The sequence below is a fragment of the Molothrus aeneus genome, chromosome 17 (genome assembly GCF_037042795.1).
Source record: "Molothrus aeneus isolate 106 chromosome 17, BPBGC_Maene_1.0, whole genome shotgun sequence".
Taxonomy (NCBI): domain Eukaryota; kingdom Metazoa; phylum Chordata; class Aves; order Passeriformes; family Icteridae; genus Molothrus; species Molothrus aeneus.
The window spans coordinates 12,445,025-12,516,019 of record NC_089662.1 but is presented as its reverse complement, the minus strand read 5'-3'; the positions used below and the strand labels follow the sequence as shown (position 1 = coordinate 12,516,019).

General features: G+C 50.0%; 1 protein-coding gene and 1 long non-coding RNA gene across 4 annotated transcripts; both read right to left on the bottom strand.

Annotated features, from left to right (window-relative positions):
• Positions 1-25,477: 25,477 nt before the first annotated feature.
• LOC136563931 (uncharacterized) lies at positions 25,478-29,190 on the bottom strand. The gene is made up of 2 exons (XR_010784664.1): positions 27,566-29,190; positions 25,478-27,506 (listed from the first exon to the last, which is right to left on the bottom strand). It is a non-coding gene; the product is annotated as an uncharacterized lncRNA (long non-coding RNA).
• A 924-nt stretch (positions 29,191-30,114) lies between these two features.
• Positions 30,115-69,622, bottom strand: PMEPA1 (prostate transmembrane protein, androgen induced 1). 3 transcript variants are annotated; one of them, XM_066561704.1, is made up of 5 exons: positions 69,504-69,622; positions 54,418-54,456; positions 36,846-37,000; positions 30,900-30,953; positions 30,115-30,812 (listed from the first exon to the last, which is right to left on the bottom strand). In XM_066561704.1, the coding sequence occupies exons 1-5, from the start codon at positions 69,604-69,606 to the stop codon at positions 30,252-30,254; spliced, it is 912 nt and encodes a 303-aa protein (XP_066417801.1). In that variant the 5' UTR covers positions 69,607-69,622; the 3' UTR covers positions 30,115-30,251. The 3 variants fall into 3 exon arrangements, with proteins under 3 accessions (XP_066417801.1, XP_066417803.1, XP_066417804.1); XM_066561706.1 differs by having other exon boundaries at positions 30,115-30,809; XM_066561707.1 differs by lacking the exon at positions 54,418-54,456.
• Positions 69,623-70,995: the final 1,373 nt, after the last annotated feature.

Here is a 70,995-nt window from a genome sequence, read left to right as displayed (position 1 = left end):
TTGTCTAAACATGATAAAGAAGGGGAAGAAATGAGGGTCATCCTGCCTTTTGCTGTTCTTCACAATTACCCCGTGTTTAATTGATCTTGATTAATTATTTAAGGTAAACGGAGCTTTCCTGACCTAACGGCAACATGTAAACTGATTAACTTGACAAAGCCAGCAAAATGATCTGCACGGTGAGATCAGCTCTTGTAATCCATTATTGAGGCCAGGTTATCCTGGGTCAGGGCCAGGGATGTGCTGCCAGACAAGGCAAGGTGGTGGAGGTGGGATGGGGTCAGACTCCTCCAGCCCCTTGGCACTGGGGAAAGGGAGGAGGAAGAGGAGGAGGAGGAAGAGGAGGAACTGCCCTGAGCTCTGGTAGCTCATGGTGCCTCTGGGGGCTGCACCCATGTGGGCTTGGGGGAAGGAGAAGAGATGACACCCCCTTTCCACGTGGGCTGGGGGCTCGTGGGAGGTGGCAGGGCAGTGTCAGGGGATGAGGCAGTGGGAGGCAGGTCTGAGCAGCCCAGCAGGACCCAGCTGCTCAGGGACCCAGCCCTGCAGCCTGCACAGCCCAGCCCCAGGGGCACATGCACACTGGCCCTCTGCCTGGCCTTATTTTGGCAGCCCTGGCTGTAGCATCACCATGGGTTACTGGGCAAAACCCATTTATTTGGTGCAGATAATGCTATCTGAGCTGAAAATCAATCCCAGATAAAAGCTTTCCAAGAGATCCTGCTTAGATTTGCGTGGGGAGCAGCAGTGCCCTATCCAGGCTGATAAGCAATCTGGTGGCATTGATTCCTTGTATGACCTAGTAAATTATGCACATTGGAAGAAAGTGATTTGTTTGGAGATCTACAGTATCCTCCATCCCTTCTGGCCAATCACTAAGGCAGGTACACAGATAAATGAGAAGAAAACACTCAGTCACCACTTTGCCTTCAGGGCAGAAGCAGATAAGGCTGATAAGGCAGCAAGTGAAATTCCCCTGCAGGCTCCCAAACAAACAAATACCTACTTGGGCAGAGGCTGCTCAGCTGCAGCAAAAATTCTGCTCTGGCTGTTTGAAATAGCAGCACCCCCAGGCACAAATAGAGCCATAACCTCCATCAAAAGCTCCTTGTCCAGAGAACTTATGCTCAAAAGAGGTGAGACAGAGCAGCTGGGAAGAAAAAGAGGCACCCAGAGTCCTGCTTGGAGGCTGAGGACGGGTGGGAGACCCCATCCAGCACCCCAGGGAAGCTCTGTGTAAGGGTGAGGATGCTCTTAGGTCACAAAACACAGAGGCAAGAGGGAAGTGGGCACCACAAGCCAGTCCCACCACTGAGGTGCCCATCACTGCAGGCTGAAGGTGACAACTCCCATCAAAGCTGTCCCTGCTGCTGCCACCAGCCAGGAGGAAAAGCACAGAAGTCAGGAACATCCCCAGCCTGCAGGATGGACTAATCCCTGCCAGCTGTGCACAGAAACCCCCAAATCCTTCAGTCAGTGAAAACTTCCTTCATGATCTGGCTGTGCCACCAAAGGCTTTGACACCACCTCCCTCCTTTTTAAACAGAGATCCATGAAGTCTCATAAGTCATATTTTAAAAAAGGGAAAAAAAAAGAGGCTTTCTGCCAAATTGCTGATGCTTCACTTTTTGGGGTTTTTTTCCTCCCACCCCAGTTTCTTTTACATCTCATCAGTTCCTTGCCTGTATTCATTTCTATTTGGTTTTCTACCTCTGGGAGCAGAGCAAGCCATCAAACCTGGATTAAACATGCCACAAAAGAATTCAAGTCTTGACATGGCCAAAATATTGGTTTCCAATGAAACAAAACAAAAGACCAGAGTGAAGTAACTATTTCAGCAGCTTGTGCAGCCATGTAAATAGATGTTGCCAAGGGAGACTGAAGAGAGATAAAGATCCACCACCCCTCCAGAGCTCACAGAGGAATTGCTCAGATCCAAACTCCATTTCCCAGCAGCATTCACCAGTCCAGCTCCAGCCAAAATGGTGGATAAGCCGCGTTTTAAACAATAAATGCTTCAAAAAAGGACAGCAGTGTTCAGGCTTCCCAGTTGGGCACCAGGAAAGCATTTCCTCTGGGGCAGGTTTCATTTCTGAGCTGTGGGACATCTGCAGCCTCCTACCTGTGAGGAAGGGGCTGAGCAGACCTCAGGGCTGACCTGAGACAGCAGAGTTTGTTTTTTATGGAAATATGGATTTCTTTGGAAAAACACGTGTCTCACTGGCAAGCCCCAGAGCCAGCAGGCGGCCTCAGTGCAGCTGCTGCCAAGGCAGGGGGGGCTGGCAGGGCTGGGAGAGCAGAGCCCATGCCCTGGGATGGGCCAGGGGGAACACCAGGAAAGTTTCTCCTTTGGTGAGGGTTGGGGCAATGCAGTGAGGCTGAGGAGGCTCTGTCCTTGGACATGGCCAGGACGAGGCACAGCTGAGCCAAACCAGCCCTGGCAGCAGCTCAGAGACCAGACCAGAGCCCTCCCGAGGTCCCTCTCACCCAACACTTCCATCAGGATGGCAAATCAGTGCAAAAAAAGGTGAATACAAGACTGACCACAAAAATTCAACCAGCAGCTCCAGAAAAGAGGCAGCTCTAGCACAAGTGACTTTATCCCTGCAGGTTAATTAATGCTGAACCTGATAAAGCCTAACTACCCTTTTGTTTTAATGAAGAGAAGGGGCCCCTTGGCAGCTCCCTCTCCATCCCAGGGACCCCCACACCGAGCACAAACACTGAGGAATGCAGCTCCAGCTCACTGCTGGTGTAACGTGTTTGTTGTCCCAGTGCTGGGCTCGGGCTGCACTTTGCTCCAGGAACATTTCACCTGTGTGCACGGGGCAGCCCTGCAGCAGGGCAAACACTGCTCCCAGAGGGCAGCACACGCCATTTGCTCAGCAAACCCACGGACACATCGACTTTGTGCTCAGCCTTTCCTGCAGATCGCCAGGGCAGGCTGTGCCAGCTTGGCAGAAATCAGAGGGGCTGTGCTGGCCTGAGGGGCTTTGCTGGGTGAGCAGGGGCAAACCCTGGAGAGGCTGGAGGTGCAAAGCATCCAGCAGCACCCCAGGCTCATGAGCTGCCACTGCCCCAAGAGCAAAACCAGCTGATTTTAGTGGAGGTCTGGGTTTGGAGGAGGGAAGGGCAGGGCTGGCTCAGGCTGTGGTGAGCAGGGACAGGCAGCCAGCTGAAAGCTCCTTGGGAAGAAAGAAATGCAAGCACTCGTTAGTCCATGCACTGAAGACACATTGGGAAATGCTTCCTAACACATCAGATCCTTCCCAGGATTGCTGCCCGTGTGCTGAGGGGTGGCACAGGCCCAAAGGAGACTGACCCAAGCACTGCACACTCTGCTGAGGGGTGGCACAGCCCCAAAGGAGACTGACCCAAGCACTGCACACTCTGCCCTGGGTGAGTTTGGTGGTGCCCAGGACTGTGCAGGGTTTCAAAAGGCTGCCAGGAGCCCTGTGCCTCCAGCAGAGAACAGAACAGGCTCCAGCCCAGCCCAGAACAGAGCAGCACAAAGTCCCTCCACAGGAGCTGAGCCCAGCCAGGACAGACCCTGCACTGGCTGGTTTGGGTCCCTTGGTCTCAGCTCTGCATGACAGGAAGCAGGATGTGGGGCTCTGTCTCTGGCTGCTTTGTTTGTTTGTTTTACAGGGACATTTTCACAGAGTGTTTCAGGTAACCACTGAAGACAGAAGTCCCCCTGTGAACACCTGAGCCTGCAGCTGTTCAGGAGGGCTCACACTGCTGGGATTTCAGTGTCCCAGCCACAAACCCTCTCTTGGCACGGTCTGCACAAGCCTGAACCTCCCTCACAGGAGGCTGAGCTGCCCCAGCACAGCAGCAGAGCTGTTTCTGTGGCTCAGCTGCCACGTGCCCTAAGCTGCAGTGCCTTGGAGCCCTTCTGGAATCCATGTCTAACCCAGGAACCTCACAGGACACGGCACAGAGGTGCCTCACCTCTGGATTCCTGCCCAAGAGTTTGATGCAAGCCTGAAAAGACTTCATCTCCGAAGTGAAGTTGGCATCATCTGCACTCATTCCAGCCAGGGATCTCCTCCCACCCAGGCACCCTCCCAAGGTAAAGCTGTCCCAGTTAGCACCAACAGCTCCAATTCAGCACAAATTGTCTGATTGTTTACATAATATGGGGCTTATCTCTGACTGTACAAACAGAGAAAGCAGGGCAAAATAACACGGCTCTCTACTCCCCTCCTATCTTAAAAGGACAAACCAACCAGAAATTCTGGACGCAAAAAAAAAAATAAAAAAGAGAAAAAAATACTCTGGACTGACACAAATTGTGAAAACAGGTCTGCAGGTCAGGGTGCCCTGGGAGGGGCACTGGCTGTGTGTGTTGGGGCACTCATCCCCTCCACAAAGTGGCTCTTATAACCATTCTCATGTGTCTCAACAGAGCAGCAAAGTAACTGCTGTGCTGCTGCAGGTGAGGGGGTTCTGCTGCCCCAGGCTTGGCTCTAGAGGGCACAGAGCAGCCAGACCCTGCTGAGTGGCAGCTGTGCCAGTGCCACCCATCCCCAGCACTGGGGAGCTGTTCCCAGGGCTCACATACCATTCCTGTGTGCACGTATTTAACAAGAAGCCCTTTTAGTTCCTGTTCCAGACACCTCTCCCTGCGGAGCTCTGAGCTGGCTTCCACAGGAGACTTTCCCTGCAGAAATATCCAGGGGGAAGCAGCTTTGCTGACCCTTTTGCAGACTGGGGCAGGTGGGAGCCACTCTCAGGGATGACCCAGACCCTCCTGCCAGCTCAAATCCAGGCAGGAACAGAACCCCAGAGCCCAAAGCTGGGACCTGTGTGCATGCACAGGAACAGGGCGGGGCAGGAAGGAGTCACAGAAAACAATCAGATGAGCGAGACTTCAGCCCTGCTGGTCTCCATCGTCCTGCTGATCATCCCCACCTCCCTGAAACGGGGCTCACTCAGAGCCTCCCCATCCCCAGGCAGAGACAGCCCCAGCATTCACCTCCACACAGCAACAGTCTTCAGCAGGGCCAGGAAAATCCCTTCCTCTGGCTCCCCCTGCAATTCCCAGCCAGGGCTCCTGCCCCTGCCCATCATCTCAGGGCCTGCCCACCCTCCAGGTGCCCCTGGTTCACCCCTCCTGCCTGGCTCTGCCGCCCTGCCCCAGCTGCAGTGGGTCACCCTGACAGCAGAGGGGATGGAGAGGGCACCATGCAGCCGCCCTTCCCTGGAGCCACCCTTCCCTGGACATCCAGAAGCTGGGCATAGGCAGGGCTATGAGCAGCGCAGGATCTGTTGCCACGCTCTCCCGAATCCTGCTTGGGAAACTTCGAGCATCCTTGTTCCCGCCCAGCCTGGCCGTGGATGTGCCCGTACGTGCTGCCCACCTTGCCCTCATCCCCGGCTACGGGAAACGCGGCTGAGCCATCCCGGGAGCCGAGCCCCGCTCCCGGGACAGCCCTGCCAAGAGGCTCCTTCGCTCGCCATCTCGTGGTGGCAGCAGGCAGCCTGCCACGGCCCGCGTCCCTGATCCCACATCCCGCATCCTGCATCCTATAGCCCACATCCCATATCCCACACCCCATATTCTACATCCTGCATCGCACATCCCGCATCCCCCATCCCACATTCCCCATCCCGCATCCCGCATCCCGTATCCCGCATCCCATATCCTACATCCCCCACCCCTCATCCCACAGCCCCTGCAGGGCCCCAGAGTGCACTAGGGGTGGGTAGGGGCTTGGCCACCACCGTGTCACCACCGTGCCACCATCGGCATTGCTCCATCCCCCAGACTGGCCCAAGCCCCGTGGTGTCAGTGAGTTACACCTGTGAGTTACACCCGTGTAACCCAGGTGTAGCTTTGGCCCTGCAGAGTCACTCACTCACTCACAGGGCTCAGCCCTACCCCGGGAATTTCCCCTCATCCCCATGGGAGTGCACCAGGAGTTAACACACATGGGGTGATGATGTGTTGGACATGCAGATATTTCATGCTCCCAGACTTGTGACAGACTGTAAAGGTTTGGCTCCTCACACCCCCAGCACACCAGGACTGGGCTGCCCACCCTCAGGCACCCCAAAATTGCTGCAGGTGTCACAGCCCCGGCACTCCCCCCAGGGAGTGGGAAGAAGTGCCAGGAGAGCTCTCAGTGACAGGGACACCAGGGCAGCTTGGCACTGGCACAGCTTTGCAGGATCCAGCAGCATGGCTGAAGAGCTCCACGGCTCCCTTCTCCAACCCTTTTTAACACCTTTTGCCATGGAGCCACTGCAGGACCCAGAATTGTCCCTCCACCCTGTGCAGCCCCAGGCTGCAGGCTGAGCTCTGCCATGGTGTCACCCTGCACACACTCAAATTTCACCCTCGGCCAAATGGTTTTCTTTAAACTGACACAGGGAAATTTGCCCCAGCAAGAGCAGATGCTTGGAAGCCCTTCCAGACCTGGATACCAAAGCAATGGCTTCTGCAAGGTGCCCTCATGCAGATTCCTCCTGGACCTGCAGTGCCACCCCAGCCCCCCCTCCAGCACTCCCAGTTCTTCACCAGGCTTCCCTTTTTCTGGTTTTCCCCTCTAATTTGGGTAGAACAGCACAAAGGGAGCAATTTTGCTCCCCACCCCCTTTCCATCCTCCCTCCTCCCCTGTCTGGCAGGTCTGTGTTATTATTAAGACACTTGAGATTATGGTTGTCTGGAAGTCGAAGAATGACAGGAAAGAACCAGATGCCATCCACTGATAAATTACCAGGGCATTATGTAGAGGCAGCTGTGCCATATAAAAGCTGGGTTTTTATACCAGGCCATGATTTTCCATGTGGCATCGTATGGTTCCAGCATCTGGGCGTCACCCTCCGTGCCTCCCATAGATTTTGCTGAGCACTGTCATTATGATAATGAAGAAATTGCAGCAGACGTTAATTGTGGCTCCTGCTGGCTATTGAGAGGGCTTGAAGGTATCAGAGTGGGCTGGCAGGACCTCTCTCACCTCACAGGGGGTTTCTCCACTGTGTTGGCAGTGGACAAGAGGAATTTGGATGGCTCTGAGTGCTGTGAGCAGCATCCAAGTCCTCCAGGGGCTGGATCTGATCTGGGCTGGCTGGTGCTGGTCACGATGGTGAGATGAAGTTTTAGGTCTTTGTACAGAGATTTGTAAATCTATTTGTAAATCCACTTGCCCCCCTTGGTTTCCTCATTGTTAGCACAGAGCAGCCATGGGCTGTGCTAAAGGATGGATGGCACAGGGGCAGGAGGATTTGAGGCTCTGCTTTGTTGCCCCATTGCTCAATTCTCATCTGGCAGAGCTGTTCTACAGGTGGTCCAGCCATGGGCGTGGGGACAGGGACACTCAGACAGCCCCTCACACCCTGGGGTGAGTCACATTGTGATATCTCACAATGCTCTCTCTGGTTTTGGTGCCTCAGGAATCCACCACAGCTATGTCCTGGAAGTGGGATGAGGATGGGCAGAATTGCTGCCCTGTGAGTCACTCTGGGAAACCTCTGTCAGACAGAAACCTTCTTCCTGTTCCAACCCTCCTGCTCCAACCCTCCTGTTCCAACCTTCCTGCTCCAACCTTCCTGTTCCAACCCTCCTGCTCCAACCCTCCTGCTCCAACCCTCCTGTTCCAACCCTCCTGCTCCAACCCTCCTGTTCCAACCCTCCTGTTCCAACCCTCCTGCTCCAACCCTCCTGTTCCAACCTTCCTGCTCCAACCTCCCTGCTCCAACCTTCCTGCTCCAGCCTCCCTGCTCCAACCTTCCTGCTCCAACCCTCCTGCTCCAGCCTCCCTGCTCCAACCTTCCTGCTCCAACCCTCCTGTTCCAACCCTCCTGTTCCAACCCTCCTGTTCCAACCCTCCTGCTCCAACCCTCCTGCTCCAACCCTCCTGCTCCAACCTTCCTGCTCCAGCCTCCCTGCTCCAACCTCCCTGCTCCAACCTCCCTGCTCCAGCCTCCCTGCTCCAACCTTCCTGCTCCAACCTCCCTGCTATCTTGCTCAACTGCCCGTGGCAACAAAAACCTCATACCCACAAAAGAGAAGCAGCCCCTGCATCTCAGAGCCAGGGGCTGGATCAGAACAGCCTAAAAGCCTTCCCTTAGAACTCCACCAAAGCTTTTATGAGTTCCCAAAGCCCACAAAAGCAGGTGCCCCCACTTTCCCCTTCCTGACCCCTGCCAGACTCATGTTTCTTTCTGAACAGCTCTGTAAAGACACAGGTGGGACTGATGCTCTGCCAGGGTATTGATGGTCAGACCAGCTCAGGAAATCCTGCTGTTTCCTTTCCAGCTTTCTGCTGAGGAGCAGGAGCTGGCGGCAGTGTGTGCCTGTCCCTGTGCCTCCTGCTTGGGCCCCAGAGTGTCCCAGGGCTCCTCTGGCACCCCTGGGATGTCACTGCCAGCTGGGAGAGCTGGCCTGTCCTCGGCAGCTGCAGAGCTGACTTGGGAAATGAGCTCATTCCACCCTCCCCACTCACCCTGGCCTGTGGCTTCACAAACCAGCCCTCAAGAAGCCCTGCAGCAGGGGGGGCTCCTCACTGAACCCTCGTTCAAAGCTCAGGGAAGAGCTTTGCTTGAAGGCAACAGCCAGGCACACCACACAGCACTGAGCTCTCCCTGTCCAGGGGCAGCTCTAACACAGCTTTTTCCCCCAGTGGAGAACAGGAGGAGTAAATGTAGATGGCTGCAGCTTCAATGGAAAACTCCTTTGGGGCCTGTGACTGGTCATCGAGCTGTCCCATGAGATGCAGTGTGCCAGACTTCAACAGAAACACAAAATCCAATGAGATCCAGGAGGTGCAGTGAGATTCCCAGGGAAGGGGCAGAGGATTGTCCTGTGCTGATGCTGCTGACACTGCCAGTGAGGAGGGGGAGCTCCAGCAAGAGGGTGCTTTGTTCACTCAGCTCAAAACATTTGATATCACACTGAAACAAAAAAGTGTTTGTTGGGATCAAACCGTGTTTGTGCCAGCTCTTGTCCAGCCTCCAGCTCCCAGGAAGAAAAGAGCTAAGATGACCCCTGGGCATGGAGAGCTGGAGCAGGACCCGGGGGGACCCTGGCACAAGGGTGGCACTGTCCCAGTGCTGCTGGAGCACTGTGTCACTGCTCAGGTGTGGCTCAGCCAGGACCTTCCCCTGGCCACAGCCACAGCAGCTGCACTGGGAGTGTCCCTGGCTAGGATCAGGATAGTGGCAGCAGGGTCTGAGCCTCCAGTCCTGCCCTGCCCCACACCTGGGACCTTTGGAGGTGCCACAGGGTGGCATTTCCAGGGACAGCTCCTGGATACAGCCCCGTCCCAGGGAGGGCTCTCAAGGAACTTTCTCTGAAGTTTCCTCTTTGCTGTAGGTGTCAGTGGGCTCCTGCCAGAAAGCCACCACTCAGCAGCACTGACATGGGCAATTCTATGGATGTTCAGCTTTAAAATCTCCCCTTCTTATTTATAAGAAAATAAAAAGGCAGCTCCTCACTTGGGTGTCCCTGTCCCCAGAGAGGAGCCCTGGCAGGAAGAGGGGAAATGTGCCACCCTTGGAACACCAGGGCAGCAGCTGTGGGGTCACCCATGATGTCCAGAACTGCCTGTGTGCCCTGCATGGTCTGAGATGCACAGAGCCCCACAGGCTCCCACAGAAGCCATGGGCACAGAGCAGAGCCATGGGCACAGAGCGGTGCCAGGGGCACAGAGCAGAGCCATGGGCACAGAGCGGTGCCAGGGGCACACAGTAATGCCAAGGGCACAGGGCAGAGCCAGGGGCACAGAGCAGAGCCATGGGCACAGAGCGGTGCCAGGGGCACACAGCAATGCCAAGGGCACAGAGCAGTGCCAGGGGCACAGAGCAGAGCCATGGACACAGAGCAGTGCCAGGGGCACAGAGCAGAGCCATGGGCACAGAGCAGTGCCAGGGGCACAGAGCGGTGCCAGGGGCACAGAGCGGTGCCACGGGCACACAGCAATGCCAAGGGCACAGAGCAGAGCCATGGGCAGCCCCTCATGGCTGGCACTGCTGGGTGTGGGAGCTCGAGCCGTGCCAGGCCAGCATCCCTGCACAGAGGCTCCATTCTGGAAGTGCCAGGAGCTGCCACCAGTGCCCACAGTGTGGGGCAGGCACACCCAGCAGCCCCCATGGAGACCCCACCTTGGAGGACACTGGCACGGGCTCCTCGTCCTTCCTGGCAGATGTCCTCAGCGGGAAGAAAAACCCTGGGGAGCCGGGAGAATTTCCTACAGAGAGGGGGAAAAAATAAAGAAAAAAGATAAAGAAAAAAAAAGAAAAAAGAAGAAAGAGGGAGGCAGCCCATGGCAGCTCCCTCTGCCTGGCACCTGTGTCCCAGGGCAGGCGTCCAAAGCAGGCGCGGTGCCACGGCAGCAGATGGGCACCCAGGCACAGCCCCGGGCTCAATCCTGCCACACCAGGGAGGGGACGGCTGTTTAGGGCAAATTTCCCAGCTGAGAATGTCAAAACAGCTGCCAGTCTGGAGTTTATACACCTATAATTAAGGGGGTATGTGATCTCTAATCCAGCTCAAACGGAGCTGGATTAATTGGCGGACCTAAAAATAGCATGGGTGACCATGTAAGGCAAGCTTTTGTGTGAGGTTTAAATTAGGAAAGTGGGCTCTGGCTGTTAGCAGTGAGCTGGGAGAGACAGAGGCATCCAGACAGCCTGCGAGGGCCTGATCCTGCTGAGGGACAGGGGGAGGCTGCAGCACACTGAGCTCCCCAAAGGAGCAGCCCAGAGCCAGGGAAGGAGCCAGGGCAGCACCTGAATCCCAGGATGTGTGTCCTGGAGAGAGGGACACTGCTCTGCTCAGTGACCCCCTGACAGCCTCAGCTGGAGCTCCTCTGCTCTCCTCCCCACACAGCCAAGACCCAGCTGGTCCCCACTTTACCCTGTCACATCATTCAGAAGAGTCCACAGCAAGTTTGCTCGCTCTGTTTGTGATGCCCAGAGGCTTTACCTGGTGGGAAGGGACTTTGTGAATTACTGGAGCCTCCAGGAGACACCTCCACTTTCCCACACTGCTCCTGGCCAGCTTTGCACCACCACGATGGCAGAAGAACCCCTTTGACTTTGGTCTGTGATTGCTCCCCTTCTCAAACTCCTCTACCCACAGCCAGACTGCAGGGTGAAATTGCTGGTAATTTTTGTTTAATTATCTGCAGTGGCACAAATAACTAACAGCATTGATTTGAACTTGGCACACAAAGGAAGGTTCCAAATGGCAAAGCATATTATGAGATCGAACTATTAAACCTAGCTAATGAGAAAAATAATGATGTGATGCCAAGCTATAAAAGGTTAGACTTTAAAGTTGTCACAGTTCATGAGCAAGAAAGATTTAATCATATTCTTAATCAAATATTTATATGATAATGTGTTTTAATCAGAATAATAGCAATTAATTTGGAAAGGAATATATTGTACACTTCCTGTTCGTGCTTTACAGAGGTTTTTGGCGCTGAGGTTACAGAGCACATATTTCCTTACTCAACAATAATTCCATCCCAGTTGGAAGGTGTTCCAGCTGTCTGTGATGGGGACAGGCTTGTGGAACAGAGACCAGGAGCTGTGGGTGCCCTGCTGGGCTGGGCCCTGCTCCATCCCTCCCTGGGGCTGGGCAGAGCAGAACCACGCTGAGCCCGGGCCCCTCGCTCTGCCTTTGGAGCTTCCACTCTTCACAAATGATTGAACTGCTGCCTCTTTCCCTCTGAATCCTGCCAAATCTCCCAGCTCCCCTTGGCAGCTGATGCTCTTGCCATGATTTCCAGCTGTGCAAGAAGCATCTTGAAATGGCTGCTGTGCTGGAGCAAGGATCCTCTCCTCCCCTTCTTCCCATCAGGGCAGGACAGCAAAGGGACATTGTCAGAACTGTCCCCCTGCTGTCCCTGCTGCCCCTCCTGCCCTGCCTGGCAGGGCTCAGGGCTGCAGCTGGGTCCTGAGCAGTGAGTTCTGCTCTGGGCTTTTGGTCTGGTGTGTTAAAGTTATAAAAATGGGCAGTTTAAAGCAGCAACAGGGTTTGATTCTAAATGCTGCAAAGAGGGGAGGTGGCTGTCCTGCTCATCCCTGCTGAGACACCACCTGTGGACACCACAGAGGTTGGACAGGATGTTTAAATCTGCCAGCTTGGTGAAAAGGAAATATCTAAAACCTTTCCCCAAAACTCAGAATGAAGTTGGTTTGGAATTGAAAGCAGCCTGGAGGACTATTTCCAGCAGGCACTTGGCAGCCAGAACACCATGAGAACACATCACCTCTGAGGGAGCTCACTAAAGTCCTTCCAGCTGGGTGAGGGAGCACCCACAGAATCCTGGGATTTATTCGAATGGAGCCTCCAATCCACCAGCATTCACTAAATGTGGGAAAAGCACTTCAAAACACCCTGCAGAGTGAAAACTGAAGGGGAGCATCCCTCACCCCCAGTCCCCAGTGAGGAGATTTCACCACTCTGTGCACAGCTCCCACAGAGCTTTGGAGAGGGAGGGATGAGAGAAGGAACAGCAGTGACCCCTCAGCCACCACAGAGACCCCGTGGCACAAACCTCACCTGTGCTGGGTGTGCTGTGTGTGCCCCAGCCTCACCTGTGCTGGGTGTGCTGTGTGTGCCCCAGCCTCACCTGTGCTGGGTGTGCTGTGGGTGCCCCAGCCTCATCTGTGCTGGGTGTGCTGTGGGTGCCCCAGCCTCACCTGTGCTGGGTGTGCTGTGTGTGCCCCAGCCTCACCTGTGCTGGGTGTGCTGTGGGTGCCCCAGCCTCATCTGTGCTGGGTGCCCACCGGCAGGGCCACACGGTGCTGCAGGAGCACCTCAGCATCCACAGGGACACGACAGCCCCGGAGCCACACTGGGAATTCCATCCAAATCCATCCAAAACACCTGGGAATTCCATCCAAAGCACCCTGCCACTGCCCCAGCACCAGAGCTGCCCCTTGGCACACACCTCATCTTGCCCCAGTCTCTCCCTCCTCCTCCTCGCAGCCCTGGGCTGGGTGGATGTCTCTGCACTTCTCTCTCTCTCACTTTTTGACACTTCATCAGAAGCTGGAATTTTATATATATATATTTTTTTTAAGTGCTAAATTTGCTGTTTCTGTTGGAGTCAAGATGAAAAGCTTTCACTGAACCACCTCTGATTGGAATCACTTCTGTTGCCTTCAGTTTGGCCAGATGTTTCCTAATTACTTATCTGTCAAAACTTTTTTTTTTTTTTAAATGCACAGACATTTCCTTTAAGTGAGAAAAAGTGTAAGGCTCTTGTTTAGTGTCTTTGCCCGAGTGAAATAAGCCAGGCTAAGCTTCATCATCAAGGCTGGATTTTATGCTTGAACATGCAATTTAACATCAAAAGCTTGATCTTTTTTATTATTCAGTGCTGCCTTTTTAGACCAACTTCAGCAGGAGCCAAATGGCACATCCTAACTTGGGATTTAAAACTTTTATTTTTTAAATCTAGGTCTGAGTCATGCAGATTTCTCCTGAGCCTGAGATGGTTTCATGTAATAACTCAGGGCCAGAATCTGCCACGATTACTCACGTCAGTGAAGGCTTCCTCACATGAGCAATCTGATTGAACAGGTGCTCCTTGGGGTGAGCAATGATTACAGAATCAGGCCTCATCCTTCTCCCTTCACACAAATATTTTTGCTGCTTTGAGTCAGTTGCTGGGGCCTGCAAGGATGTCCTGTCATTGTGCAGAAATGTGGGGGTAGAAGAACGAAGGAGGAAACCTTGAAAACTTGAATTCCCCACACTGACCTTGGCTGGTCCAGCAGGGATCCTGATCCAATCTAAGGAAGCAGAGCCTGTACATGTCAGTCATTCAAGACATTCAGCATTGATTTGCTATTGGGCTGCTGTCAGAAATCTTTTATTTTGGGTAAAGGTGCAGAGGATCCTGAGTTAGTGCAGGAAGAAAGGGAAAACCAGGACTGAGCCTGAATGGCTCCATGGGTGCTTTAAAGGCTTTGTTGTGTCCCTCTCTGAAGAGAAAACAAATAACCAACGCCTCTCAAAGTGAATAATACACCAATACACCAGAAGGGGACTGAATAATCCAAAAATAAATCCATATAACAATTTTTCAAAAGCTTGAAAAGTCTTCAAAGCCAAGTAGCATTCTTTAATGAAAACAGGATCAAGCCAGAAAAGCTTTAGGAGTTTAAAGTTATTTGATAGCTAGTTATTTTCCTTCAAAAGAGACTGAGTAAACCTCTGCCTGTAGCCTTCATCACTCCACCAGAAATGCTTTGTCAGGGTATTTGTGACAAATTAATTATAGCGATAGAAAATCTCAGTAGAAATGAATATTCAAAAAGAATTTTTTTTCTTATTCTGTTGACTTCAGGGAATGCTCTCCTGTTTCTAAAGCTGTGTGTTTTCCTCATTAGCTCTCCCCCTCCCCCAGTTCTTTTCAGAAACTTTCAGAAGTGATTAGAAATGGTTTTATTTTCAGCTCGCCTGGGGAATGGCATTTGCAGTGGAACAAACCACTGATGCTGGAGTCTTGCTGGCAACAAGAAATGGCCCATCAGCAAACTTTCCAGAGAAAACATCCTGAAATTACCATCCCAGTCCTGACCACTAACACACAGCAAGATGCTGTGTGGGGCTGGCACACGAAGCCTCAGTGCTGGGGGAGTTTGTCCTCACAGCAGCTCCATCCTCAGTGGGCCCTGGCCTGATCCTGCAAACAAAGAGCAGAGCTGGGGCAGACCCAAGGTACCCCCAGGGTGGCTCTCACTCCCTGCAAAGGCTCTGGCAAAGCAGAGAGCTCCTCATCTCTTCTCTTGTTGTCTGTAAATCGCAGAGCTTTCTTGTCTTAGGCTAAAGGCATTTCAAGGAGCAAAATTCCCATTTGTGCATCTCATCAAGACTGAGGAAAGCAGGAGGCCACTGCCATCCATCGTCCCCCACAGCTCCAGGCCACCTCCATGCCTCTGTCCCCTGGGTACCCAGGTCCTGTCCCCACGCTTACCCCTGCACTGAAATGTTGGGCTGCAAGTCCTGGAGTCTCTTCTTGAAGGGTTGTTTTGGGCTGACAATAAAAAGAAATAAATGTAAATAAAGCTCTCCCAAGCTGTGACTGCCTGACCCCACCCAGGAAGCTCCCAGGACCAATGTCCCCACATGGAGCCACATTTCTGGCTCTGCTACAGGAACTGGGCAGGAAAAAATCCTCCCCTCACTTCCCCCTGACAACTCAATTAACAAGCTGCCTCATTAGTATCCTATACTTAATTAACAAGTTGAATTAATAAGTAGCCTGGATTGCTTAATTAATAATTCATTAATCCTTGGTTAATAAAGGACAACAGAAACTAGTTCATAAGGGAATGATTCAATAGCTCACAGTGAAATGAGGATCCAAGGAGAAGGTGGGGAATGGCTGCAAGGAGCTGGTGCTGGGCCCCACCCTGGCACCCAGAGTCCCTCCCTGAGTGCAGCTGTGAGCTGCCACCTTCAAAGCCTTGTCTGCCTCCTCCTGCCCCAAATCCAGGCTGGAAGGGTCCAGGATCCTCATTTGGTTCTTGCTTGCAGCAGTGATGCTCTCCAGAGATGTTCCCCTGTCCAGCTGGAGCTGGGGTTGGTGTCTCACCTGGCAATGCAAAAGGAGGGGCATTACCTGAAACCAGCAATAAAAAAGGGAATATGCACAAAACACAACCTAAAGCATCCCTGCCCTGCCCTGGTACAATATTTTCCAGGGAAGGACTGTGAATGTATTTCAGTTTTCAAGTTTAAGCCTGCTCCAACCAAGCTTTGCTGGGGCTGGGTGAGCCCTGCCTGAGCCCCTGCCCAGGGCCCTGATCCCAGGGGGAAATGCTGTTCCTTGGGCTCAGGCAGTGCTCAGCTCACACCCAACTCAATATGGTGCCCACATTTGACAACATACATTTGGCAATTTTCACTAGGAAAGCGTGAAGAATTTTGTTGATGTTCCCTTCTCATCTTGATACAGCAGGTGTCTTGTTTCCATATGAATGATCTCAAGGTGTACATACATATATATCCATAGATTAAAAACACTCATATTATCATATAACATTTCAAATTCAGTTAAATAGAAGCAGTTGATTTTTCCTGATGGTATTGATTTGAAATTCTCCATCCACAGACCATTTTGGAATCCCAAACAAAAGAAAAAGGAGAGTTAGTTCCCACACAACAGATGCAGTGCACCGATCTCCAGGAAAATGACTTTTTAGTTTATTGTTGCTTTTGGTGACTTCTGTTCATGACTGGTTTCAAAGAAGATATTGAGCATAGCAACAAAACAGGTTTGCAGACAGATAATTACCATTATTTTCAATTATAATGCTGTCATCTCCAATCCAAGTGTTTCAAGACTGGGAAATACAAACATTACTGTTATTGCCACATTGATAAATTATGTTGTTGGTTTATTCCAAGAATGACAATTAATGGTGCTCAGTTTTGTTCCCAAATTTGTTGGACAACCTGAAATGAAACAAAACATAAATTTGTTACTAACAATCACAGTAAGGAGAGGCCTGGAGAGGGAAGGTATTTGTTGATGAAACACTCCAGACACAGAATCTAGAAGCAAAATTGAACTGGAAATTCAGTTTCCTTGTAGAAAGATGTGAGATGGTGCTGCACTGCTTTGTACAGTGGAAATCAGTGCTTCTCACACCTCTTATTTAGATTTTTTTGTATCTAAAAAAAAATACAAATCTGGTGTCTCAGTTATTTTCCCCAGTGTGCTTCATGCAGCCAGGACATGGTGCCTGAATGTTCCTCATCACTTTTACAACAAGTGAGGGACAGGTGAAGCTTCTTGCTCAAGGTTCCCAACAGGCCAGTGGCAAAGCAGGAGCGCAGCACATCCAGCAGGACATTTCTCATGGGGGATCCCTCTCTGTGTCCGCACAGCCCACAGGGCTCCTGCCCCTCTCCTGCAGATCCCAGCAAGGGCTGGATGGGGTTTGTGCCCTGGCCAGGCTTCAGCTCTTCCATACACCAAGCAAGAAAGGATGGGAAGGAAGAAGAGAAGGGAAGCACAGTTGACTTCATCCCCCCTGGGCTCCAAACAACAAACTGAGCTCGTTGAGGCCGAGGGCTCCTGGAGTGGGCAGCATGGTCACAGTCTGGGAACAAAAGCCTGCTCCCAAGTGCTTCCCACAGCCAGTGCTGCAGGAACTACTTGGAAAGGTTTTCAAAGTATTCACCAGTTGCTGAGTCTGCTCCTGGCCTGGGAGTTCCCTCTGTTGTCTGCACAATCCACTACATTCCTCCACTACTTCACCTGCTTTTTGTTACATTCCACCTCTGGGCTGCTGACTTTGCCACCTGGATGGCATTTGGGGAAGTTTTGGCTTATCTCAGGTGGTCCAAAATCCAGCAGTGATTACCCTCAAAGCCACTTAATATTTTCTGTATTGCAGCAGAGATTCCCACTTCCTACCATCCTCACCCTGAATTTTGCCTTTAGGTAGTTATGCAGCAGTGATTACAGATTTGGGAAAGAGCTGCAGTCAGAGAAGGCACAAACTGGAGGAACAAATCCCATCCCCCTGAGCAGCTGGGAGCTGCAGACATAACTATAAATTCCTGTCCAGTGAAAACTGAATTTACTCATCCCAAACAAAGCCATGTGCATCCCCATGCCGAGGGCTCTGGCTCCAGGTTTGGAGCACAATGGACCTCACTGATTCACACACCTCTGAGATGCCTCCCCAGGAGCCTGGGCTTGCTGATTCTGGCCTTACAGACACAAACTTAGCTCCAAAGAACAAGCAGGAGACTTTGCACAGAGCCCTGAGCCTCCTGGCTGGTGGTGTCCCATGAGAATGATCACAGCATCCTCCCCTATGAGGCTGCAGTTGCTGATTCCAAGACTCCTGATTTTGGATCAGACATGGTGTGTTTTACCCAAACTTAACCTCCCACAGGTGCAGCAGGGCATGTGATAAAGCCTGTGACTGATTTTTAACCTTCTTGTTCTGTCTTGACACATTTCCCCCTTCCCCCCACCCCTGTTTTTCATTAAATCCAGGCCAGCAAGGAGGAAGGGAGAGTTCAGTGCATCTGTTCATCACTAACATTGACAAACAACACGTAAAAGCTTTGCTAACCTGAAAAGTATTGGCATATCTAACCAAAACCCACTTGATTTCCCCTGGAAAGCAAAAACTGTGAGAGGCCATTACTAGCAGGTTGCCCTTGCATGGGAAGTAATTGAATCTGGAAATGGGAAATATGAGGCAGGAGAGGTTGGCTGTCATTTTACAAAAACAATTAAATGCATGAAATGTGTCTTAATGATATAATTAAGGCAAAATTCCAATCCTCCATTAGTGGTGGGATTAATTATTGCAAGCACATTACATTCAATATCACTGTAATGATGAAATCCTTTGTTATACAGCTTTATTAACAAACAAATAAATAAATAAAACCTGATTATCTGCTCCTCAACAGACGCTGTGATGCAAAATTACTTTTGAACAGACCTTGATTTGTTTTGCCTGTTAAGGCTGATGGTACCAGAGGTCAAAGCACCCCAGGGAAACTCCTGTAAAGCGCTGCTGGGACCCATTGTGTTACTGGAGCAGGCAAAATTGGTTACTGCCATCCCACTGACCCCACAGCTCCCCTAAAACACCCCCATTTACACAGCAGGAATTGCTCCTCACCCTCCTGGAGTGCCTGGAATCTGCTGTCACCCCCAGGACCTGGTTTGCAGCAGGGCAGGATCTCACCTGCCTCTGACACGAAGCAGTGAATCACAGCCTTTGGGTTTCACAGCTGATTTTGCACTCCCTTGCCTTCCCTGCTCCCATTCCCTCGGCTCCCTGGGAGGGCCCTGGGCTTTGGGGCACCTGGTTTGGCACAGCAGAGCCAAATCCCTCCTGCCTGCACTGCAGAGCCCATCAGCTGCTCAAAACTGTTTTATGTTCTGGGGCAAATGGGATTACTGATCTCAGAGGTGTGAAGGTGTAAAATACACCTTTCCATAGGAGGAAGGCAACAGTAACATTCCCTCATCGTACATGTTTGGGATTATGAGCAAATTCATTAGTTATAGAAGCCTCTTTGTAGTGATTTTCAGTGTTCAATCCAGCACAAGGAACAAAAATTGGAGAAATTACCCCCCTCCAGCCAGCCATGTGAGCCCTAGGTGATGTCTGCCAGAGGACAAGCAGACACATCAGTTGAGTGATTATGTGGATACCTGCTGAAAGAGGGGGATTTTCAATTATGCATGGTTGAATTTGTACGTGTACAATTCCAGTTATAGAGGGGAAAATCAATTAGTGAGAGTCATTTGTTTCTGAACACACTGGTCGGAGAGAAACATTAGTTCAGAAACATTAATTTCTGGACAAATGTTTACAATTAAAATGCAATTCTGATTCCACTCGAGTTCTAGCCTGTCACCCTGTATCTCAGCCAGATCTGGGGAAGAAATTACAATCTCCAGGAAAGGCAGGTTGGGGATCACAGTGGTGGAAGTGTCAGCCCTGGGTTTGCCATGGAAACCTTGGGATGCACTGGGACACTGGGCTGTTTGTGCAGCTGAACCTTGGCCCTCAAGCCATGGGCAAGTCCTGGGCTGACAGGGACCCAGGTGGGGATGGAGAACAGCAGCATGCAGAGCCTCAGGTTCAGGCAGGAAGTCTTCTGTGTGAGGCTGATAATGCAGCATTTCTTTAAAAGCAACATGTACCTGTGCTGGATGGCATTTGTCCCATTTGCCCAAGGCCTGAAGCCAGTGCAGAAGCTGAGGACCAGGACAGAAATCAGCAGCAGCAGGAGAGTCCTGGGTGCCAAACTCCCACACACAGAAGCAGCGACTCTGGCTGTGCTTTTGCCCACACGGGGAACTGAAAGCCAGGGCACAAAAGGAAAACCACTGCCTTTTCCCATAAACCAGAACCTTCAGAGAAGAGCTCAAGCCCATTTTCCAAGCTGACATTTGGTTCCAGCAATTACTCACAAGCTGTTACATTTGCTCATGACTCAGTCCCAGATCTTGGTTCTGAGCTGAAACCTCACTGAGGGCTTGGGCATGTTCTGATGAATGGGGAGAGCTGAGTAAACTTGAACACATTTTTTTGTGTTAGTCTGCTTCCTTAAAGCCTTCCCTCATACCAGCCTTTTCTACAGCATGAGGAATCTCAGTTACATTCCTTGGTCCTGCCCCTCTGCTCTCTGACACAGCTACTCAAACACCACCCAAAATTGGGTTTCTTTTGAAGCATTGCCAGGCTGTGGGCACCACATCCCCCTGCAGAGGGAAGGAACAAATGTGCTGGAGGTGCCTCACCTTCCCTGAGATCTACTGCACATAAAGCACCTGCCTGCATCACCTTCCAGAGGGGTTTTCTGCAATCAAAGCCGCTCCTCTGCCACAGGTCACTCATCAGATCTGAATTCTCAGCAGCAGGGTGGGAGTGCATCCAGGCACTGAGCAAAGACACAGGAATTGTTTATATAAATAGCTGATTTGGGCATTTACAGTAAAACCTGGCCTGGAGAAAGTAAATAGAGTTCCAGTTTCATGCCACTCGTACAGCATTACTGTAAATAGTTGGTGTTTTTTCCTTCAAGTGCAGGAATTGTGCACCCAGCTGACCTTGCACTGGCACAGGAGGGAAGGAAGCGTTCCAGACCTCCTGTTTGTAAGGCAATAAAACATAACAGGGCTCAGAGATCAGAGGGAAAATAAACAGATCCTCTCGTTCAACCTCCTCCAACTCCCCCTTATTTTCCCCTGCACAGCTTATATTTAGCTCAGGCTCCTCCATGGCCACAGAAGGGCTGCCCTGGGAGCAGGGAGGGAGAGCACCAGGGCCAGGCTCTTGGAGAACCTCAGGCTTTCCTCCTCAGAAAGGAAAATCAACAGACCTGCTCAGCAGAGCAGAGAGAAGCAGCAGCTCTCAAGAGAAAAGCAGAGGTGAGATGGGCAGTGGGGCCCACCAGGGTCATTCCACATTTGTTTGTTAACCTGGTTCTGCTCATCTGAACCTTGCAGAGCCTGGGCTTGAGATTCAAGGGGAAAAAAAAATAAAAAAATCAGTGTGTGCACATAAATAAATTGTCTGGAACAAAGCTGAGAGTGAAGCCCATCATCTCCCCTGGGAAAGCCCCTGGTGTGCACTGACCCCAAGTTAAACCCAACCCAGATCCTCCTCACACTCACACCAGCTCTGCTGGTCACCCCAGACCTGCAGAGACCCCCCCAAAACACCCAGAAGGGGCTGGTCTGGCAAGCTGGGTGCTTGCATGACTCCTTCAGAGCTGGAGGGTGGATGCTTATGCTTTTGGAAGCTTAATTCCCACCTTAATGGGCCCAAATAGTAGAAATCAGTGAAGACCTCGTGCAGAAAGGCAGCTTGGCTGCTCTGCTCCTGGAGATGTGGATTCAGTGCTGCTGAAGCTGTGGCCAAGCCCATCCTTTGTTGGGAACACAGAGTGGCAAACTGGGAATTCCTGGATTTCCAGTGGAAACTGGGAAGAGCTGGATCAGGACAAACAGGGAAAATATAGAGACAAAAGAGGAAAAAAAAAAGTGCTTCTATGAGGTTTAAATTCTCTGCAGTTGGAATTTGCACTGTGGCACTGCAGGGGCTGCCTGGGACACACAGCCAGAGCCTGGGCCAGGTGCACCCATCCTAAAGCCTTTGAAGCAGCTCCTGTGGTGGGAGGAAGCAGGACAGGACACCTGTGGCACAATCCCAGTGCAGCAAAGGCCACTCCTGTGTCCTTTCTGTGCCTGAGCAGCAGCAGGGCCACAGCAGGAGGGACAGGGACGCACAGAGGTGTTCTGGTGTTTGATGCTCCCATCTCCAGCCTCTCTGTTTCTAAAGCCAGGCTGCCTATTAGCAATGCACAGCAACACCCAGCAATAACTTTGTACTGCAGTTACTCTCTTAATCAAATGCAGCTTCACAGAGCCAGGCTGATCTAATTGTTCAGTGTCCAGGTTCCCTGCCTTTGCAGAGATAAATACTCTGAGGAGCTGCATTTTGACTGGCATCCAAAACTCACCCCTGGCTGCTGTGATTGTGATTTATTGCTGCAGATAACAATCAATCCCAAGGCAACCACGTGCATTTGAAGTGATTCAGGGCTGAGCAAGGGGGGAATGAACACCCACAGGGAACTCACACCTGATGAACCCTGCACTGGATGCTCTCCTCCATTTCTGCATTGCAAACCCCACTCCAAGCTCACTGCATGGAGGGCTTCATGTCACCTCTCCCCTGCCAAGTGCAGAGCCATCAGTCTGCTCAGCCAAAGCTCTAAATTTCATTGATGCACCTTTCAGCCTTACCTGACAACAGGCTCTCTGTGGGCTGAAGACAGGGAGAAAGCTCCAGAGTGGTGCAGCCACCAGCCTGAGCTGCTGGGTACAAGGGGATAATCTCCAGCAGAGGAGCAAGCTCTGGGAGCGTGTGGCTCCAGGACAAGCTGAAACCCATTTCTGTGCACCCTTAAAATGCCTTAAATCCCAGTCTCAACTCAAAAAACAGTGGCTGCTGTTTCAGAGGGTTTATCCTTTCTTCACATCATCCAGGCAGCTTCAGAAACCTGGTCAGGAAAGATTCTCTGCAAAACTTCCTGTGGCTCTGACTCAGCAGAAGAGCAGTGAAACCCCCAGAGCAAACCTCCACCTTCCCTGGGGCTGCTTAAATTTGCCTCCTGGGCCTTGGCAAAATTGTGCCCATCTGGGCCACATCCCCCACCTGGGCCAGCTGCCCATTCCTGCCTGTCCCTGCCTGTCCCTGAGCAGGGCCCCTGAGTCTTCCTGCACAGTGTTCCAAGGAGAGGGCAGAGCTGTCTGCAGGGCTCCTGAGAGGGGAAAGAGGGAGGGGGAATCAGTTTTGGCCCCATCAGACCTTAAATGAAGGGACCCTTGGGCAGTAGGGCAGTAATTATTTCCTCTTCTCTCCTATCTGCTCTTTTGCTTTTGCTAATACTGTTACACAGCCCTGTTTTATGCCAAAGCAGTGGGAATTTGTTCACTTTTTTTTTTTTTTTTAATTTTTAAGGGATAGCAGCAAACATTTGGAGTAAATTCCCATTACATTTGGGAGAGTCAACAGCAGGATCCCTGTGAGAGCACGTTGCTTTCTTAACAAATCTCAGTGAAACCCATCACTCCAGGGAGATTCTGCTTCCAGCCACTTTACTCAGGATTTCTATCCCTGGTCAAGGCTTCCCTTCCCTCAGTGGTGAGACAGGGCTCTGCCTGCACAGCATGAAGGAAAAAACCTCCAATAAATCAACCCAGGGAAATGCAGCTTGAGCAGGCTAAAAAGCAAGAGGCTGATGCCAGGTTTCACCCTTCCCCACCCCAAAGCACCCCAAGCCATCCCTGTCCTGCCTGGGAGGGAATCACTGGTGGGAGCATCCCTGAGCACCAGGACTAGAGCTGGGCAAGCCCCAGAGGGGTTTTGCTTCGTGCCCTGAAGACACAAACCAGATTAAACACAGGCATGAGCAATGAATCATCTGCCAGGAGAGCAGGAGCAGGATGGACAGCACTCCCAAGGATGGCAGAGAGGCAGAGCTGGATCAGGACAAACAGGGAAAATATAGAGACAAAAGAGAGAGAGGGAAAAAAAAAAAGTGCTTTTATGAGGTTTAAATTCTCTGGAGTTGGAATTTGCACCTTCCAGCCAGGGCACCATGGAGCCCACAAGAGCTGCAAGAAGAGCTTCAGTGCTGGAAGCACAGGGAAAATCTGAACCTGATTTCTTAACTCCCATTCCACTTGCAGCACAGAAATCTGTTTAAAATCAAAGGCTTTGTTACCTGTGGTTTCCAAAAGTCACAAAATTGTTTCTTCCATTGAGCTGAAAAAAAAAAAAACAAAACCCCGACCGAAACCCAAAAATTTTAAAATAATCTTTTGCCAATCAGTGGTGCTGCAGTGTCCCCAGATCTCCTCAGCAGACATGGAAAGGTAGCTAAGTAACAGCTACCTCTGCCCATTCCCACGCACTGCACTGGTTGAACTTGATTTTTTTGTCATTTAAAAAAATTCTCTTTTGGAAAATGTGGTTTCAGCTGAGCTCTTTTTCTGTGGGAAGATGTTGGTTTCAGCTGTGATTCTAAAAACGTAATTTTGAAACAGCAATTCAAACCAAGCCCTGCCCTTCCCCTGCCTCACCATGCCTGGGGCAAGGTGGATGTATTCCACCTGGATATTTGTGATCCTGGGGTTGGGGCAGGGGCATTGCCTGCTCTCAGAAATTTTGTGTTTTGGTGTTTCTTTGGGCATGAGATGGGAAAGAGGGTTTGGAGCTGCTCAAGCCCGCGCTGGGGTCACAGCATTGGCACAGCCTTAAAATCATCTGACTTCCTACCACAGGGAAAAGTGTTCCAGCCAAGGCCAGCTGCTTTCCAGCCCTGTATCAGCCTGGGCTGTCCTTCCAGCAGCAATGCACAGAGGACACCAGGAATCCCACAAACAAGCCTCAACCAGGAGGTGAATGGCTGGGATCCAGAATCGGAGCCAGAGGGGTGGGTTTGGGGTTCTCCTCCCTGGGCTGCAGTCAAGCTGCTTTCATTCCTTACCAGAGATATTCTCCCAGCTGACCATCAGCCTGGGGCTGTGTTGCAAATAACTGGACAGGCAGAGCATCCCAGCATCCTGCTGAAACCCACAGGAGCTCCTCGTGCCCAAAGCAAAGCCAAGTGTCCACCACTTGCCCATCCAAAGCAGCTGGAGGAGCTGCTTGTCAAAGCCAGGGGCCACTTTTAACTTTTGTAACACTTTGAACAGTGCTGCCACCTGAAATAGAGGTTTGTGACCAGCCAGAGAGGAGGGCTTGGGCAGAGCTGGCAGCAAACCCCAGGGATTAATGACTCCACATTCCCCCAGGGGGAAACCCGAGGTCTGGGTGAATCTACAGGACACCCATCCTTCAGACACACAAAAGAAAACCCCCTGCAAACAGTCAAGTTTTCAATCGCTTTAATGTGATCACTGCAATTTGACCACAGTTTCAGAAAGGAAAAAAAAAAAAAAAAAGTCACACAAATTCTCTGTGCTTAGGATTTGAGTCAATCTGTGCAGCTCTCGTTGATTGACGTTATTCAAGTTAAAACCTTCTGACCATCAGTGACGTTCTCGGCTGAAAGGCAGGACCAGGAGTGTTGGACAGGGTGGTGCAAAGCAGGAATGCTTCTTCTGGGCTTGGAGCTGTGCCACCTGACCTGCTCCAAAGGAAACAGCTTTACATGCACCTGATCTGCTCCAGAGGAAAGAGCTGTACGTGCACACACACACAGGGAGCATGCAAATGCACCAGGAACCAGCTACAGCTCCACGGGTGGCAACGCAGAGCTGGGGCCGTGCTTCAGAACAAGGGGAACCCACACAAATACCCAACACTGAGGAGATTCATTTTCCAACATTCCAGAAGAAAATAGGAAAACTGAAATTACATTGTGTTGACAAACCCTGATTTTTTCTTTCTTTTTTTCTTTTTTTTTTGGGGGGGGGTAACAAAGCAAAAGGTGAAGGCAAATTTTCCAAAGTATTGTAAAATTTATTGTATAAGTATTGCAGCTTTTAGAATGACATATAATTGCCACTATTGGTTACTGGTACACAAGAAGCGTTTACAACAGATTTTTGTAAATTGGCATCAGAGTACATATTCATACTAAAACAGCAAAATATAGATAAGTACTGCATTGCATGTGCTGTCAATAGTTTACATAAGTTTAAATTGAACAGAACTCAGGATACAGGACTGCCTATAACAAACTCCAAAGCCAACACAATGCAACTGGAAGTTTAAGAAAATATTAATACAATGAAATGTGTCTATAAGGCAGGCAAATTAGGACTTTAATGTTGTCCTTCATGAGCTTCTATAGTACAGCAAAAATTTGAAGCGCAGTTTCTGGAAAACTTCTTTTTGTTTTGTTTTTATTTGTAGCTTTGTGTTGTACACAGAGTATCTCTGAGCAGTTCAGAGACAGAAGAGATTAAAATTCATTCTGTTCTGGCCTAGCACTGTTAATGCTACACATCTGATTCAGTCTTTTCCCAATCCTTAGGAAAAACATTGGGCTTTGATTTCTTTATTTTTTTAATATAGCAGTTAGTGCAATTTTATAATTCAATACACATACAAAAGGGAGATTCTCCAGAAAGCAATTGAATTTCCTTAGACCCCACTTAAGACAGAATGAATTTTGTAACACTTATGGAAACAACACGCTGGATTAGTAAAGCTGAGTCTTCAAACCGGTGTAACCAAGGGTTGTGCAAGGAACACGTGTTTGACCAGTGTCAGCCCCAAATGAAACCCATCCTTCCACCCCACCAGAATCAACAAAGCCACGTTCCCATTCCAGGCCAGTGAGGTTTGGGGGCAGTTTAGGGATGCGGTTTGCCGTACTGTAAGCTAAGAAACTCTGTAAGATCAACAACCCCTTTTAAAGCTAATGCGACTTAAAACTCCGAGCAAAAAGGCAGGCTAGGACATGAGGTTGATAAGCATTAGCAATGCTTTGATTCTTCTGTATTTCTTTAAAAATAAATCACTTTTAAGGGGCCTGAATCTCTGTGCTGGCAGCTGCAGGACACTCTAGCACCGCTCTCCACTGAGCTGCACCAAGGCCAGAGGAACATCAGCAAGGGTGTGCAAAGCAAATTCCCTGCCTTGGTGGCAATTCGGGACACGGGAATGGGGAAGAAATGGACCCCGAGGCAAAAAGTAACATTAAATAGTATTAATAATAATAATAACAACAATAACAACAACAATAATAATAATAAAAAAAGAACAGACCGTTATGTCTAAACACCCATTCAGAACTTGGAGTCGATCTGGGCCCCAGATCTGGTATCTGCACTTGAAATACACAGTTCTCAGGACTGCAAAGAGAGGGATGGACAGAAGAAAGACAAAAGATAACAGCTGAGCTCTGCTGAGGAGCTGCACCCACTGCCTGGGCCCTGGGGCTCTCCCCACTGGAGCTGCAGCAGACAGGGAAAGGTGGCAGCTTGGGGTTTGTGCATGGATGGGCTGAAAGGCATCATTTGCAACAGAAATTTGGTGTTGATGAGCCACCCCATTTCACACTCATTAAGCTCCCCAAACTAGAGAAAGAGGTAAATGAAAATGGACCCAGGAACTCAACAAACTGATCACTCAAGCACAGGGCTTGGGGTGACGCTAGACAAATAAAAGCTCACACTGGGAGAGGATTGGGGAGAGAGGGAAAAAATAGAGGGAAAAAAGAATTGGTTGAAATTTTGAGGACTTTCAAGCATGAGAGCTGGGTTCAATTGCACTGCATCTTCAGATCCTCTCCCACTACCCCTCTGTGCCTATCCAGCCCCTGCCCACTTCCCTGACTTTTCCACGGGGTTTGGTGGCCAGGTGACACCCTGTGACAAGGCAATCTCATTTCTTAACAACCTCTGGTCCCCATACCACCTCTTTACTCACTGCTCAGTTTTAAACATGTGATGCATATTCCACCCAAAATCTGCTGAGGTAACCGTATTTTTTTAATAGCAAACAAAACTAGTTCAGATCACTGAACAACACCCCCTCCCTCCCCCAAAAAAACAAAACAAAAAAACAAACACACCCAACCCCAACAACACTATTCACGCATTTTGGCTCAAGAGGGCAGTAGATATTATATTTCGCTTTCTCTTTTGGTTGGTATCTCATTTACAATATCCACCACAGATTCCTACCTCCCCGGGTAGGATAATGTGCATAAAACGTGTTCAAGTTCCCTAAGAACAGTCGGAGCAGAGCAGCGGCCAAGGGAGCAGCGGGTGTGGCCAGGCACAGGGAGCTGCTCCGGGAAAAAGGGACTGGAAAAGTGAATGCAAGGTCCAAAGGAGCAAGAGACCAGACGCTGGTTACTTGTACTGCTAACGATGATTCTGTGTCCCCCTCTCTAATGAGGGAGGGTTACTGTTTGTTTAATAAGGCACTAAATAGACATGTTACATAAAGGAAAGATACATTTTAAAAACTCGTACAAATTCACCAGTTTTGTACCTTTCATGACACACTAGATTTATTCCTTTGCATTACTTTATTTTTTGTGGCTTTTTTTTCTTTTTTTTTTCTTTTTTTTTTTTTAGGTCATCAAAATTTAGGTTACGTGACTGTAAAACTATGAAGATTTCAAGAGCTGTGGAAAAGCAGTTTGAAGTATTGAGAAGGTACAGGACTATTTCTAGGCAGAAATAAAAAAAAAGCAAAAAGCAAAAAAAATAATGATCAAACTTCAAGTTCAGCTATTCATCATCTTCTTTAAAATATATATAAATATTGTTCAAATGGTCAGAACTTCAAAACCGTTCTCGTGGTTATGGGTTTTTTTTTCTTTTTCAAGTAATAAAAAAGTTGCTTAAAAACAATAGTTATTGCCTTTATATCTTTCATTTATGTCACTCTACTAGATAGCATCCTGCAGGAAATCAAATCACACCCCCTTGTAAAATCCTCACTCTCTGCGGCTCCCTACCGACCCCTCCTCGCGCTCGGAGACACGGGACCCACAATGGGATCTTTCCCTTTTGCCTTCTCCCCCTCGCTCTCTCAGGTTTCCCACTCACTCACTCAGTCACCTACGAATTCACCACGAGGGTGAGGCCCCTACCAGACACCGAGGTGACAGAAAATGTAAACAAGAGCAGAGCAAGACAAAGCGCTTCCAAAACCGAGAGAAATCAACCGCGCACAACGCCCGGCAGCGGGAGGGCAGCGGGACCTGGCGGGGAGGACATCCCAGAAAGGTAAGGGGGGGTTGCTTCTAAAGCCTTAAGCATTATTTTTGTAGCCTTTAATTAATACAACACAGGAGCAGATTCATTTCCATCGACTGTACCTGGTGCCTCTTTAGCTGGATAACAAACGTCAAAAATAGCGACAACCAGGGACAGCGGCGCCGCGGGACACGGCTGCGCCCGTTCATCCCAAATTGAGGTTTAGGGAGGTTGAAACAAAATGAAAGTGATGTTCACCACCACCACCACCACACTTTCCACCTTGTCCTTTCAACGAGACATTTAAACCCAGCTGAAGGGCAGCCAGTGGGTGCGTTACCAGTTCCTCACATCGACTTCCACAACCACTGCTTTGGCTCCAACAGGGCCCTTCAGTTGAACATGGAAAGAAATAAACCAATAAACACTTTTGTTCCTTCAGACACAGAAGTTTATTCTCAACCCCCACCACCCTCCCCTCCAAAAAGTTAGAGGTTGTCAAAAAAAAAAAAAAAAAAAAAAGGAAAAAAAAAAAAAAAGAAAAAAATCAAGTAATTTTTGCCTGCTTCAGTCATTCCTGACTGCGGGAAGCAGGGAGTTTTCATTTTACCTTGTTACTCCAATAATCCTACCGGATGACAGACAGACACACACCAACTCCTCTTGCTTTGTAGGGAATGTATAAAAGCCGTGGCTGTCGGCGGCCACGCGCAGGGACTCTGGAAATTAAGGATTTGCATAAGCTGCAGTCTCGCTCACCGCTCCTCCCAGGGCTGGCATCTCCACTCCAGCGATCCTCCTCCCCTTCCAGCTACTTTGTTCTTCACTTCCACATAGATCCCTTAACAGGTTCATGGTAGACATGATAGAGGCTTTGACCAACACAAGCACTGACATATTTATATTAAAAAATAGTGCAAAATTTCAACATTTATATAAATAACTCTAAACCCCTGCTTTTGATTTTTTTTTGTTTTTTGTTTTTTTACAATGTAATACATGCTTTTTGAGTTGGCACTCAAAAAATTGCCATTTTTCTTCTAGTTCAGAAAACAACTTTTTTTTTTTGAATAGGCCTCTTCTAATACAAAAATACTCCTGCTCCTTACACATACACTTTCTCTTATTTTTAATATATATTTATATATTTATATTGCAGATCTTTAAACAAAATGGTTTTTGTGCAAATATTTTGTTTTTAAAGATAAGTGAAATAATCAAACAAAAAAAAAAAAGCATTCACACACAGCCCAACTAGAAACAAACAAAAAAAAAAGACTACAGTTGTATTTTTTTTTCCTTTTTAAACGTCTAGACACAGCTCAATAAAGAAATGTTTTTGCAAGCTTGGTAGGCTTGTGCATTCAGACCAGACATAACAAGTAAATATTTATACACGGAGAGATGGGGAAGGGCTTCTTTTTTTTTTCTTTGCTCATCTTCCTCAACTCTCTCTCTCTCTCCTTTTTCTTTTAATGAGAAGTGCAGAGTGTTTCATTTACTTTCTTGCCGTTTTTTTTTCATTTTTCCTTTTTTTCCTTTTTTTTTTTTTTTTAAAAGGGGTGCCCTTTTTGTTTCTCTTTCTCTTTGTTCCACGCCGTCGTCGTCGTCGTTGTGCTCTCAAGGCCATTGATCTGTGAGGGATGGAGTCTGCTGCCCTCCAAGATGGGGGGCATCCCGTTGTTGTTCTGCTGGTGCTGGTAGAAGGTGGAGCCGGGGTAGTGGCCGATCACCTCGCTGTAGGTCGGCGGCGGCCCCTCCATCCTGCCGCTGCTGCCGTAGCAGGTGGCGCTGATGCCAGAGTTACTGCTGGGGGGGCACGGCCCCCCGAACACGGAGTTATCTATCAAGTCACTGTCGAAGATGGTTCTGTTTGGGGGGGCCCGCACGGACTCCCTGTTGAGCTCCATCTGCTGCTCGGGGTCGCGCAGCTGCAGCGTGCAGGGTCCCTGGTAGGGCGGGGGCTCCTCGCCGTCCGACAGCGAGATGGTGGGCGGCAGGTCGATCTCGTGCTGCAGGTACGGGTACGTGGGCTGGAAGCGGTTGAAGCGGTCCCTCTGCAGGAAGGAGGGCACTGCCAGGCGCTCGCTGGGCCGCGGGGTGTAGATCTGCTGCTGGAAGGGACGGGAGAGGAGAGGAAAGGGGTGAGAGGTGGGAGGTGCTGGGGCACAGTGGGACAGTGGGATGAGCAGCGCTCTCACCTCGGTTATGCCGGTCCCCGACACGGTGCTTTCCGAAGGCCACAGGCTTCCCTCCTGCACGGGAAAGGAGAAGAGAGGCCAGGGTGAGTGATGCCAGGGGTGTAAGCTCCTGCTGCAAGCAGGTGTCACCTAGAGGACACCGCCACCACCATGTTCCTGCCCTCCCACACCAATTCCAACCAGCATCTCCAACTACGATCACGTGTGCTGGGCATCGTGTGGGTGAGTGATGCCCGGGGTGTAAGCTCCTGCTGCAAACAGCTTGTGCCAGGTGTCACCTAGAGAAGACACTGCCACCAGCGTGTTCCTGCCCTCCAGCACCAACTCCAACCAGCATCTCCAACTACAACCGTGTGTGCTGGGCATCGTGCGGGTACCTGCTCCAGTGTCACCACATGGCCACTGAAAACACCCCTTCCGAGCAAGACTTCCCTCCCCTTGCACCTCCATCTCCATTTAATGGATGGTTTGCAGAATGAATGATGAGAACAGCACTACCAAACAGCCCTCTCCCATTTGCAGACTTCCCCCCTGCCACCCCCACACCCCCAGCACAGGTCTTTCCTTGGTTCAAACATGCCAGAGGAGTATTTTTCAATTTGTGATCCATGAGCCGTGGGTGATTCATGAGACATCAAAAAATGCTCCATGAAATAATGACAAGATTAAAAAAAAAAACAAAAAAGAAAAAAACCAACAAAAACCAAACCAAAAAAAAACCCCTCACACCCACATTCTGATGCTCACAACCACAGACATCATGGGAAAATAAAGATAATAAGTGAATAACCAAATGTTAAGACTAATTTTGATTTGGCTAAAAAAAAAAAGAAGAAAAAAAACTCTATAGCAACACAGGATGGTTTCAGAGTATTTTTTCCCAAAGAGTAAGTGGTCCTTGACTTAAATAGACTGAGAGAATAAAGTATAGAGGCTTTCTTACACTGGAAGCATCACCCTGATCCTGAGATCCAAACCTCAGTGCCAACAACCCCAGGCAGGGTGAAGCCACAATTTCCCCCAAACTCTGAGACTAGTTTACAATTCATGATCAAAACAAACAAACAAAGGTTCCTCCCATCTGCTGGTGATACTCTGAGCACGCACAGTTCATCCCAGACTTTTTTGCCTTAGGAACTGCAATATTTAAATATTGCTAATATTCACATATAGCAACATCCCTCTGGCAGGCAGAGCTGGAGGAAAACAGCCAGAAGGCTTGTAATTATAACTTGGAACTTCCCAGCTCCTTGCAGGTGAATCTCCAGTTCTGGCACTAGTAAGCCAGGCACAGGCAGAAGTATTTAGCACCAGTGGAAAAAAAAATGCCAAGGGAAGAAGAAACCCCTTTTTTTTCCTTTAAGTGTTGCAGTGAGAGGCTGGTCTGAGGAAACCACACACCTTCCTCCTATGAGAGCTCCTATTTCTCTACCTGCCCCAAACACAGCACCAGCACCACATTAAAATCTCCAGAGAAATCACACTTTATATCTCCCACCCTCCTGTTTTCTCATTTTTCCCCAATGCTGGAATGTACTTTCTCCTTTGGCATAGGACGTGGTATCAGGTACAGAGAGAATCCATCAGGTTCTGGGTTTTGAAGCTGAGCTCTTCACACAAACCTCAAGGCAGGGCTGGTGCCAGTGCAAGGAAAACAGTGATTAAATGGAAATGAGACTGCCCAGAGCCTTCCCCATTCTCCAAGGGGGTTTCAGGAGCACCTCCTTGGAGCAGAGGTGAAGTGCCACAATGCCAGCGGCTCCCTGGCCACAGCTGAGCAATGTGCTGGCTGAGCTGCAGCCCCATGGCCCTTCCCGAGCAAGACAACCCTGTTTCATTCCAGACCTCGGGACTCCACCATGCAATTGTTTACACAGGCAAGGACTGTTTAGTCTGGTCCATTTTACACGGATTTCTTGCCTGCAGGGAGAGTCTGCAGTCAAACTCCCCCAGCAGCCAAAAGATCCAAGAGGAACTGCGTGTGCCACAGGACAAATCTCACCTCCAACTCTGGGCTGTGACACCAAAGGGCCCAGGGAGGATTTCCAGTGCCACCACAGGCGCTGCCAGCCTGTCACCCCATCCCAAAGGACACCAAAGCAGTGGGCAGGAGCGGGAAGCACTCCCAAAGTTGTGTTTACTTTGCCGTGCCCCCGTGGCAGACTTCCTGAGCAGCGAGTACCCCGCTGCCTTCTGCTAGATGTTTTATATTTAACTTGGCAGTGGGCAGTGCCATGGCAATGTCCCATCTGCTCCCCCCTTTCCCGGGAGTGATGTCAGCCAGCTCCCACGAGGGTGGCTGCTGAGATTCCTGGTGCTTCCCAGCCCTGCCAGGCTCAGCTGGGACATCCCGCTGTGGCAGGTGATGGGCAGGGCTGCTCCACCCCAAGCATGCCCTACCCCAAGTGCCCAGGCACCCAGAGCCTCACCAAGACCCTGCCCATGTGTTTGGAATCAAAGCTCTGGCTCACACACCATTCATCTGTTTGTACAGATGAGGTCCAGGAATGATGCCCTGGGCAACACGTGGATGCAAGAGTAGCAGAAACAGCATTAAAATGGGATGTGCAGAGAGAGGAGGAGCAGGCAGGAGACCCATTTTCTGTAGGAGCTGGATCTCTGCAGCCATTATTAACCACCTCTGCCAGGACTCCTGTGCCCATGGCTGATGACCACAGGCACCCAGTGCTCCCCAAAACCAACCCCTGCCTCACACACTACCATGAACCCATCATCTGGGGAGCAGCTCAGCTCCCCTAAAAACTCCATGGCAAGATTAAAAGTGCTGGAAATCAGTAGTCAGAGGAGGGCAAAGCCTCAGGGACAGGATACATCCCTGCTTTTAGCCTTTGGCCCTGGGATGGCTCCACAGCCCCACTGAGCAAAGCAAAACTGCAGGAGCAGCATCACTGCAGATCCTCAGCCCCTCTTCACCCACCTCTGATTTTCAGAATATTTAGGACTTGAATCCATCTCAACAATGAACAGCCTAAAAAGCCACAGGTTTCTGAAATGAAAGGTGAGATTCTGCTGTCTTGGGAGCAACACAGCTGTAAAAGCCTCCACAAGAATTGCAGGACTTGCTGCAGAACCTAAAATTACTTTTAAATGTCTTTTTAGACATCAATCTTCAACTTTTTTTAGAACTACTTGTTTTAGTGATGTCAGAGAATTTTCTCTGTAAAGCTGCATGGTGCAGATTAAGTCTCTGAGCCTTCAGGAAGACTCATTTTCTATTTTGGGGGACACAAAGTACTGTTTCTTGGGGGAGTGGGATACCACTGTTACAAAGGTGCAGAGAAAGTGCCATTCTACAAGGAAAAAAGTTATCAGTAGCATTTCTTAAATATTCTTAGTTCGGGGAAATAAAAGGTACTTGTCATGAGGAGACAAGAGTTTAAGTACAGCAAGAACGGTGATGGAGAAACGCATGAAGCAATACAAAAACTGCTTGCCAGCGAGAGCCGCATTAAAAAACCCTTTAGGGAAATTAATTTCTCCTTCAGCTGTAATTTTTGAGCTGCAGCAACAAAAAAGGACAACTCCAGCAGACCCAGCAGCACCCTGACCATGGGATGAACTGCTTTAATATTTCAGCAGATGAAAAGCGCGAATGCAGCTCCAGTGCCCGTCTGCGGTCACGACACCAAAATGAAGTTTGGGATTTAAAAAGTTCAGTGCAAGTTTAATGGATTGCATCAACCAGCATCCAGCCCAGCGTGGCCTCTGCCTGCCAGGCTCCAGCCCTCCTTCAGACTGTTTTCCACTGACAGACACAAAAGGTGCTGCCTTTTAGGTGTTTATTATGCTGGGTCCCCCTGTAACGAGCTTCCCGCTCGTTAGCACACGAGGGGCATCTCTGTCCCATCAGGAGGGTGCTGGGACCACAGGGAATCTCTGCTCCCACTCCACCAGTGCTGCACACACAGCATGGACAGGGCAAGAGATGGGGAACAACCATAAAGATGGGGAAAAATTTAAAAATCCCCCAAAATTATATATTCTTATTTCTCTCCTTAGCTCCAAAAAAGGTTTGGAAGATTCCACATGCTCACTGGGGTCAAGCAGAGCCACAGAGGTCAAACACTGCTGAAAAGCCATTTAATCACTGATGTGTCTGAAGGCTGAATAAGTAACAGAGCTGAGCCAAAAAAATGGCTGGAAATTTTGGCTTGGTAAAATTTAAAATAGAAAAAAACAATAAAGGGGAAAAAGGAATTGTTTTTTAAGGAGTCAATTTTTCATTTAATCTGAAATTTTTGGTCAATCTCCATGTGATTTTCTCTTTTCTTTCTATGTTAGCCTTCTGAACTCTTTTTGAAGAAAATAAAAAGCAGGCCACTTAAGAACACAGAAGTTACTGTATTAAAATAAAGAGGGCATGAGCTGAACTTTGAAAATGCAAAATGACACATTTGGCATTGTGCAGGTAAAACATTCTGGACATGATAATACAGTGAAAGAATCTGAAAATGGGAAAACAATGTTTCTGCAATTTTTAATAACTCATGTGCTCGGATGCCCACACCCTGCTGCTGCTGGAAGTGGGTGCACGGGACCGTAAGAGGAACGTCAGATTTCCGGGTGGAGCTGGGATATGTGTGGGGAGCTGGGCTCTGAGCCCCAAAGCAGGGAGGTGCCTGAGCCATCTCCACCCTCACACCAGCTGGTTTAACGTGGGATCAGGCATCCCGTGGGATCAGGCATTCCCAGCACTCCCATCCCACTGCAGCAGGGACAGACCCGAGCTGGGATCACAGCCCACAGAACTAGGGGGGGTTAATTGGGCAGGGCACAGCTCTCCTTCCCACGGGGCATCCCCCTCAAAAAGCAGCCAAGAAGGGACCAAGAAGGGACCTCTGTCTGCTGTGTGTGGGGTGTGACAAAAACAGCAGCTACGAGGGACAGCCCTAGGCAGCCTGCAACTGCACTGAAGGCTGGCTTAATGCAAGATCTTAGATATCCCTCTCAAAAAAAAAAAAACCCAAAAAATTAGAGGAAAGAAAATGGAAAAATAGAAGAAAAAAACCCCGAGCAATCTCTGTATTTGATCTTTTTCCTGCAGCAAGTATGGATTTGATTCAGGGGAGCACAGCCCCACACAGAGCAGCACACAACACTAGCAGGGTGTCCAGCCTGCCCTGGCAGCCTGCAGAGGAGGGGGCATGCAGCAGTGACCTTGAGGGAGCCCTGTTTAAAGGGCTCTGACATCCTTCAGGGTGAATGCTAAAAAAGAGAATATCTGTACAAGACATCCCTGCACTGAAGACAAAGCCAGTGAACAGTACATGCTCAACCTCCAAGAAAATGTGATATCTTTTCTCTATACATCCTTCTAAGTCTCTCTGAGCCACTACATTTGAGGAAACTGCATGAACCAACATCTGCCTTGAGGCTGGTGAGGCTTCCCCTCAAATCCCTGTCAGAGGTACAATTCACACATTTCTCCTCAGGCTTTTATGAAGCTGGGAGCCTGGGTTAAGAGAGCCTCTCACACATCCCCTTGGCGAGATCTCTGCTTGTCTGGCTGACAAGTGATTTCTGCCCCTTCCACCGCAGTAATGGCAGCAGCACTGGTGAAAACTGGGGCAAGTTACTCAGGATTTCCTGCTCTCTGCAGGACAGGCAGGAAGTTTTTATACAGATGCCTGAGATTAACTGGAGCCAAAGGACTGGATAGTTTGGGACTGCTAAACCAAGGCATATGAACCCCAAGCAGCTGAGGGTGGTGGTTTCAGGACATGCCTCGTGCAGTCACTTCACTAATGTAAAATCCAAATTGCAAAGCTCAGGGCAAAGGCAGAGGCTATGGCTGTCCATACACACAGCACCCTGAAGAGCCAGAGGCACCCCTAAAATACCCCCCACCCCCAATAACAGAGACAAATGATGCCAAAGCCAAACACGACCTGGCACGTGTGGCTGGAAGAGCAGGGTGTGACTTACTGAGGAGAGGTTCTCGTCCCGCCGCCTGCCCTGGCTGTGCCGGCTGATGAAGGAGCGCGCAGAGAGTTTGTAGTGGTTCAGCAGACACGTGATCACCACCACCATCACCATCATCACCACCACGATTATGATTATCTGTACAAACTCCAGCTCCGCTGCAAGAGAAACAGACAGATTTTGAGCCATCAGGAACAGCAGCAGGTAACTGAGCACAAGAACAAGTGAAGTGGCTGAGACAACACTGACAGCGCTGCACCCTTCCTGCCACAGCTCTCACACGTGGGCTCTGTGTGCCCTGAGCCCACAAAAACCTCATCCATTCCCTTTTTCAGTGTCACAGAAGAGTCTCCAGAAGGGATCTTTGCAAACTACGCTGCAGAGCATTTCCTGGCTACAGCACAGATTGGACTTCCCAAAGACCTCCTGGGTGTCACAAAACCAGGAGCATCTCAGTGCCTCAAGTGCCTCTCGTGGGGCTGCAGAGCCATGAACCAACAAAATTCATCCTAATGAAACAGTTCAGCTAAAAGCAAGCTAAATTTCTGCAGCTCTCTTCCCATCACCACTACTCCTTCCTCCGGGGAGAACCAGACTGAGCCCTCCTTGGCCCATCCCTGCACATCACACATCCCCTCTGTCCCAGGGGTCAGACAGTGGCGGCCCAAGGGACAGCACAGCACAGCAGGCAGTGGCAGCCCCCGTTCCCAAGGCTGCCCACCCACCACAGGAAGCAGGGGGGCAGAGCTTCTGCCTTTGGGTGAGACGCCAGATGGGTGCCATGCTCTGCCAGGGGCCACATCCCACAGCTCCAGACAGCCCCGGCTCAGGGCTCGGCCAGCTGACGGTGGCAGCTTGAGTGGCTTGAACTGGCAGAAAGGAAAACTGCCAAAACCCCTCCAAACAAACACGAACAAGCAAACAACAGACTATCTGGTTAACTCTGCAGACACTTGGCAGGAGGCAGAGAGAAGTCGCTCCTGAAATTTCCTAAGGAAATAATTCCTCGCACTTCTCTGAGGCTTAGGAAAATTGAGTGCTGGAGGCAAACATTGTGCTGGGTCATTATTTCCATGAATTTGGTGCCCAGGGAGTACATGCCATTCCCAAAGTGCTCAGTCACTCCCCCCATTCCCCTTCACGCCAGCAGTGCCCAGGACTGGGCAGCAGCAACTCCAGTGCCCAGCACAAAGGAGGGCCCAGACAGCAAAATTCAATCATTCTGAGGATTTACAGCTTGTTTGCTTCTCAGCAGTGACAGCTATAAAATCCAGTTTGGGAAAGCCGTGCTCTAAGCTATCATGGATGCTGCCATCTATATTTAATCTATACTGACACACACATATATATCTGCAGACACACAGCAAGGCCCATCAGACCTCAAAGGGCACCACTCACTCATACCAGCTGGGGTGGCTTCTGCTGAGTCAGGCAAATTTATTAGGTTTTTTCGTTGGGGTTTTTTTTTAATGGAAAGTTTTCTCCTGACAGGTGGCATTTGAGCGCCAGTAAAAGCAAATAAATGTCAAGAAAACAGTCCAGGTGGTGAGCGCTGCCAGTTACCTTGGAGCTCTTTCTGCTAAACAGCAGCTATTTCTGCCACTGCCCAAAATGCTCCACCAGCTCTGCCCACTGCCTGCAGAAAGCAGAATTATGCCTTGAAAGCAGGAGCCTTATCTGGCAACTTGGAGCTGGATGGATGAGGGACTTTGAGCCCAGATCCTTCCAGCACCCCTAAAACACAGCTGCCTCTCCTCTGGAAGGTTGCACACAGGGTGGGAAGAGATGGATTAAAAGCCAAACATTGTACAGGAGTTTTGCCTTAAAAATGCTTTTTAGCTAGAATAAAAGGTAAGCTCTGGGTCTTTCACAGCAACCCCAACAAGTCACCCAGTGCCACTGTGAGAGGAACAGCATGGAAGAAAACCAAATCCCATAAATTTGATCCAGCCCCAAAGCAGCACAGCTCATCTGTGGGGCCCAAAAGCTTCCCCTGGTGCCCTGTGCTGGAGGAACTGGCTGGAACAGGAGCTCATTGCTCCTGAGCAGAACCCAGACTGACCACAGGCACAAAGCACCAAAACCTAAAGGGCTAGGAAAGGGGACACTGCAAAACCATTGAAAAAAGGCACAATGACTCTTCCCATGCCACCCCCACTGTGCAGGGGTGTCCCTACACATCCCAAAGACGTGTCCTGGGTGTAACTGAGCACTGAGAGCATCCCCCCAGCACCCCAGCCAGGCACAGGGCACCCCACAGCTCCCCTGGGTGCTCCCCCATGAAGAACCAGATCCCAGAGCCCCTGTGCCTGCCCTCCCCATGGGCAGCAGAGCAGCCACCCAGCCTGCAGAGCCCATCTCTTGCACAAATCATTATGGAAAGGAAAAAAACTAAGAAAAAAAAAACCCAAATGTTTTTAAGAAGATGAGTCACTTCAGCCTCAAAATGCAGCATGTGCTTCGGCCATGGCAAGAAAACACAAGAAAAAGTATAAATGAAGCTGGTGATGGAAAACTTCCTTTTCTGTTAAAAGGGGTTATATTTCTAAAGAAAAACAAGGCCAAAGTAGTAATAAAGGAAAGTTCCTTTCCTAGGACAAGAGATGCCTTAAATGAACCAAACCTTGCTAAATTGGTCCTGATGCTTCAGTGACACAGGTGAAGTTTTGGCCCAGGAAATTCCTTCCCAGGAAGGAACACACAAGATGTGTCACTTACAAATGACCTAAACCAGGCTTCCTGCACACACAGACATAGAACCAGCAGAGACTGAAGAAGAAGAAAGAGTGGGAATTCCATCAGCATCTGGGACAACACACCAGTGTCTCATCCATCCTCAGTGCCCTGGGACTGCTGCAATTGGGGATCACAGGGAGAGGTGCCACAGGAAGGCACAGGATGATTACCAGAACAAAGGGGATGCTGCTTTCCAGCAGGGATGCTCCTCCTGCCCCAACCCTACCCCAAGCCCAGGCTCTAAGGAGCAGCCCAGCCTTACCATGCCCAGGAGCAAACTCATCCTGCTTTAATCCCAAGAACACTCAGGTTGCCCAATCTAGCCTTTGGAAAAAATAAAATAAAAGTCAAACCAAACCAAAAAAAAAAACCCCACACACACCCTCAATTTGTGCTTTACATGTTTCAAGAGACTCATATCCACTCGAGGCACCAAAGTTTCTGCCAGCTCTCCCTCTGTTTTAACTTGTCTTCATGGGCTTCTTTTCTGCAGAAGGGAAAACAAACCCAACACACTGGAAAGCTGGATATGCTCAGTAAAATTTTTATCCAAGCAGCTCAGTCAAACTAATGAAGAAAGATCATTAAAAACCCAAAGTTTGAGTTAATATGCTATTATACAAGTGCAATTCAGCTGCTATGCTAATAAAAAGCCTTTGGGGAATGAAAAACAAGCCAAACTGCAAAGCACATAATTTATAATTCTACTGGTATTCTTAAAAACACACACACAACAAAACAAGAAAAAAAATACTCAACACATTTTGTATTTGGCTTCCTAATCATTGTCACTTTTCAATTAGAAGAGACCTCATTCCATTTCTCTCTGTAATTTTCCCCAAGGGAAGTGTTATAAATGCACTAGGCTTTACAAGATGGGCATATTCCGCCTCCAAATGCAAAGCAAGGTCACACTAATTTAATTTTGCATAATTTTTATTCCAGAATACGTTTCAAACTAACAGGTTCAGACATCACATTGAAGTGACACAACCTGCTTTTCCGTGTTTTCTGTCTAGACGCGGCAGCTCCGGGAGCCGGGCACCGTGCGCGCAACCCTTCTGCAACTCAGCATTTCCCCCAGACCCTCAGCACCCCAAATTGGGCTATTCCTGACCAAGGAGAGCACTTGTCACGGCCCATTCCTCATGCTCACTTCAAACCACGCATGGCCTTGGACAAGGGGGTTATGGAGATGCATGAATGAGTGATGGGGACTCTGTGCTTCCAAAGCCTGGGCACTCCATTCTCCTGTATTTATAAGAAGCTCATGCCCTTGCTGTCCTGTCACAGACATCTTTTATGAAAAATCCTTTCCTCAGGATTTTTCCTCCTGAGAAGCTGAGAGGCCTCAGGAACAAAATGTGAACAATGGTTATCTGCTGCTGTGGAATGCAACAGGTGCAGCTGGGATTGGGCTCATGTGGTTGTTTCTAATTAATGGCCAATCACAGCCCAGCTGGCTCGGACTCTGTCCCAGACACAAGCCTTTGTTAGTTATTCTTTCTTTTTCTATTCTTAGCCAGCCTTCTGATGAAATCCTTTCTTCTATTCTTTTAGTATAGGTCTAATGTAATATATATAATAAAATAATAAATCAGCCTTCTGAAACACGGAGTCAGATCCTCGTCTCTTCCCTCATCCTGGGACCCCTGTGAACACGGTCACACTGCCCACCCTGCTGCCCAGTCACCAAGACCATGAAGCTCTGGAGTGTCTCAAATTTCTGGATTTATCTGTGGGTCCTGCACTGAGGTGCCAGCCACGCTGCAGAGCACGCTCACAGCTCCACAGGAGATGCTGCAGGAAGGTGCATCTGGGAGCTTCCTCGAGTCCTTATAAACAGAATACTGGCACCCACAAAATACTGGCACCCACAGGTTCAAATTAATTAATATATTTACAAGGACAGAGAGGGATTTGAGTCAATGGTGATGCTGGGAGCATCCTTACAGCCGTAGGGGAGGCAAGGCTGGGTTACACTTTAAATGCATTGCCTTGCCTTTTACAGCTACATTTCAGTTCATAAAATGCTTCCTATAAACTTTATTAATGCTCTTCCTTCCACACAGAATACCTCTGCAGAAGACTCTCCAAACCACCACAAGTATAAAGGAGAAAAAAAAACCCAAACCAAAACCTGTATTTTGCTGCAATCATTCCAGACACTCCAGCTATCATTTACAGGTGGACAGAACAGCTTAGAGGCAAGCTCCCAGCCAAGATGACCTGTGCTTTCAGCCAGGTATAACACACATCTGCAGGTCAAACCAGTCATCCCTGAGCTTCAATTACAATTTCTGTATGTACTGGAATTGTGTATTGTGTGAGAAGTGACAAGAAAAAGTGAAATTACTCAGGAGCTAATAGCTCAGATGAAGAAATGTAGCTGCACTAGCCATAACTCCTAAGGAAAAAGGTTTAAAAAAAACCTCACACTCTTAACACACACACACAGTTACATTCTTAACACACTCACTTTCTTACACAGTCTCTCTTACAAACTCTCACACACACTCTTACACATTCTTACACACACACATACTCTCGCTAAAGAGTGTTCTTCTCCCTTTCAGAGGCTGTGGACAGCAGAGAAGAGATGAAAGAACAAAGAACTTCAGATGGCAGATTACTCACCCTTGCTCATCTGCTAGGTCATCTCAGAAACAATCAGAGCAGGCAAAGTCATTACTGCACTATTTTTGTATTAGCATCTGCTGCATTTGTCTTCTAATACCCCCATAAAACCAGATAGAAGGGCCCATCAGATTGTCAACAACTGTGTTTGTTTACAAGAGAGCAGGGGAAGACACAGAATATGATCTCAATATTGATAGTGCTGCTGCTGGCACTGACTGGCAGCACCTTGAAGCTGCAGCAACACCAAAGGAACCAGGATCAGGCCTGTTACAACAGGCAGGACAGCTGGGAAGGATCATTTTGGGCCTGCTTCACGCACCATCAGTACAGTTAACAGCTAAACTTCATTTCTGGATTCAGCACAGTCAATTCTGATGCAGTGAGCAGAAATGACACCGTGCAGACCAGTGAGGACAGGCTGAGATGGGGCAGGAGGGCAGGGAGCAAGTGAGACTCGGAAAAGGAGCCAGTTGAAATAAAAACATTGCTGGAGAAGAGGGGATAGAGCTTCAAGAATTCCTGTTCATAGTGCCAAGCTTTGGGCCATAACTGTGTTCAATATAGTTCTTTTTGTCAGATGTCACCCAGGTAATCAAGCATCACATCCTCTGAGTCACTGGCAAATGATGGCCTCATCCCCCCACCCCCATTCTTGTTTGTTTTAAAGGAAACAGCCTTATTTCATGCTTAATAGTCACAGAAATATCAGACTGCTTGGGCTTCAGAACATTTTTTAGTGCTTAAAAAACCACAGCAACTGTCCTGGCTGCACCACTGGGCCTGTTTTCAGAAGGTGACCTTGCCAAGATCACCCAGCTTGGTGGCAGCTGCAGGGACTGGGACACACATCTAAGGGCCACAGAGGCAGGATCGGCATGGCAGAACTCAGCTTTTACAGGGAAATGGCAAATGTGAGAGCTGGGGTCAGCAGTTCTGTCAGCCAGGACGCTTTGGGCTCTGAGCAGAGACCTGTCAGCTGGACACTTGTTTAGAGAAACTCCTGGAGACATGAAACAGCTCCCTCAGAGCAGTGAGAACTAACAAGGTTCTTTGGGACACACCAGCTCTCTGAAATCTTGCATATGCCAACCTCTTCTCTCTTTTCAGTGCCTACTCCTCTCACCCTCCCCCTTTTCCAGGATTTTTAGATGAGGTATTTCACACACAGTGAGGCTGATCCCAGCCTACCGAGATGACTGGAAGGAGTACACGGCTTTTGAAGTTACTCCCAAGGGTGAGAACAGCTGAACTGGATTAAAAGAATAAAGTCATTTTGATTTTGCACTTAAAAGACAGGTAAATTTGCTTGCTCACTAGAAAATGTTGAGCAGGGCTCATGGCCCCCACCAAGCTGAGCAGATCCAAAACACCTCCTGCTTCCCAGGAGGAAGCACAATAGCATCAGGCCTGGATGATGTTTGGGCAGAGGGGAGGGCAGAACATCACCCACCCTTTGAATAAGAGCACCAAGAGAGAGGGATACAAGAACAAGATTTTACCATCTGCAGTCATAAATAGCCTGAACCAGAAAAAAAACCCTACCAGATATTGAGTGAAAAAACACAGCACACAATATCCAGATCAAACCCCACCAGCCGACCCTGAAAGACCAAACAGGTTTTGTTTGTCAGGGGTATTTCTAACAGCCAGTAAAAATAAACACATTAATAAATAAGTATTTTTGTATACCCTGGAAACACTCCTGATCAATATGTGGCTTGCTACTGTAGAGGGTTTTTTTTTCCTTCCACCCAGCAGAAACTCATGACAAAGGAAAGCACATCTCATTTATGAACTTAGCTATAAATACTTTTGCTAACTGCCATTTAGGAATTTCATTTCCTGCTTGAGCAAGTCCTGTTGAAAGAGGCAATTACCAAATTTGTTTCTAGTTATAGAAATAGATGTTTGTCGCTGCCCACATCTGTTTCGACAGACAAATTGCCAGACGCGGACGCTCCAAGGAGAGCAAGTGCTCCATGCAGGGAGGGCTTTGCCCCCTCTCCAGAAAGCAAATGGCAATTACAGGGATTGGGTTTCTGATTCCAGCTTCCTCCCAGCCCCGTCTCCCACTGCAAGGGAGCTGCCTCACGCTGACAGGGCACCTGCAGCCTCCCTCAGCTGCATCCCCTGCGCCGCATCACCAGCGGTGCCGGAGCTGCTCCCTCCTCCTGCTGCCGCGGGGACACCCGGGAATAGGGGATGCGTTTGTCACCCAGCCCAGCACAACGAGGAGCCTTGGATGCTGCAGGTCACGAGGACCCAGCAGGCTGCACTTGCTGTGCACACAGAAAGGCAGCAGCAGCAGGGCAGGGAGATGGCACAGGCTGTCCTGCTCTGTGTGCGACACCCCAGTGCACAGCGGAGATGGCACGGGGCTGTGCAGATGGGGGTTTGTGGATGCCATCAGCATCAATCACAGCCTCTCCCAGCTGAACAAATGCTGGATACACCACGTTTCACCAGGCGTCTCTCCACCCTGGCTGTCCACTAGAAAGTTTCCATTTCTACTTATTCTTGGGGAAACCATCCACTGGTCAATTCCCAGTGTGTTCAGCCATGACCCTGTCAGAGCCCAAAGCAGCTCCAGGTGCCCCAGTGCCACCCAACCCCTGTCACGGTGCCCAGCGAGTCCTGTGGGACCAGTGCTCCTGCAGGGGCACCTCGAGTGAGACAGGAGAGCAGCAATGCCTGTGCCTCCCTGTCACAAGCACGACACCCATCAACTCACACCCAGCACCCTGCTCAGGGACACGACTGAGGTGCAGAAAAACCACAAAACACCCCGAATTGCAGCTGGGCAACCTGTGCTCCTCCAGCATTTCTATTCCACACCAGCATGGCTCCCTCCACCACCTCCCTTATCAACCAGCACATCCCCAAGGAGCCCCTTGACATTTGGGAATAGTGCCGGGCCCCTGCCGTGCCCCTGTCCTGAGGCTGCAGCTCCCGCAGGGGCTCCAGGACACGCAGCCCTGGGCAGCAGTGCCACAGGGGCTGCCCTGGCTCACAGACGGGTGTTGAAACCCAGATTGAGCAAGCTGGCCAAAGCCACACAGGTCACGACAGGGCTGCAACTGCGACCGGATTTCCTCAGCACAGTCCAGGGCCAAAAAACGGGAAACACTCCCTGCTCTGCCTCTTCCCAAGCACCCAGTTATCATCTGTGCCACTCTGCAGCTCCAGCTCGCCAGAGGAGTGACCTTTCACAAGGCAAGTTACTCCCAGGGAACAAGGACAATCTTAAGTTACAGGCAAAATTATGCATTGCAGGGAAAAAATATGCAAAATGCATGCAAATGCCCAAACAAGGCACACTGTGTCTGGTCACTGCAGGATTCAAGTTCAGTTCTTGAACTGGTCTGAACTGGTCGCTACCACCAGACGGGAGCGAATGCATGTGCACACTCTCACAGAGATGTGAAAAAAAAATTGTATTTATACATACATATATATATATATATATATACACACACACACACCAGAGTGAATGGGGGAGGTGAGTACAACCGCCCCAAATCTGACAAAATTAAAGGTAATAAATTTACTTCCACCTCAGCTGCAGCAACAGCCTGAGAAAGGTTTTAACTCCCACAGCAGATCTGCTGGGAAGTCTGTTTCATTGGGGGGGTTCTGCATGTGCAGGTTTTAGGGCGCACACAAAGAGAAAGGCCAGGCACAGATGGGGTTTGGGGCCAAGAACAGGGCTGGGCTCACCTGCCCTTCCTGAACATCCTCATCCTGGCGTTCCCTGCAATCCCCAAGAAACCCAGTCCCCATCCCGGGGTGCTCTGCTCCTTCCCCTGAGCATCCCCATCCCCATCCCCATCCCCATCCCGGGGTGCTCTGCATCCCTGAGCGTTCTCATCCCCATCCCGGGGATCCCTGCCATCCCTGAGCATCCCCATCCCCATCCTGGGGATCCCTGCCATCCCTGAGCGATCCCATCCCCATCCCGGGGATCCCTGCCATCCCTGAGCGATCCCATCCCCATCCCGGGGATCCCTGCCATCCCTGAGCGATCCCATCCCCATCCCGGGGATCCCTGCCATCCCCGAGCATCCCCATCCCGGGGATCCCTGCCATCCCCGAGCATCCCCATCCCCATCCCGGCCCATCTGCGTCCCTCCTGCCGCCCCATTGTCCCGCTCCCCCGTCCCATCCCCAGATACACGGGGCAGGGGGGCTGCGGGGAGCCGACCCCCGGGTCAGCGCCCACAAAGGGCTCGGGGGGAGGCGGTGGAGCCCCGGCCGGCCCATCCCGGCCCCGCCACCTGCCCGCCGGGCTGCGGGATGCGGGCGGCAGCTGCCCCGCACCGGGCGCAGGGCGCTCGGCGGGGCGGGAGAGGGCACAGCACCGACGGGAGGATTATCCATGGACACAGCCTGTCCCCTTTTCACTGCATTTAACAATAAAGCAGTAGCTATAGCAACGGGGTTAATTAATGCATCGATTTGCATAACTAAAACTCCGCGCCCATTGAAAGCCCCGCCGATGTGGTCGCTGTACGGGGACCCGCACCCACGGCGGGGACGGGGCTGCGGGGACACCCCCGGAGCAGCGAGAGCCATCCCCTCCTCGCACCTCCATCCCCGCCAAGCGTGCGTACACCAGCATGGGGAAAAGAGCAGGAAAACGGGGGCCGAAGTGTCCTTCAAAAAACTAAAACTGAGGGAAAAAGTGATTTTCAGGCATGGAGGGAGTAAAGCGCATTCCGAGCGGAGGGGGTAAGGAGATAGGGAATGTAAAGGTTTCAGACTATCGTATAACCAGAGGGGGAAATGTCTTCTCACCACAAACATGCATCTGCATGATGTCTAGACAGTCATAAAAAGGGCAATTAAAGTACTGCAGGCTGCAGTAAGCCAATGTCTCCTCTCCCAGTCTAAACAGTTGAAACATACTGCACGAACTTGGAAAAAAAAAAATAGGAGAGAGAAAAAAAAAAACCAAGTTTGTAAGGAAAAATGTTTTGAAATTCAGCTTTAAATAAGCCAGTAAATTAATTCAACCTTGTCACATCTCTGCCTTATAACATATCAAATATTCCGCCTGCGTCCTGTCTAGACTGCGATAACAAAGGGCATTTAAAGCCCTGCAAGATGCGCTGACAGAGTGGCCATTTAAAGACGCAGTATTGCTTTCTCCATCTAAAACGATTTGTCAGATGGAGTTAAAATGAAAATGATAAGTAATCACTCTGGTTCACAACCATTTCAAAAGGAAAAAAAACCGCAAAACCCCCACAGCTCATAGATATAAATCCCACTAAAATCATTCCAATGTATCACTCCAGTGGGATTTGTCTGGCCTCTTTTTTATGGCATTTGCCTTTTTTTTTAATTTATTTTATTAATCTGAGATGTCAGTGGCTTTCTGCAGCACATGCATTTCTAAATAGGAGTGTATTAAGTTTAAAAAAGTCAGCTCCAAGTTTTAACTGATTTATTGGCATAAAATGATGACTCCTGCAGAAACAGTATTATAACCCCAAGGGTTAACAACACTGAAAAGGAATTTTTTGTTTTTATTTACTTAGAAACAAAAGAATAAACTGTATCACATGAAAAAAACTGGCCAGTCCCTATCACTGACACAACTGAGCCTGCTCAGTCCCAGTCCTCAGGAATGCAAAAAAGAAAAGAAAGTTAAAGCAAACTATGTGGGTGTTCAGAGTGTTGGTTTTTTTACTGAGAAAGGATGGTTTTCTGGAGAAAAAAACAAAACAAAATATAATCCTGTCTAACACAAGAAACACTCTCCTTCCTCTCTGAGCTGTATCAATTGTTGAAGAACCAAAAAACTCAAAATAAAATACACAGGCACAATCACTGATCTGCTGAACAGGAGGGCAAACGCTGCCACAACAGGGCCAGGCCACAGCCACTGCAGGCCAAGGCTTCCACCCCAGGGCAAGACTGGCCTGAGAGGCTGCTTTGCTGGGACATGGCATGACCAAGTGCCCCTGGCATGACCCTGTGCCCAGCCCTGGCTCCAGCCTCACTGCCCAGTCCCTTCTACAGGGGAGGGTCATGATGGGAGTCACCCCTGGAAGTCCAGAACCAGCCTGGATTCAGTTCTTCACTGCTCCTCACCCTATGACATCCCACCACCCCCTCATCTGCACCTCCCTCTGTCTCCCAACCCTTGTTTCTTAATTATTATTTTAATAAGACTGTTTCCAACTTCATTGTTCATTCCGCAATAGCCCAAGGGCTACAACTGTTCATTAGACAGAATTTCTGCTTTAATTGCACTGACACAGATGTGTAGGTTATCTGGAAGAAATTACTAAAATGAGCAGTAAAGAATGGGGCTGGATGCTTTTCTTCCCTCACAGAGAGTTTAATTTAACATTATTTCCCCCCACGCCCCGTACAAGCAGCGCCATTCGCTGCACTGCGACTCTGGGTTTGCAGAGGAATCAACCCCAAACTGCTCCCACTGCACACAGGTGCATCAGGATTCCCACAGGGGCAACAGGGGAAGGTCTGGGGGCTCTGTGGTCTCCACCACTGCTGGTGGGATGGTCTGTGTCCCCCTCATGTCCCCCAGGCAGCACAAATCAGTGACATCCCCCTGAGAGGGGAATCATCTGGACAGATAAAGCTTTGGGGAAGAAGTTGGGCCACCACTGCTCAACGTGCCCATCCCTGCCTGTGCCAGGACTGGGGTGGGAAACAGGCTCCCTTGGTCCATCCTCACCCTCTGAAAAGAAGAAACACCAAAAAATGTCATCACTTCTGCTCAACAGTGCCTGTGCTTTGAACCCACCATGGCTGTGCAGCTGTCAAATCAGCCAGGGAGTTCACATGAACTTCCTCTGCAATTCATGTTGGCAAGAGCCAGACACATAATAGCCCTGGATTCAGGGAGAAAGAGCTGCCAGCATTATTTCTATTTAAAACCTCTATCTGAGCTTCATAGACTCATTCTTCACACATGATACAAACACACACACACAAAATGCAGAAGTGAGCCAGATCCAGAAGCATTTCACTTCACCAAGAGCAGTGCCTAACAGCAATTTCAGGTTTTGGCTCCCTGTGACTATCTAATAGATTTTAATTCAATATTAAAAAGCATGAACCTGCCAATTTTTTTGTTATGTCTTCTTGCCAGGAAGAAGAAAAAAGTTGTTCCTAACTTCTTTATCAAACCATTTCCTCCTCTGCACCTCCCTTCTCCAGACAAGGGGCTGCAGCCAGAGGCACCTCCTGGCCAGGGCAAGGCTGACCAGGGTGGGCTGGGGCAGGGGCAACATCACAGGTTCAAGTTCCATCTCTAAATATGTCTAAAAGCCACTAAAAATGTCTCCTTCAGGCAAACTTGTCTTTAAGAGGGAAGGAAAGTTTCACTAATGCTTCATGTTAAAAAAGCCCGCACTAAGGGAAAAACCTTCCCTTTGTTGCTAGGGGACTTGCTTACTTTCTAGCTGAAATCCTTTAAAATGCACCATTGTATTTAGAAAAAAAAAAAAAACAACCCCGAGACTGAAGCACCTCATGTGCTAAAGATCAAGAGACAGAACACATCAGTTCCATCCTTCCTTTGCAAGTACTTTGCTCAGGCCTGACTTTGTTTTGTGTCTTGGTCCTCGATGCTTTTTGGCAGTTTGCTCCAGACTTACTGGCAAGAGCTAAAAGGTTTCTATTTAGCTGGTGTCAGCTGAGCATCTGTGCCGGCAAGAACTGGAGTGGGGGTGATCCCGACTGCCTTTCAAAAGCACATTTCTCTCTGGGAGCTGCCACAATAATTTGAAGTCTGAGTGTGTTTGGGTAGCGGGGTGACTCCCTCCGGAGGGGTGCCCCGGCGCAGCTCTCCATGCGGGCAGCGATCGCTGATCGGCGGAGGGAAAAAGGAGCTGGGAACGCTCCCTAACCTGTGACCCTGACAACAAAAGGCAGGGAGAGCGTCTAGACCTCCAGTCTGCCGGGGAGTGAAGGGAGCATTGTGCTCCGGCACACTGGGGCTGCTCAGACAAGGCGGGCACAGAGGCGCTGCGGGGCAGCCCCAGCTGCAGCGCCCGCACCGCTGCCGGGGAGGGGGCACACACAGCCCAGCACAGCCCGCCCTGCCCTGCCCTTCCTCCCCAGCACACGGCCCGCAGGGCCTGCAGGGTCTGCAGGGCAGCTTCCACCTCCCAGCGCTGCCCGTCACATCTCCAGCCCCGGGTCTCCCTTTGCCTCCGGGTATTTCGCACGCAGCATCCTCACGCTCCTGAGCGCAGATCCTGCGATCCCAGCCCTGCGCGGACTGCCGGCAGGAAAAATGAAATATATGCTTCCTTCCACAGAGCCTTGATTTTCTGCTTTCCCTGTCTGGCTCATTTAAAAGGGGACAGACCAAGATGTTTCCTCTCTGCCAAGCCTAGAGGTCAGCTCAGCATTCAGAAAAAGCTGAAGTCCCAGCTTTAACACGTATTTCTTGAGTGACCCTGATCAAACCCCTTGGCTTCCCAGTGTGGAGGTGCCCACATATAAAAATATAAATACCCTAAATAAATGCTGGAGCTAATGGCAGGTTACTGCCAGGGAACTGCACGAAGAGAAAATAAAAGACCTATTAAAAGCCCTTGTTTGTCTCTGCCAGAAAGAAAACACTATTACCCAGTACTTAAAAAGATGCATTAAAGGAGAGAGAGCATCGGGGGGATGGGGGTGGTTAAGGACACCCCTGGCAGAGCAGTGAGGGGAAGCACTCTGGGCCAACCACCCCCATGTGCCCTCAGGATAAGGTTTTGGGGTGATCCCACACCCTGGCCATGCCAGCACAGGCAGCAGGAGCAGCAGCTGCCCCGAGCATACCCAGCACAGAGTGGGGCCACAGGCAAACCTGGAAACCCACAGATCAGAACTCTGGGCTAAACAAAACCCTTTCACTTCACTATTCCTGGAGGAAAGGTAAATGTGCTCCAGCCCAGCGCCCTGTGACACTCACTGGCCCATGGCACCCCTCCACATGGAACCTGCAACCCTGGGCACAGCCAGCAGCCCCCTCAGGCACTGCAGGGATCCCCCCTCCTTCTGCCAGCTCCAGGCTGGAGCTCTGGAGTTACAGCCTGAGACCAAGCAAAACCAGACCCAGCAACTGAGATCGTTTAAGCAGCTATTAAATCCCCACCTCCTTCTGATGAGAGGTGATTTACAAACAGCTGATGGTGAATACAATGAATTCAGAGCACATGAGGAGTTTCAGTATCCTGGTAGCCACCAGATGCCAATCCTTCACCAGCACACCTCACCACTTCCACACCTTACACAACAAAAAGGCGAGGGATCAGGACTTTCTTCTCCCCCTGCCTCTGTTGCTTCCTACCCCATCCCCAAAACATCACCAGTCCACTGGCAACTCCTTCCCCAGGTGCTCCAGGTTCCCTGGGACTACTGAGGCACCAACAGAGCCAGGAGCTGCGGCAGGACACTGATGGTGGCACCACGGCAAGATGCCACACACCTGGAGCCTCAGCAGGGCCCAGCCAGACCTTCCTCACAGCCTGGCACCTGCCACGGCAGCAGCTCCTCTCCTGACAACTGCCTGGGATTTATTTTTGGTGCACATGCACTGGGAGACTGAGAGATCCCACACCGGGATTTTTATCAGCAGTGCGCAGCTATGGAAACAAATGCATTTAAGACTAATATAACAAAATATCCAAACCCACAACAATAAAATAAAGAATGGTGCACATTGGCATTTTCACATTGCAGTGAATGCAGAGCGTGACCCAGCTTCTCCCAGAATTCACCCAAACTTTTAAGAAATCACACATTTTCATGTACTTACATGTTCAGCTATGTGAATTTTGCTTGGTGTAAACCCTCCACCCTGCCCTTTGATTTTACAGAGTTCAAGGAATGCATCTCCTCCTAAATAAGATGAATAGCCATTTGTTGAGGACATTCTCTCCTTCCCCCTCTGTACCCATTTCCAAGCCACCCTCTGTGAGAAGCAGGAGGGCTAACACAAAATCCACCAGAAACTGCAGCACTTCTTCTTTCACTCCCCACGGAGGGGACACAGTGGTGCCTGACCATGCCCCAGTGCACAGATCTGGGCAGAGGCTGCAGCCCAGCCAAACTGTTCCCTCTCAGCAGGCACAAGAGGGACCCACAAGTCATTTAGAGGAATCCAAGAGCCTGACATCCACACCCTAGACACCCTGGAGTTACCAAGGAGATGGTGGAATACCTTAAAAACTCAGGAAAAAAAGCTCAGTGAAAACCAAACCTCCCTTGAGGGAGGCAGTGCTGCTCCCTGCCCAGGTTTGCTGTTCTGACACACCACGTGCAGGGCTTTACCCAGGTGGCACAGGGATGGGCAGGGGCATCTCTGGGACGGGCAGGGGCATCTCCCCCTGGGGTTCTGGCCCTGCAGGCAGCACCAGGATGCCCCGGGAGGATGCGGGTGGTGGAGGTGGCGATGTCTGGGAATGCCGGCCCAGGCTGGAGCTGCAGACAAGGACCCAGACAACAAAGGCGAGGCAAAAAGCCGTCTGATAGAGGCAGCCCCGTCTGGCAGGCCGGGCTCTCAGAAGCCTGGGCATGCACTGATGTCTGCAAGCACAGCTCTTCGCTGGGCGCACAATTAACCCCGCAGCAAGATCACTAAAGTGTCCTGCAGCACACTCCAAACAGCATCCATCTGGTAAGATGAAAAAAAACCAAAGAGTACAGGAGTGCAGCAAAGGAGCAAACAACTGGAGACTGCAGGGAATGACTCTATAACAAACAAAAATTATACTTAATTTTCTGTTATTTATATTCTAAGAAAACCACATGTTTTCACTTGCATCTCTGCCTCCCTCCCCGAGGCACAAGCACACACACACAAAATGGGAAGACCAGGGAGAGCAGGAAGAGCAGCACAGCTCGAGCACATCCCCACTCATACTCTTTCCCAAATCACAGCACAAGAAAACGGGTGTGAGTTTCACAACCGTGGAGCAACAGCCAAACACCTTTTGCTGGAGCGAAAACGCCCCGAGCAGCCGCTCAGAGCACTGGGACACCACAGCTACCCCTGCCCGCGTGATCTGCGGAGATCTTAAGGCATTAATATAAAATAAATGTAAATCAGCCATTGAGCGCTGCAGGGCGGTTTCCCTGCGGGCTGGTGTGAGTGTCCCAGCTCCGGGGCTGATCCCAGCCTCAGGCTCCCGTGGTTCCCCTGCCTGATGTCTGCACCACGATAACGATAACGCTGCTGGGGGACCGGTGGTGTCTCACAGCTTTTTTGCATAAGCAAGGGCTATCCTGCTGTGCAACCAAATTGTGCCACCAGGCTTGAAATAAAGGAACTGAAATAATTTTTTTTCTCTCTTATTTTAGATTATGACTTTTACTAATTGATGCTTGATAAAAGCCTAATGAATGATTTGTAGGTATTATAGGCATGTTAAGGATCCGAGTGTGGTTATAAGCCAAGGTCATAAGCTCTATTGACTTTCTAGGCTCTATAGCAATTGATTTGCCATTTATTAAAATCCCTGATTCACCACTTGTTAACAATTTATTTAGCTGGTTCTTCCCCAGAAGGCTCGGGACACCACATTGAGCAAAGACACCTTAGTTTTGAGGTACTGTCATAAACTCGATACTAAACTGAGAGACAGACTCATGAACATTATAGCAGTGTCTTTTTAAAGGCTCTTTTGCAAACAGGTTCAGCTCAAATCCAGGAGCCTGGTTTAACAGGGCTTCCAATGCCTGGTTTTGTCTGCGCTGAACATGAGCATCCCTGGCCACACTCAGCAGAAGTCTCACATCCCATGACTTAAAAAGGTACAGGATGTCAACTACTTTCATAAAATCGAGTGAAAGTCTCTTTCCTCAATGTAACACTGCTCATCAGTTTGCCAGAGTAGCAGCAAACGAAAGAGTACTGGTGCTTAAAATGACACTCAGCTTTTGAACATGTTTCTACATTGAACAGCAGAAAAAAAAAAATCCCATCCAGGATTCCCAAAGTGCAGCCAGGTATGGACAGACAAAGAACAGCAGGTTTGCACAGTCAGCCTCTGAAGACACCACTGCATCCCCCTGTGCAGCAGAGGAGCAGGTACCTGCTGCTCTCGGGGCCAGCAATGTCCCACCCGTGGCGTGGAGCAGTGACCGGGGTGTTTATGGTACAGCAGCTGCAATCATGCAATCAGCCTTCATAATTAGATCTTGGCAACTCTTGAAATACTTCACTTACCCAGTTTACCTGGAAAGGTGCGACCTAAACATTCAGTGCCTGGAGACATTTGAAAGAAAAACAGAAAGGATCCGTCAGTGATGGGAGCCACCTCCGAGCGGCTGCACACACACCCCAGCTCCCCTCCTGGGGACTCGTCCTGGCAGAGCTCCCCTGGCCAGCATCACCTGCTCCCACCATCTCCACAGGCCAGCAGTGCCAGAGCTGCCACCACTCCTGGATCATGACCCCACGTGCTTTTCCCACACCAGACATTGCCACACAAGGTCCTGTTCCTCTCTCCCCTGCTTCCCCAGGAATGCTCTCCTGATCTCGCCTGATGGCAATGCCAAAGCTTCACAGAGGTTGGTGAAGTTTCTGGGATCACTCAGCCCACCCCAGAGACCTCCCTGCCACATTCAACAGTGCCAGACTGCCTGTCCATGGCCCAGGGCAGCACTCTGCACTTCAAGGCACTGCTGGACTGTTTATTACATTCAGTCTCCTCTGCAAACACACAGAGCTGAGCCCCACACGCTGCTGAGCCTGGTGAAAGCTCAGGGTCTCCTGACACCCCATGCCCACAGCGGGGGCAGTGGCTGTGCAGCACTGAAGAGGAAGAGCCACAGCAAAATCTTGCACAAGAGCCCAGGAGTTGTATTTTCTAGCCCAGCAGATGTATTTTCAAGTGAGGAAAACAAAGCAGCAAAAAGTTTGCAACAAAAGACAACTCATGTCTTCTCTCTCACCCATGACTGTGTGACTGCCTGCAACACTGAAGGGATTACAGGACATGGATCCTCCCCAGTGCCTGGCAAGCTGAGACATTCTGGGCTGGCTGGGAGCTCTGCATCCCACAGGAGGTTCGCCAGAGAAACACATACAGGATTCTTTTATGAAGCCTGTAAGAACTGTCTGTCACTGATAATGGTTAATTGGTACTAATTAGTGCAGTCTGACCATAAGGAGCCCTACTGGCCTATAAAAGTGGCCTCTAACCTGAGAGCAAGGGAGGCAGTCACTGCCAGACACAGGGCCACGGACACACAGCCCGCTCCTCACACTGCGCCTGCCTCTGCAGCAACACAGCAGGCTCGAGGGATACATCAGCACATCACTGCTCTCAAATAAAGCTTTAAAAAGTTACTTTCCATGCACCTGGGAGGACAGAGAAAACCAGCTTTTTAATCCCAGGAAAAGATTAAGGATCAGACAGTTGCTGTAAATTACTGCAGTGGCTAAATAACGACGGGTCGCAGGCTGGGCTCACTGATGGGAGGTCAGGCTGATTTAAATGCTTCACATGCAGGTGTTCCAAAGAGGGCCTGCACACACGAGGTGTCACCTGAATGCACATGGGCAGCCTTGAGCCTCCAGGCCCATGGGCAGCACCACCACCACCCCGCTGGAATGGGCACCAACACCGAGCGTGACAGGAAAGGAAAGAAAGGAATTCTGCTGAACCAAACACCAACGTGTGGCAACAAGCTTGGACCTCCTCCTCCTCCTTCTCCTCCTGCTCAGCCAGCTCACTGCACAAAGCCTGGAAAGGGGTGGGAGGCTGGAAAGGAGTGAAAGGCCAAAAGAAGACTGCAGGCCAAAAAGGGTGGGAGTCCCAAAAGTAAAATGTAGAGTCTGAGAAAAAGTGGATGCCAAAATGGCTTGGGAGACCCAAAAGGGTGGGAGTCCAAAGGAAATTTAAAGGTTGAGAAAAAGACCTTGTGCATGCAGCTGGCTGGATCAGGATCAGCTCTTCTCTGGCTAAATTTCCAAAAGGGTAGAAAGCAATGCCTCTCCCCTCCCAGTTCCACAGTCCAGGTGATGCAGCGTGACACCCTGTGCACGTGTGGGCATGTGTTCCCCATCACGTCTCATCCAAGATGTTTGGCCATGGTCTGGGACGTGTGGGAGAAGCCAGCCTGAACCCTCTGAAGTCAGGCAAGATTTTGGGATGTTGCTTCTCCCCTCTCTCTCTCAGCACGCCTGCCTCTCCCGTCCTCACATCTGCCCTTTAGGTTCAGCCATGCATTTGCCAACTTTTTAAATGCAAATGAGAACTGGCACATGAAGTCTGCTTTAAACCTGACCAGAGCCACCCTCAGCTCTCCTCCCTCCCTCCTTATATGCATGAACTTTTTTTATGCAATCGGCAGCAGGGAAGAGACCCAGGGAGTGGCTGAGCCGTGCCTGGAGCCCTTCTGCAGCCGCGGGGCTGCCAGACAGCTCCATGGGAAGGGTGGCTCAGCCTCTCTGCCTACCAGCAGCAGCATGGAACCAGTAATTACCCTGGCTGGACCAACACCTGCTCGTGGTTTTGTCTTACACTGTTTGTGCAACCCAACAGGCTGCCAACAAAGCAGGGATGTGCTTTGCCTAAACAGGTGAAAACATGAAACAGGGAACAGAGCTGCCGTGTCGGTCCCACAACGCCTCTGTACAACACATGCTGGAAAATCACTGCTGCTTCAGCCTGCAAGGCTGCAGAGCAGGGACGAGCATGGCCTGCACTGAAAGGGCAGGAAAGGAGGGAAAAGGGCTGCCCAGCTTCAGAGCTCGGGATCCAGAAGCTGGATGTTCTTTGCTGGGCTGAACCACCAGCACCAAAAAGCCTGGCTTGCCAGAAGAGTCCTGCTAAACCGAGCATCCCCCGTGGGACAGCACAGAGGATGGGACAGCACTCACCCAGCCAGGGCTGCCTGCAGAGCAGAGCTGCTCCCAAAAATGCCCTGTGCCAGTTTAGAGCAGAACTGCCCATTCCCATGCCAGGGCCACCACCCCTGTGCTCATGGAGCAGGAGCTCAGCAGTGGTGTGGGAAGGGCAGAGTGAAGACCATGAGTGACCAAGGGCAAAGACCCCAAAGGAGCACCTGGGCCAGCCTCAGTCTCTGGCAGAATCAGCTCTAACCCCACCAGGTCACACCCAGGACATTCTCTCCCACCATCAGCAGATGGGATTTGTTGTAGATGATTTGTCCTGGAATAAAAACACCAGCCCCACCTCTTGTAGCATATTTACCGAAAGCCACTAGACATTAAACAGAGGCGAAAAGTGTATCCCAGCAACATCTGGAATATATCCCTTCTCCCTTCTGAAAAAAAAAATCACGCTCTATTCTTTTAGAGAAAGAAAAGTGATTATATAGAATTATAATGCTGGAAGAACATAGAGAAGAGCAGAGATTTTCTTTGAAACACTGTTTAGACAATTAAAAAGGGATAGTTTCAAAGAAGCAGCAAATACTATCTCAGCTTTTTCCGCCCTGTCTCGCAGTACCAGGCTTTCCTCCATGCCTTGGCTAAGACACTCCAATGAAAGCAACAGATTTTTTTCATCCTTGCAAGACCTTAGTAAGCCAGAAAGGAAACCAGCTCTCAGGCCTAACTGGTTGAGGATAGACCAAATAAAAAAAATATTCTTCCAATTCCTGCCAACAGGATTTGAAGGCACCTTGATTTCTGTGAAGAAAACCTGCTTTGGGATGAGCTTTCCAAAAGAGGATGTGTCAATCTTTACCCAGGAGAGCCAATACTCTGTCTCCCCAGACAGAATAATGGAAAGGCTTTAAATATTAAAACAGGAAAAACCATCGGGATTAATATGAGGATGCAAGGTCAAAATGTGATATCCTCCACTTCCTGAGGCTCCTGATCCCAGAATGGCTGGGCCACGACCCCACAGCATCCCCTGTGCCCGGATGCAGCTGGGGGAGCCTGGGTTCAGAGGGAAATCCTTCCCAGCCTTCCCGAGGGGGGAAGCCAAGCAGTCGCTCCCACGCCAAGCCCACAGAAGCGCCTCCAGCTACTAAATTACCCAACGACTTCAACGAACTGCATTGATCTGGCTGGAAAACAAAGCTGCAGCTCTTGGCACGTGCCCAGTTAGGAGGGTACAGCTGCATTTTTCACCTGCAAGCAGTTACAACCACGGTGGGAGATGCCCCTTGCCCTGACACGGGGCAGCTGAGGGGAGAGGCCGAAGGGCAAACACGGGTGAGAGGAACCACCTCACTGCAGACACCTCTCAGACACAGCAGAGCCTCAGCCAACGACAGGTATGTCCAGTTTTGCAATCGAGGGCAAGGCTGTTCCTAGAACAAGCCCCATTACTCAGGCTGCTCAACCCCCATCTGCTCGGCCGCACGTGGACTGGATGCAGGATTTCATCAGGACATTAAACTCAGGAGCTGTAAAATCACTGTGCAAAAACCCAATTATACCTATTTTCGTAACAGCCAATTTAAGCTTGTATTTAGGTCCCCTCACATACCCCTATGTTACATAAAGCATTTCTTCCACTCGAAACGTAGCTTTCTAAAGGCCATTCTGCTTAATTTAATGGATGCTTTATGTGGGTCTGCAAATCTCTAGAAACACAACCAAGGAAGACACATGGCAGCAAGATACGGCGTGATCCCTTCCCAGGCATGCAGCAAGAACAGGAGAGATGAAAGGCATCTCCAAACCCACGAACCTGCTGTGACTGGAGTGCACTTGTGCTCTCAAGAGCAGCAAAACCCCACGGTCAAGTCAAAAGAGGAATTCCTGAACATCTGCACACACTGTTAACCCATTCCAGACCGGCCAGCACAGCAGGATGGATCCTTCCCTCACTCCACAGCCACCAGCTGAACTGAGCCCACTCAGGCACGCTTCCCTTGGATTTCAAAGAGCTGCTTTCTGCACTTCAAGTAAATAAATGCAGTCATCTCTTTTTCCTTCTTTTTTTAAAAAGCTGCACTAATAAAAAGCTCGTAGCGAAATCTATTAAATTGAATCTGTCCATTATGTTTATTGTTCCTTACAATTCAGGCCTGGATGGCAACTCAGTGGAGGTTGAAAAGTGTATTTATCAAGAAAACCCATGAGAACGGTGAGGATTAAAAGCTATCAGCAGGACAGAATGTGTTTGTAACCCTGCAGTTTGTTCTGCACCTGGCACAGGACCCCCATCAGAGACCTCTGCACCTTCTCCTTGTTTTTGAGCCCACCTCTGGCTCATCAGCTGACAGGACAGCCAGCACCTGCATTCCCAGAAAAAGCTGAGGAAGGTGCAGCGTGTATATACTGCTATGAATAAGTCACACTAGAGAAACATAAACCCTGATTGCATTACACACCAGTGATCAGTATCATTAAGTGTTACACACCTTGAGCGTGTCTCAGCAGTTGGAAACACTGAATTCAAAAATAATCTTTCCATTCAAGCAAAGTCCCATTACAGTAATGTAAGTGTAACAACAAAAATGAGATTCCTGCTTATTACGTGGGAAATAATTGCAATTTAAGATAAATTTTCCCTGAATTGTGTGAAGCAAGTGCCCATCAATCATGTTCCTTCAGTGTCCTAAAGAGAGCACCTAGCAGGACAAGGCACTTTCAGAGCTCAGTGATGAACAGCCTTAATCTGTATATGCTACTCTGAGCTACTGAAGCCAAGAGAACACCCTTGGTAAAGTGGAATAATGGTGGAAATAATGAAAACAACACAGAAGGAGCACAACTTGCCCTTTCAAGAAAGACATCTGCCTTCAGTAAGCCCTTGCACCAGGGACACCAACAACCACTGACTCCCATTGCACAAATACCTGTGAGGAGCACAAGGCAATCCAGCCTGGTTCCAGGCCTGGAACAGGCACCAAGGACAGGCCCAGCCATGGTCATTTCAGCTGCTGAGCTCTGGGTTTCACCCCGTGAAGAGAGTGGAGGGCTCCAAGGGTGAGCCCCGAGTACCCTCAGCCCCGTGGGAAATGGGAGGCGCTCTGCTTTGGGGGGATCTTTTGTTTTTGTAAGAAATAGCGACATTAATCTTAACATTAAACAGAAACCACTGAGGGGGAGCATTTCCAAGCTTGCTCAGCACAGAGCCCAGCCCGCAGGGGAGCTGCCAGCCGGCGGCCACAGCCAGCAAATTCCCTGGGACTCGTCCTGGGTACCAGGATCCAGCCAAAGCCACGGATGCAAGAGTGGAAGAGGCGACGAGCAGGCTCAGGACTGTTGTGGGACTCAGCTCAGAAATGTGAGTCTGAGCACACAGTGGTGGTTAGATGTCTCTTGGGAATTCATCCAAATGGCACTGCTCCTCTCCCACTTGCCCTGCAGGTAAATCTCGCATGTGGCTTACACAATCTGTTGACTTAAGTAAAGCAAGGGCAGGAGAAGAAAGCTGCTCAGACATCAGGAGAGGCTCATCAGTCCTTTGGGCAAAAGTCTGGGTCACTTCCCCCTCCACAGAGAACTCAGGGTGTCAGCCAGGCCTTGTCTCCCTTCATGGGAGCACGTGCAGGGAGGGTGCAGCAGAACACAGTGCTCAAAACATCACTGAAAGGACAACAACAATGCACTGCCAAATTCTCCCATATTTTTGGCCAGTGCTGATGCCTAAATTCAGTTTACAGAAATTGGAGACTGTGGACTCTGTGTTCTAGTTAAGTCCTCTGAAATCAAACTGAGCAGTGACTCTCCAGGTCTCCCAGGGCTCAAGGAGATGAGGCCATGGCCACTTCCAAACCTCATCATGAGCAACACTCATTCATCCTGAGACATGGGGCAGTTCTAACACACTGGGAGACCACTCCGTGCTGTGCAAGGGCAAGATCTTGTTGGATGCACATATGTGAGGTGCAAAGGCAGCTGCAGAATGCAAAGATGATGAGCAGGCAGGCTCTGGCAACCAGGGGTCCAGAGGGAGCCCACCAGAGACCCTCAACCATGGGCATCTGGAGTGTTCCTTATCCTCCTGTTTCCTATTGCTGATCTCAAACTCTCTCTTCCTCACAACCAACTCCAGCCCTGAGCCCAGCTCCTCCACCCCTGAGCAGGGCAGGAGCCTAAAAGCAAAAGCCTAAAACCTGACCAGAGCAATTCTGACACAGCTGCAGCCAGGGATGTTCTGTTACCGGAGCTACAAAGGGAGAACTAATTCTCACAATTAGTGAAAAGGGACAGAAGTAGAGAAAGGCCACACTGTAAGATGCTGGGCATCTTCCCTCAAGATTTTAAACCACTGAAGATGCATTTGGAATGAAAACTGACCACCAGAGCAGTACTCTGAGATGTTCTGCCAATGACAAGCCCTACCCTGACCATCAACACAAGTGAAGTATAAGGCCAAATTCTGTGTGTGAAGCTTACAGTGACCATGGTCTGCAACAGCAGACAGACTTTGCCACTACAAATATTCCCAGGGCAAGTTCCTGATCCCTGTCTGAACCTCAATGAAGGCAGAAGAGCTGTGAGGATGGGGAGCTCCTCAGGAGGCAGGCTAGACACTCAATCCATCTCTCCTATCAGACCTGCGTTAACATTTAAACAGGACCTGCTGCTGTGATCTTCAGCAAGGAGCAGATGTGGTTTTGAGTAATGGTGAGCGTTACTTAACCAGTTATAGTCACTAATGTAATTGACACCTATTCCATCATCCTTAATACACCCACTTCTTTCTCCGATACCATAAATAGATTAGAAAAGTTTCTGCAGATGGCCATGACCCCATTTGTTTGTGCACTTAGCCATGTATGAATCACTCTTGGCTTGTAGCAGCACTCTGGAATTACTGAAAGATAACTAGTCGGCACAGACACCAATAAATGAATCATGCTTTCCACAAGACCAAACCTTTGGGCTTTTACAGACTCCAATTACAAAGTAAGAAGAAAAGAACAAAGAAATTACTCAGTCTATTTGCACAAAGTCATGCAGAGTTGATTCACAGTTTTACAGAATTATTACTGACAATCATTTGTAGGGGGTTAGAGTAACAAACCAGCTACTTTACATATTGGACAGAATGAAGAGATGGAAAAAAATCCCCAAGCCATGTCTTGCACATATTCTTTGAAAAGTAGCCTTGATTTTTGTGCCAGTAACTTTTTTCATCCTTGGTAAGCTCCAAGCCTGGGGGTTAATCAGTTTTCATTGGCCAAGGCTAAATTCTGCTTTGCTGGGTTGCTTGGGCCAAGTTTGCAAATGTGGGAAATCCTGTTGCACCTGCTGAAGAGCACAAACCATCACAGACACAACCCCTCAGCTCTGCAGGCTTCAGCAGGGTCTCAGGAATGGTCCAGAGAACTGCCATGTGCAAAAGCACTTGCCTTTCTAACTGCACACTTTTGAATGCATACTGCAAGTGAAGATTTACCCAGTCTGAGGCATTTTATTAAAGAGATGTGCGAGACTGAACACACCAAGCACAAATGTGTGAACCACTTGAAAGCACTGTGGACATCCACCAACACTGACAACTTGTGAGGCAAGTTTCCAAAGATGTGCAAGGTGTCTTTACGTAACACCACAGTCTGGGACACGCTAACACACACCACACACAGTGAGAAACACACCCTCCCAAATGGAGCATTAGCCTACTCCTGCTCCAGGGAGAAAGGGGAAGTCTGACTACCTGGAGAAAAAGGGGACACCGATGGATTACAGCCTCTAGCACTTCTACCTCCCTGTACACAGTGAAAAAGCAGCATTTAGTGAAAAAATATCTAAAAGTGAAGGTGGAGTGGATGCCAGCCTGAGCCTGAACACAGACAGTGCCCTGGTTGCACATCTCTGAGTGGGATGGTGACTGACATGTCTCAGGGCTACGTGCTCCAAAATCAGCACCCTGTACCAGAGAGATCCAAAACCAGGGATAACGCCCCACTGAGCACAGCCACTGACAGCCTGGGAGGGATGCCAGCCAAATGTACACACAGCTCTATTTATCTAAGGCCTACCAGTACCCTTTGCATCTACTGAAGACCCAACTTCCTGGGCAAATTTACCTTGCAAATGAAATCTGTGCCCTGTTTTACACACCTGCCCCACAAGCAGAGAGCTGCCAGCCTGGTACAGCTCATCAGAGCCAGGAGAGGCCAAAACCAGCACCAGAAGAGCTGCCACACAGCTCTGAACCAATTGGGGAAAACCTGCTTATTTGTTCTCATGCTTGAGGCTGCTGATTTCCAATGAGAGGTATAAACCTCTCCCCAGACTGGATTCAAGATGCTATGGAAAATTTAAATTAAAACCATAATAAACATTCCCAATTCCTACCCCTCTCCATAATACATAAATTAATGCAACAAGCTCTCTTGTATAAGAACATGTAGGCACCAACAACCTTCTCCCTCCAACAAGAGTTTATCTGAGGAGGTGCTGTAGATAGAAGGGAAGGAAAAAGGTTCCCAGTAGGGTTGTCTTCAGAAAGCTCGAGTCATTAGAGCCAAGATTTCAGCTGCAATGCAAGACTAAAAGGATGCATGTGCTAAACAGTAGTGTGTCCTTCAGAAGGAAAAAAAAAGCTAAATCAGGAACCTGCAGTATTAGGTGGATGCTTGGATAAACACTGTTCAACACACCGCAGCAGAAATGCTAATGCAAGTTTAGTTTTCACACCAGAGAGATTTCAAAAGATTTGCAAAGCTTTGATAATATTTAACATCTTTACTAATTTCCTTTTTGGTGCAATCATAAATTTACCACGGTAGCCAAAAGATCTGGGATGAACTACAAGTTCTAGCTGGCTCCAAAGCCAACAAGAATAATGTGTGCTGTTACTATTTTCTCTCAAAACATACCTCTGCAAAACTGACTCAAAATGAGAAAAGAAATTGTGAAACTGTCATTACAAAGAAGCATTTAAAATGCAGATCAAAGTGCTGCCTTAGAAGCTGTATTCCTTGCCAAATCATCAAAGCTCTCTTTACTCTCAATAGCTCCCCAAATCCTCTGATTTGAACGATAAATTCTTACAGCTGAAATTTATCTGCTTTAAAAAAAAAACAAAAAAAAAAAAAAAAAAAAAAAATCAAAAAAGACCAAACCCCACAACTCCTTCCTCTGGTTACCACCTTCTTCATTAACCAGTTCATTGGAGCAACTTTCCTGTATTACTAAATTAAGTTTCATGGACGTGTTTATGCCTGCATGCACACACACAGCGTACCCTGAGACCTCTTCAAGTGCTGAAAACTTGTCAGCCCTTGGTGGTGCCTGTGTGCAGGGTCTCTCCAGCTCCCAGAGGGGTCTGTGTGTGTGTGTGCAGGGTCTCTCCAGCTCCCAGAGGGGTCTGTGTGTGTGTGTGCAGGGTCTCTCCAGCTCCCAGAGGGGTCTGTGTGTGCAGGGTCTCTCCAGCTCCCAGAGGGGTCTGTGTGTGTGTGTGCAGGGTCTCTCCAGGTCCCAGAGGGGTCTGTGTGTGTGTGTGCAGGGTCTCTCCAGCTCCCAGCACTGTGTCCAGGTTCCAGGTGCTGGCACTCAGGGAGCTGCTCCCATGCTCAGCGCCAGGATTGCCCTTGTCCCGCTCCCCTTCACTCCTCACTTACCCATCGCTCCTGGAGGAGCTCCCAGCCCACCACTGCATTCCCTGCAGAAGGAAGCAGCAATGCAGCAGCCACTGATCAGCTCTGGAAGATGGAAGTGAGGGGTCAGATCCTGCTGCCACAGAACTCCTCCCTGTTCCTCCCTGTTCCGGACTCAGCCGCTCGCAGACGGAGCAGGTCTGGGATTCATTTCCTCACCTGGGACCTGCCCGAGTGACCTATCTCCTGTCACCCAGAATAGTTATAAAATAACCACCCAGCAATGCAGCCACACAGACAGGAAGAACGCTGCATGAAAACATCCCATGGACACCGATGATTCCTGTGCTTTATGGCTGTCTGAGAGTGTGCTCATGGCGTGAACCAAGTTTCCACTCAGCTGCAGGGAAGTGGCCCTTGTACCTCGTCCTCAGCAGCTCTCCAGCCTGGCTCTGTCCCTTTGATGGAACCTGCCAGGAGCAGACACACCATGTGTCAGAGAACAGGAGGGATCTGATAAGGCAAACCACGCACCAGTACAGGATCTCCCTCCAGGAAGCAAACTGGTTGGAAGTCTTCACAAGAGACACCACTGCAAATAAATTGCCTTTTTTTTTTAACTAATTAGGCTTAGCAAATTCTGACAGCTGCTGCTACCTGAATGAAACAACATCGACAGACATGACTGTACACTGAGTTACTCAGGAAAGGAGCTGGATTGTAATTACCCTTTATTAGTGATACCACGTAGTTTGGTACTTCCCTTGGAAAGGTCTCCTCATGTCTCTCCACTTATAATTTATGTTTACAAATTCATTCTAAAACTGGATTTATCAAACCACCAACTTTCAACTGGGAAATATAAAATTATTCTTTTTTCGATGAGCAACAGCAAATAAAAGTAAGGACATGTGTTTGCGGGTGCTCTTCTCTCCTTTCTCAAAGGAAGCAGTGGTAGCAGCTAATTCAATATCCCAAAAATTTAGAGGTAATCCCAGATCCTACCTTGGGAATTCCTAGCTTTAAGGAAAAGAATATGGTTGCTGTTCTCCACACACCCTCGGTTCTGGTGTTCTCACAGCCAGGATCTGAAAACACACTACGGAGGCAAACATTCAGGGGGTGGAGGATGCCTCCACACCAGAAGCTAACAGGACTTACTGCAGCAAACACCCTGACACTGACTGAAAAGGAAGAATGAACCACGTCTTGCCTCCACTTGGCACTATAAATGATCACCTCCAATTATACAGGATCATCCCTGGTGCCATGTGCCGGTCCCGCTGTGCGGCACAGCACAATCCAGGTGTTCACCCACAGGAAAAAACCAAAGTTTGACTATTTCCCGTGTATTTCCCCTTCTGTGTCTTTTCATTCTCCCATTCGATATCAATTATAAAACACTAAGACCAAAATCACTACCTGAGGGCACAAATAAACTGTAATTTTAATAAAGACCCCTGTGCTCTCCAGGCTCAGGGAATCAGGCCTTTCCTTGGGTATGAAAGGTGGGACCCACAGAGCTGGGACTGCAGAGAGTCTGGTTCCCCTGGGATGGCCAAGGGCACACACAGACAGCTCTTGGGCCACCATAAGTAAAGCCAGCCGTGCTCTGCTCCTCCAGGATCACACCTTGGGATGCTGATCTCAGCAAAAAGCAGAGCTCACCACAGACACATGACCAGAGCCAGACACAGGGAACTCCCCGGTTTGGCTGAGGTCAAACTGAGATGCCACAAACTGAACATCCTCTGTGCAAGCACTTTCGGGCTTGCTGAAATGCTGGGAGCAGCTCTGGCTTCCCTCCATGAGGAAAACTTTGGGGGGGAATAAAGAAGCACGTGGTTCATATCCACTCTGCCCTGGAATAAACCATGACTGCCGATGACAGAGTGTCAGGAAAGAAACGCATTTGTCAGGAAAGGAGTGTGAAAGCGGAAAGAAGACGTGATCCCTGGTTGAGCCATATGCATTTGGTTTGTTATTCAACCAAAGAATGTGAAAACCTAGAAGTCTTGGCTTGGACAGGAACCTGCTCTCACGGGCGCTGCAGCTGGGGGGATCGGCCTCGATCCTGGGAGATGACTCGACACCTCCCAAAAATCCCAAACGCCTCGGATAACACTGCTACACCACGGAAGCGACTGCACAGCCTGTGCCGAGAGCCGCCCCGGCAGCTCCGGCAGGGATGCCCCGGTGCCCGCGGGATGCCCGGGCCGGTGCCGGTGCCGGCTGGGGCGGCGGGCACGGCGCCTCGCTCCGCTCCCCGCGCCAATAATTAGTTATTTACAGCTTCTTCCGCCACGCCGGTCACCCCTGACCTGCTTCAGGCAGCCGAGGCGATTAGAGCCCACTGCTGCAGACGTCTGGCTGCTTAGCACCGCCCGGCATATTGGCACTGCAGCCCGGCGGCGGGCGAGACTCGCGCCCCCGCCCCCAAAAAACCCTTTTCTAATCCTAATCTGGGAGCGCCACACACAGAAACCAGCTGCTGCCTCCACCGCAGCGCCGCAGCCGCCATACGGAATGAATCCTGCGAGGAAAAGGGGTTTGGGCATCGCTTGGACAGTTAACCTATTTAGAGGGTTGTAAATCAGAGGAGTTTGCGTGTTCCTCCCCGTGCCACTTTCCTGAAGCGTTCCTGCCTGGTAACTGAAAATTCTGGCTGAAAAATTAAGGAGCATCTGGTGGGAGCTGCTCTGAGGTTCCCTGAAAGTCGTGTCAGAAAGATACACAAAAATCAAGCGACTGGAGGAGGGAAAACGCTGTAGAATGAATTTGTCTCAGGGAGGCTCCGCTCTGCCCTTTCCACTGGAGCCAGGTGCAGGAGGCGATCAGGTAACACCACCAGAGCTCTCCTGTAGCACAGAGGTGAGCCAATGCTGCCCGCCATCAGCAGGAAATAAAGAATAACATCGGGATAAGAAACCTACCCCAACATGAAATAAGGAAGGGCAGCAATAAGGGAGCTCACGGGAACTCAGTACTTGAGTGTCAGGACCCCAGAGCTGACAGAGGACATGGGACAAGTCAGGGAAGGACCTCGGGAACATCAGGCATGAAGATCCCACTTATAATTTATAATAACACCCATCCCAATCCAAGGTCTCCTCCGGTGTCATTCACTGTTCCCTGTCTCTCACACCCCTCATCCATAAGCAGCACCTGCCTCTTACCAAGCCTTTCATATGCTGACAAAAATGGGGGGAAAAATTATAAACTATGCCATTTCTAAAAAGTCAAAGAGTGAAATTAAAAGCCTGAGTTCTTCCAACAAAACCTCATGCCAAGAATTAGAATGGAATAGAAGCTTTTTCTTCAAAAGACATTACACATTTTAATTCACAACTTCTATCACAACCATGAGCCTTGCTCAGACACAAAGTCTCATCCTTGGGATTCTGTGGGACACAGTTTATGTTCAGCAACTGGCTGACACAAAAAAGAACTGTATCTTCATTATTTATACACTGCTATTGGTATGCACATCTAGCCCGGCCTGTTAAAGTCAGGGAAGAATAATGGTCTATTCAGTACCGGTAGTGTTAATAAAATCAGGCAAATCCAGCTTAGTTTTGTCTGAACACGAATGAGATTAAATCAAGATTAAAAGTGCATACAGTACAAAGGGTATGGTTTATGCTAAAATTCAGAATGAACACATTTTAGTACCCAGTATACAAATGCCTGCAGACCTTCTCCGGGACTCAGACACCTGATTTAAACAAGGATGAAGCTGGAGAAGGAGAAGGCAGACGACGCTGGACAAAAGCCATCCAAAATAGCAAGGGACAGATGCTCTGCAGCCCCGCTGGAGGTAACGGGGCAGATCCTGTGCTAGCAGAAACAGGCACAGCTCAGCTGGCTCTCCCTGCACGCACCGAGCGCCAGCCTGCCCCGTCGCAGTGCCAGGCATATATGCAAAATCCAGACTCTTTCCCAAGTTTTCCTTTTGGGCCATTTTGCATTAGGCTGTGCACGGTTTGGATTTCAAGGCACTGAACGAGGTGCTTAGCAGGGTACAATCCTGACAACCCTCCCGCTCTGGGATGCCTTGAAAACCTTCCCTTAACAGAAAATACCATTTGCTTAAAACTGCCTAAGAGCCCAACTCATTCCTCTCCCCTCAGCAGTAATATTCCTGCTCTCCCACCCTCGTACACTTCATTTCCAAGAGGGAAAGAGCACACAGAGAAGTGGTGAATATTTAGGTCAGGCACTGCCCTCACTGCTACTCTGCGAGGGTTGAAAAATATTAATGAAAAAACCCAAATCTCCCTTCGGAAGAAAAAGCCCCGAGGGGCTGGAGACGGGGGGGACAGGTTCCCAAATACAAACCCTACTCGGGTGCCCGGACCGCGGAGCCCCCCCGGTACCGAGGCGAGCGGGATTTACACGGGGGTAGCGCAGACCCCCGGGGGAGGCTGGAGAGCGCCCAAGCATCACCCCCGCAGGAGGGCAAGGCGCGGGGCAGGGGCACCGGGAAAAGGGCGAGACGGAGGCGGTGATGGAGCCGCGATGGGGAAGAGCGGGGATCGCAGCCCGGTGCCGGCGGGGAGCGGCCGATCCCGGGCAGCTCCGGCAGCCCGGGCCGCGCCGTGTCACACCCGCACCGACATCCCAGCGGCAACAGATGAGAGAGAGAGCGGGGCTCGCACGGAGGGGGGAGGAAAACCACTCCGGGAAAGCGCATCGCAGCCAAGGGTCCCGGGCGCCGCCGGGAGCCCCCGCGGGAACTTCCCCGCCCGCGGCGGGGCCGCCGGGCACTCCCGCAGCCCGGGCACCTCCCGCACCCTCCCCGGGAGCAGCAGGACTGGTACTTACTGATCTCCATGCTCTGGAACAAAGACCTTTTGCAGTTGCATGTGCAGGACACATTGGGCTGAATAGCTACGGCCGTGCTGTTCAGCCCCATGAAGTTATACATTTAAACACACACACAAAAAAAAAAAATAAAAAAAAATAAAAAAAAAAAAAAAAAAAAAAAAAGGAAGGCGACGGCGACACAAAGAACTTCCCGGCCGCCGAGCGCTCCCCGGGCAGCACCACATAAAGCCGGGGCTCCTCCTCGGCGCGGGGGGGCGGAGGGAGGGAAATGCAGCTGCGATCAGAAATTGGAAATAAAAAACCCGGCGCGGCGCAGCGCCCCCGGCAGCGGCTCCGCTCGGCCCCGCGGCTGCTCCGCGCCCCTCCGGCCCGGGAAGCGGCAGCGCTGGGCCCGGCCGCGGCAGCCCCGCACTTTTGTGGGGCGCGGCGCGGTGGGAGCGCGGTGGGAGCGCGGCCCGCCCGCTCCCGCTCCGCTCCCGCCCCCCGCGCTCATTCACGGCCACGGGGACGCGGCCGCGCCGCCGCCGCCGCGGGCGGGACCGTGACGTCAGCGCCAGACGGGGACTGCCCTTCCCTTCCCTTCCCTTCCCCTCCCCGCGCCGCCGCCGGGAGCGGGGCTGGGGGCAGTGCCCGGGCGGGGCGGCGGCAGCTGCCGGGGGGCGCGGGACCCCCGGAACCGCAGAGCGGATCGGGCTGGAAGGGACCGCCGTGAGGTGTCCCGGCTCAGGCAGGGACATCCCGGAGCACAGGGCACAGGATTGTGTCCAAGCTTCTGAAATATCTCCAGCGAGGGAGACTCCACGCCCTCTCCGGGCAATCTGTTCAGTGTTCGTTCACCTGCACAGAAACAAAGTTCTTCCTCGTGTTCCGGTGGAAATTCCTGGCCATCAGTTTTGTAGCCTCTTGTCTATTGCTCAGCACCACGGAGCAGAGCCTGGTCCATTTTCTTGGCACCCTTCCTTTAGATATTTACACATAGTCATGAAGTCCTCTCTCAGTCATCCCTTGAGTGCGAGCAGGCCCTGCTCTCTCAGCCTTTCCTCATCAGATATGCTCCAGTCGTTACTGCACCCACCCACCCACAGTGGATCTTTAAAGTACTCACCTGCACTGAGCCCACCCAGGTGGGTCCAGTGGCACCCACAGCTGCCAGCCTCCAGCAGGACCTGGCAGAGACCCTTTTGCAGGACCTTTTGCAGATCGGCTCCAAAAGCACCTGGATTTAGGTATCCTGCTGGAAAAGCACCCAAAAGTCAGGCTCACCCCACAACACCCACCCAGCTGTGGGTACCCCGTTCAGCCCTGGCCCCACAGCACTGAGCCACAGGGCTCCAGGCTCACTTCACACAGCCAGTCCCCAGTGCAGCGTTTCAGACAAAAAATGGGAAAGAATGGAAAAGAGACGCGAGGGATAACCCAGTCTGACCGTGGCTGAGCTCAGTGAAAATTCTCATTAGCTCCCATGGTGGTGCCAGTGGTGCTGCTCAGA

Bases quoted from the DNA above. Each gene is read 5' to 3' on its own strand.
- PMEPA1 (XM_066561704.1), bottom strand. From the start codon at position 69,606: ATGTATAACTTCATGGGGCTGAACAGCACGGCCGTAGCTATTCAGCCC. The intron at 30,954-36,845 runs GTAAGTCACACC...TTTCCCGTGCAG, and splicing joins GGGACGAGAACCTCTCCTCA to GAGGGAAGCCTGTGGCCTTC. The intron at 30,813-30,899 runs GTGAGAGCGCTG...CGTCCCTTCCAG, and splicing joins CGGGGACCGGCATAACCGAG to CAGCAGATCTACACCCCGCG.